The sequence below is a fragment of the Musca autumnalis genome, unplaced genomic scaffold (assembly GCF_047663935.1).
Source record: "Musca autumnalis isolate F117 unplaced genomic scaffold, ASM4766393v1 scaffold_3, whole genome shotgun sequence".
NCBI classification, from domain to species: domain Eukaryota; kingdom Metazoa; phylum Arthropoda; class Insecta; order Diptera; family Muscidae; genus Musca; species Musca autumnalis.
In genome coordinates this window covers 72,094,105-72,166,193 of record NW_027411866.1, presented here as the reverse complement: position 1 = coordinate 72,166,193, position 72,089 = coordinate 72,094,105, and the positions used below count along the sequence as shown (strand labels likewise).

Here is a 72,089-nt window from a genome sequence, read left to right as displayed (position 1 = left end):
TAAACCAGATATAATTAATTAATATAATTAAATTGGTGCTTGGGTTTTAAAAGTTCTTAAATTTTTAAGAATTTTTTAAATGAGTTTTCCCAGAGCCGGGCTTGAACTCGGACCTCCAGTACGTTAGTCCGACACGCTTACCTCTGGGCTACCGTGGTATAAGTCATGAGACGAGCTTAGTATTGCGTGGGTGCATGTGACATGTAATTCAGTAAGATTACAACGTGGAAATTCGGCATTTGTTCATTTGCATGCGTATGCTATTTTTAGAACTTGGAGGAAAGTGAGAAGGTACATTTAGAAGTGAATTGATAATAATTTTGGATTTAAAGAAGTTATTTAAGTAAGAAAATACGATTTTGAAATTTGACACAAACTGGACTCGAACCGGCTTCCTTACACCTAGTAGTCTGCTGCGCTCCCACTAGGCTACCTACATATTCACATGGATCTCGGATGGAATCGACAAAGTATGTGTACTTTGTTTGTGATGTGTTTAAAAATAATTGATCACTGATGATTTGTGTTGATTTTATATTTCTAAATGATTATTTTGATTTGGTTCATCAAAGTTAGCAATGTTAAGCTCTATTTTTAGAAGTTATTGTGTAAGATTTCTCTTTCTTTCTTTTACCTCTTTATTTTCTAATTTTTGCTGCTTTTACTGGTAATTTTCCTTTGCTAGAATTTTTAAATGTTCTGGACAATTTTTTAAAGTTTTTAAATTTAATTTTTTACTTGTTTTTATTTGTAATTTCGCATGCTTACTTTTTCAGATAGTCGGGATCAATTTTTAAAGTTTTTTTGAATTAAATAGAATTTCGCTAGGAGTAGGGCTCGAACCTACGTCCTCTTGACTGCTAGTCGAGGACACTAGCACTATGCTATGTTAAGCTATTGCAAAGTTTGACATTTTTGGTAAGTGAGTAGGTGTGTGAACATAAGCATTGAACAATATTAACACTCAACGAAAAATGTGAGCTAGTGAAATTAATTACAGATATATTTTGAGAAGAGAATCAATCATTTAAAAAACTAACCAATAGGTTAGTCCTTCCCCACCAACGAATTGAGACTATTTCTTTGGGCAAGAATCAAATGTGTTTGTACAGATGTATTAAGATTATCACAAAATTGGTATCCAGATTTAATGCATGCACATTTATTTATAGATTTGGAAGTTTTTCTTGGTGAATTTTTGCGTTTAGGTCTCTTATTTTGGTCACTTGAAACAAAATTCGATGCAATGAAGTTTGCGGTGGAGGTAAGTGAATTTTCTGCGAATATTGGGCCACTAAGTACCCAGCCAAATATGGTTTTATACGCTGATGTATTGCCAAAAACATTTTTCTTAATGCCATCTAGAGTTATGAATCTTTCGACGTCTGCTCCAAGGATGATATCTATTTCAGAGGATTCATAAAAGCGTGGGTCTGCCAAATCAAGGTCTTTAAGAGAGTTGTGATCATAGATTTTAATAGAAACAGCAGGTAGAGGTTTAGTGACTTTCGGTAAAATTATAGCAGAAACATAGAATTTAATATTGTGCTTATTAGAAACAATTGGTAATTGACATTCAGCTTTGGAGACTTGTTTCTGACCACCAACGCCAGTGATTTCAAAGGAATCAGTATTTTTAATGGAGAGGTTAAGTCGATTTGCACAAGTTTGCGTAATAAAGGTTTTTTGAGATCCAGAATCTATCAATGCTCGTACAGTGTGCAATCGGCCATTGTTTTGAACTTGAACTAAAGCTGTTCTCAGAAGAATTGTATTGCTTGAGGTTGAAAAATTTGCTTGAATTTGAGACGAGAAGGGTATGGCATAGTTTTCTATTTGAGACGAGGCGGGTATGGTAGAGCTTTCAATTTGAGACGAGTATGATTGTCGGTTTTTATTTGCATCATATTTGAGAGAATTGAGCATATCGTTGTTCGGATTTGGCGTATCAAAGCTGTTAATATGCAAAAGCGTGTGGTGGGTTTTGTGGCATATCAAGCAAGTGTTTGTAGATTTGCAACTAATTTTATTGTGAGATGAGGATAAGCAGTTGCCACATATATTACTTTTTGTAACGAAATCAAGCCGCTGTTGAGCCGCCAATTTGCGAAACTCAGCACAAGCTCTAACTTGATGGTTCGCATGACAGTACGAGCATTTTAAAGCAAATTTTTCATTAGAGTAATTTTTCGGAGTTTTAGAGTAATTTTGAGACGGGATTACTGCTTGATTTTCTTTTGTATTTCGAATACTTGCAATGCGCTCTACAACTTCGAATCTATTTGAAAGAAATTCATCGAGCTGAGACCAAGTTGGTAAGTCTCGATGGGATTTTAGAGATTGTTCAAATAGAGAAAGGGTTTGTTCTGGTAATTTTGTGGAAACTAAGTGGACCAAAATTGGATCCCAACTTGCTATATCGATATTGAGACTTTGCAATGTAGAGAGACAGTCTTTTACTGTAGAGTGAATGTTGTATATTGATTCGCTGTTTTCCTTTGTTGCAACAGGAATGTTAAATAAAATATTTATTTGCTTGTCTACCAAAACTCTTTTGTTTTCATAGCGAGATTTTAGAGAATTCCATGCCAGTTGGAAGTTATCATCGCAAAGGCTATATCTATTAATTATAGCCCCCGCTTCACCACTGGTTTTGCTTCTCAAATAATAGAGTTTTTGAGCTTGGGAAAGTTGTGGATGATCACTATAAACTGCAGTGAACATGTCACGGAAGCTAGGCCATTCTTCATAGCTTCCGTTGAAAATTTCCGTGTCACATGGAGGAACGTTGAGATAAATATCAGAACTTCCGAGAGGAGATTTATAGGTATTTAGCGATACTTGATCCGAATTTTTGTTTTGAGTGGTGTTTTTCTGCATATTTGTTGCGGATATTTTGAGAATGTCCAGAATTTGCGACTTAGCAGTGTAATAAGCGTCTGAAGTGACATTAAAATTGTTTTTGATGCTTTCTTTTATGTCCTTGACATTTTCAGATATAAGGGACAACATAATATTCTTGAAGGATTCTTGCACTAATACCCAGCGATGTTCTAAATCATCTAATTTAACTTGGAGAATTGTATCCGTCTGATCAATCATATCACATTGTGCAAATTGAGTGCAAATATTGTTCAAATGCTCGCAAGCGAACAAAAACTTATTGTGCTCCGGAGACGTTAATATAGCAATATTTGGTGTGTTTGTGGAATTGGATGCGGAAGCAGGAGAACTTTCTGATAGAGACATATTGATCAATATTTTGTGTCGAAATTTGGCAAACAGATGTACTAATAATTTTTCTTGGGTGTAATTGAAGTTGTGTTGTTGTTCTGTGAATGATGAATATTGGTTTTGCAAATGATGTAACTGTTTGTTGGTTATCGTTTTATGTGAATTTAGAGACGGATTCTCAGAGAGATCACTATGAGTAAATATTGTTACACAATGGCTTATTTTTATAATGTTAGGGTTATGAAATATCGGAATGAAAACCAGATATTGAAAGTAAAGAAAAAATGCTGTACCAACTGACTTTTCAAATTAAAAAAACTTTCGCCTTCGCTGGGAATCGAACCCACGTCCTTACGACTGGAACTTCAGAGCTTATACGCCGCACCACAGTTTAATGTAAGACGAGATTGGCAACCACTTATAGGAATCTATGAAATGTTCTTTTTGTGTGTAATAATAATAATGGAAATATTCAAGTATAGATTTATATTTATAGAAAACCACACTAGAATTATTATATTCTTGTTTCTTCTTCTAAGCTTGGTTTGAATTGGAGTTTCTGCGAAAACACAATGTGTACGTATGCTGAGAGATGAGTGCGTTTTTTTAATAATGTTATGCTTGCTTGTCCGTGAGGAGATGGAATGACAATTGAAGTTTGTTATGAATATGAAATTAGAGGAGAAAGAGTGCGGGAAGTAGAATAAAAATTTCCTACGAATTAAAATTGAAAACTAAAAATGCTACAATCTGGGCGAGATTTGAACCCAAGACCTTCAACCTGAAAATATGACGCGTTCACGTTGAGCTATCGTCTGATAAGGGAGTTTGGTAGCAACTTACAATAAGAAAAATTCAATTGAAATGTTTGAGTGGTTGTTGGTACCTCTTTTTGATCTCTAATTTTAATACTTTTATGCAATTTGGATGTTTATTTTTGTAACTTAATTCGTTTTTTCTCACTGCAATTTAACTTTGGTTTTGCACTTACCGAATTACTGAAGTGAATATTGAACCGTATTTGGATATTCTTCAATATTACCTTAATTTTTGTTGTTATGTACTTGCTGGTTTCTTAAACGGCTACGAAGGACCATGAATAAAGTTGATGTCTTGTGGGTAGAGCCAAAGATATTAACCAACAGGAACATCAAAGAGTAGAAAGTAGTGGACTGTATTTTTTTTATTTAATTATTCCTCATAGCCAATGAGGAATAATTTGCGGTGAAATGAGAGATGAGAAATAAAACAAATTTATTAGAATATTTTCATAAACGTTATAATTCGTATGGTTTTTATTTCAGTATAAAAATTGGTTAGAGACGAGAAGAGGTGCTTACCAGTCGGTTAGTGCAAGAGAAGTGAAGTATTAAAAAGAGAAAGAGTACTGGTTAAGCCTACATTTTAGATGTTACTTTCGTCAAGAGAACAATTCATTTGGACGAAAGTAACCAAGAGACGAGATAGTTGACAATTAGAACTTAAATCATATTTACATTAGCTATTTCTTAAAATACGTTACAAATAATATTTGAAATTCATAAAGATTACTTATAATTTTACAACGTACAACGTTTTTGAAAAAAGGGGCCAAAAAGACCCCTTTAGTGACTCGCATGAGGGTTAATTTTTTTCCACAAAAAGATACCCCGTATTGTTGTCAGTAATATTGTCAAAGACACTTTATACCTAAAATGCATGGATTCCAAGGAATTTGATGTCGAATATTACAAAACCTGTAGAAATGGGCGGAACTTACCACGCCTATTTAGGTTACTTCCCGACGTAAACTTTCAAAACGCCGATACACGTGTCTTCTTTTTTTCGGTCCTCTTTCATAATCTGGCCGAATTATCTTGTAATTTTTTTATGTGTTGTACAGTGTAATCGACATCAGAACAAATGTCCCTGTAAATGGGCTTCTGTTACGTTACAGTTAGTATTGTTGATTTTGAATATTCTTCTCGCAATTTTCAAGTTGTTTTTGTATTTTGGTAAAACACATCACACGCTGTTGTTGCGACCAACATTAACACTAAAAGTTTGTTCTCCGTTTTTTTTTTGACAGGGTTGAGTGAATAACTGTGGCCTAAACAACTGGACATAGGGAAGGACAGACAGAGTTGGTCAGAATGAACGAAGCAGTTATGTGTATGGATAAATAAAAAATGTGTAATTGTACGAGTAGTCGTCGGTCGTCAGTCTATGCCAGTGGCGGTAGACACAGCAGCTTGACAGGTTTTTTCTCTTTTCATTCATTCAGATGTTGACGTTTATTTGTGAACTGACCAGTTAGTTTGCTCTGAGCTTTCTGAGCAAATTGGCACAAATGTTCCTTTTATTGTGACTTAAAACAATAACTGACAACACCACCACCATCGTCATCACCATCAATTGCAGCAGCAATAAAATGCGACATTCGAGTGGTTTTATTGCCGACAGACCACAGGTAGACTTAAAACGTTATATTAAAATATAGCATTTGTATGTGGTCAAAGCTAGAGGGTATGTATATTAGGGTGCTTAGATTTAAAAGAGGAAATTATTTAAAGAGAAAAGCAAATATATCACATGGCTGTAAACGATAACAATGATTAGTAAGTCAAGAGACGGAAGAACAGGTTCTCACCCTTGGTAGAATAAGTTTAATGTCTGAAGTGTATTTTACATTTTCGAATTACCTTGTTATTAGTTATCAGTTCATGGGGCACGGTGCTCTTGAACCAACTGTAAATGAAAGGAGTTTACACCTGGAAAGTTTTTGTGAATTCAGAAACATCGATGTTCATAGAGAAGAAAAATCAAAAAAACAACAAATCGCCGAAGCGCTTTTGAATAAATCGCGGTCAAAGTTCACATTTTTAGAGTTTTTTAAGGTTTTCACGATTTTTCTGGGAAACCACAAGTCCTATCAAAATAGAACTTATGAAAATGTTGTAGCAGCAAAAATTCTCTACAAGTTTGTCCTTAAAGATATTTTCGCAGCTTTTACCATTTTTGAGATATAGAAGTTCAAATTGGGACAATTCACCTGATGTATCGTGTCCTTATAAAACAATGTCATGACTGCAATTTCGCAACTTAAACTTATATATCTCAAAAATGGTACAACCTAGGTAAAATTTCGACTATACTTAGATGAGGTTCCAATATGGACTCAATGGGTTCACTCCTTCGGGCACCTCCCACACAAATTTTCGGAAAACTTCAGCTCTCGAATGTACGACGGTACAATTTTCATCAAGGGCAAGTCCATACTTCCTGAGAAAAAAAAACATGAAAGGTGCAAAAAACCCTATGACACCGTGTGTAATGGTTGGAGCGCAAGACAACTCTCCGTCCAAAATTTGGCCTTAGCAATATTTTGTCCAAACTTAGTTTAAGTTTGAAGGTGGGCCATATCGGTACACTCCTTCAGGTACCTCCCCACAAAAGTTCAAAAATGTTCGGAAAAATTGTGCGCACTATAACTCTTGAAGGGAGTGACCGATTTGGTCCATACTTTACACATCCTAATATATTTCGGCTGAAGCAATTTACATTCGCTGCCTCAATAACGGCGGTAAAAGTTCTTTCAGGGGCAAGTCCATACTTCTTGAGAAAACAGACCAAAAGCTCCAATAAACGCCTACGACTCCGTGTGTAATGGCTGGAGCACACGACAACTCTCGAACTGATCAACCGCATTGGTCTAAAATTTTGACTTCGTCATATTTTGCCCAAATTTAGTTTTAGGTACTTCCAACCAATATTTAAAATAAAAATGCACTAAAATGGTATGCACGATATCTCTCTGACGGTACAACAAATTTGGTCCAAACTTTGGATCTCCTAGTATTTCGCCCAAATTTAGTTTAACTTCTGAAATGGCCTATATCGGTCATCTCCTTAAGGTACCTCCCCCCAAAAATGTTCAAGATTTGAGTCTAAGTGCAGTTTAGGGTCTGTTCGAAGATCCATTGAAAATTTATGCCGATGCTGTTCGTTGTGGTCTCGCTTACAGCGATATTATGTTTTCCGTGGGCAAATCCATGCTACCTGGCATACTGGTCCAAAATTTGTACGATGACTAGTTGGCGCAATATCTATCAAAAGATATCACTTCCAAAATAAGATCCTTTTCCATAATGTACTATATCGGTCCGTTTCTGCAAGTATCTCCTCCGCAACACTTTTGAACTTTAATCCTAATCCACATATTTGTCGGCAAGTTTAAATGTCCAAAAAGGGGCAAAAAATTCTGAAAAGACCGTAGATGAAAGTTTCAATTCACGTAGGCTGAGGGTATATCTTTGTCGGCAAAGCCGACTGATACTTTTTTACTTGTTTACCAAAAACAATAGCGTTCTTCATATGGTTAAACAAATGATATTTGCCAATTTTCAGCAGAATCGGATAATAAATGCGACCTGTACGTTGCGATCGGACGGACGGGCATGCATAAACCGACTCAGAAAGTGATTCTATGTACATATATGCCTAGAAGGAACTATTAGTATATTTCGTTTCCTTTTGTATGTTGCATACAAATGCACAAAGACAAAATACTCCTTACCACAGTGTGGTATAAAAAACTAAACAAGCGTTATTCAATCGGCCGCCTCCTCAAATGTCAAATAACAGGTAGTACAGGCAAAAAGTAGTAAAAATATGGGACGCGCCGTTATATGGGGGCTATGCCAAAACATGAATCTATATTGATCTATATTGACAAATTTCAGTAGAGAGGTGTCGTGACCGCTAGCAGCCTCAAATGGCAAATTACGGCAAGTTTGGTTAAAACTTGTAGCTAAAATCCTCAAAATAGCGAAAATCGATAAATTTTAACTAAAACTACAACTTCTCAACTTGACCAAAAATCATGAAAATTTAAAATGTTGTTAGTTGATTTGTACCAAGTATATAAATTCAATAGAGAGAGTTAACAATATTAAGGATACAAATTTATAGAGTATAAAATACAAGTCCTCGGATATTTAGAATTCAAAGTAGACACGATTTATAGTTCCAGGTTATGGTATATCCCAGAATTTTACAAAGGTTGGAGAACCTCCGTGCAGTGAATCAAATATATCCACGTTTTAATGTCATTTCTATATAACTCTACCCGCGAGTAGGTTATACAGGGGTTTAATGTGTTGGAGAGTACAGTTCGACCAGACCAAAACCGCTTTGTTTGTTTTTTATCAAGATAGCTAAACGACTTCTATGAAATAAATAATCCCAAAAAATAATAACTCGAATCCACGAATGCGGATTGGACTTCTATATCCAGCGACTTACTTCATAAAAACGTTAAAACTGGTAGAGTCTGTGCGCTCCAACTAAATTAGAAATAGAAATTTAAAATCTGACGATAAAAATATAGACTTCGAATCCCCCACGCAGTACTGCTTGAGACTATAAATCTCATGTTTGGGTTTTGCCAAAGCATGGGCGATCTCGGAAAACAATATCAGAAACTCTTATCTAAATCCTGATATAATACTATAAGTCGGAAAAATTCCATGATTGTTGATCCTGCTGTATTATCTACTTTTGATATAATATTACAAAAGAATCGTTATAATTTTTTCTTAATTGTACGAGTAGAAGTTTTTGGACTCTATGACATTAAACACTTTGCTGGGCTCAGTATTTGCAAGTTTTTGGAACTAGAATTTAAATATTTCCTAAATTAAATTTATTGCTTCAAAAATTACATAGTTTTGACAAATAACAATCCATAACATTGCCAGAGAAGCCACTTCACAGCCGATATGTCGGAAGAGCTGCATAAACCAACAGCGAAACCAGGTCACATAATTAGGCGGTTGTATTGGTTCGAATATTCGGACTTACCCCTGAAAGAACTTGTACCGTCGTAATATGGACAGTGAAAACAAGTTATTACAACAGAAATCAAAGGGATTCGGGAGCTGTCTTAAACTGAACTTATCTGAAATTTTGTGTGGGAGTTACCCGAAGGAGTGGACCGATAGAATTAATATTGAAAATAAATATGTGGGCAAAATATTATGAAAGCCAAATTTTGGACCAAACCGTTTCAGAGTTATCTTGCGCTACAGCCAGCCAGACAGTTAGAGGGACGGACATTGCTAAATTTCGATGAGGCACATTCTGCCCGTATGAAAGTGCATATACAATCGTTAGAATAAATGCTGAGTATATAGAAATGATCTTCGCAAAATGCTGAGTGTATAAAAATGACCTGGCAAACTTCTCAAACAAAAATCGGTCTTTATTAAACCCCGCATAATTATTCGCTAATAATACGCAAATTAATCAAAGGCTGGAAACGAACTAAAAAATCTTGAATTTTGATTTCTTAAAAATTAGTAAAAAAAAGTATCAGTCGCCTTTTCCGAAAAATATGTGCCCTCAGCTTGTGCGAATTTCCGAACGTGAACAGATCGAATACCGGCCACACAACCAAAATATTTTCCCCAAAAATATGTATTCAGGGAGTTGTTAGAATGCTGCGGCCTTTTTGGACGAACCAATTTGCCGATAAAAATATCAACACTTTTGATATACTTATCTTAACGATTGTGGACGTTCCGAATAAATTCAGATGTTTTGCTAATAAATTTAGTTTTGATTAAAGTGCAGCAGTGTTAAACTTTTGCGGAGATGGTACCTGTAGAAATGATTTTTGGGAGTCACTCTTTTGGATAGTTTGGAAGTAATTTTACGATATTTGAAGGAGTGGACCGATATAATCAAAATTAGGTTCGATCTATGCCTGGAAAAAATATTTCGATGTGCAACGTTTAGACAGAATCGATTCCTCCCTTCGAGAGATATCGTACGCACCATTTTAGCGACAAATTTATAGCAGAGGTACCGATATGACTTACATTTTATTTTGACAAAATTTTACGAGATCGAGATCTTGTCTGAATCGAATTTCGTCCAAACATAGTAGAGTGAGTCTAAAATCATTATTTCGTTAATCTAAGCCTAAAGGCTGAGGATATACGTCGATGATGACAATGGAAAATGCAGGTTATAACAATATTGACGCATAAAAATTAATTTTCTTTATCATCTTCTCTTACTGTTTATTAAAAAGTTTGTCTAAAATAGAATAACAACATTTTGGCGAAGGCAGTGAAACAAATTTATAACTGGCTTTCAAGATATTATCTACGAAGAACCCTTCATACATTTTGTCCAATAGACATATTTTCATGCACTTCCATTCTCACAGTACTGAACTCGTACTTTTTGTTGATACAGCCTCGAAACCTCGATAATGACATAACAAACATATTCATTACGGAATTCGTATTTGATAGTGGAATGATATGACATGATAATAATTCAGCTTTCATTGGAAGTTTCTCTCAAAAATAGTATACAAACTTGTTAATGATCTACATTTTCTGTTAAGAAGCTTCAGAAAAATATAAGTTTTCATTAAAGACCTCCAAACATAATAAAATTTTATGAGCAAGAAAAATGTCAAAATTGGTTCAAATTATGTTCGAACAAGCCATTTCGGCGAGGGCATGGGACTTATACCGACACATTTAAAGTGGAAAGTTGTATATCCCCAACGAAGACTAACTACCAAATGTTAGTCATTTCGATGGGATATTAAGCACACAACCCTCAACATACCGAAAATTGGGAGATACCGTTCTACGGGGCCTATATGAAAACGTGGGCCTACACCGACAAATTTAAAGTGGAAAGTTTTATGCTCTCAACGAAGACTAAGTACCAACTTGCAGCCATTTCGGTGTTGTAATGAGGCTAAAACCTTCAATAAACCGAAAATTGGCATATACCGTTCTATGGGGTGTACTTCGAAACGTGAACCGATACCTATAACTTTCTGGGAGAAAGTTTTGTATCCCAAAGGAGGACTAAATATCAAATTTCAGCCATTTTGGTAGGATAATATAGCTAAAGCCTACAAAATATCGAAGATTGAGAGATATCGTTCTATGGGGTCCACAAAACGTGGACCTATATAAACATTTTTGGTAGAAATGTTTCTTGGCCTCTGGAAATACAAATTTACAACCGATTCTGTGGTCAAATGGGACTAATACATTCGAAATATTTTAAAGTTTTGCGTACTATATATGGGACGTTATATGATGGCTATACCAAAACGTGGACCTATATAAACAAACTTTGGTAGAGATGTATTTTAGACTCTGAAGACACAAAATAAAAAATTACATCTAACTCGGTGGTCAAATGGGACAAATATCTTAAAAATTACGACGACGCGTCACGTGTCATTTTCTATGGGGGCTATACGAAAACGTGGACCTACATAGCCCGTTTTCAATACCCAAAGTCCTACGTACATACAATAGATTTTACCAAAATTTCAGCCACCTACTTCGATCAGTTCGATCGCTAGAGTGATTTCGATACAGTCAGTGCATTGTCCCAATTTAAACTTCTATATCTCAAAAATGGTAAAACCTACGAAAACATCACAAAGGTCAATCTTGTAGAGAATTTTCACTGCTACAATATTTTCTCTAATCCCATTTCAATGGGACTAGGACCCTAAAAATGCGAACTTTGATTGCGATTTATTTAAAAAGCGCTCCGGCGATTTTTCATCTATGAACATTGTAGTTTCAGAATCCGCAAAAACATCCCAGGTGTAAGCTCCTTTTATATAAAGTTGGTTCAAGAGCACCGTGGGGACAGTTGTAGCTCCTGTACCGCATAAAATAACAGCATTAATTTAAGATTATCAAAATTTTATAAAAATGCATTCTTTTATTATTCTGCAACGGCATTTCAAATATTGTGATCATCAAAAGTTTTGTGTGTTTTGTTGAAGGACCCTATTAAATTCTTACTTCTTAGCTAGTAGGTATTAAAGTATGTGTATATGCGATTACATGGCTAAAACAAAAACACTGCAGTTCTTTTATAATTTCTATGTATTTAAAAAGTTTCCCCTTGCCTAAGCTGTAAAAAACGAGAAAAAAACCCTTTCATTAAACGTGGTTACGCTCAATTAAATTTATTGTTTGTCATTTAGATAGATTGCAATATTTTCCTTCCTGCGGCTATGCCATTCCTCACATTAACCATTCCTGACTTGGCTAAAACAATAACATTTTCACAAATTGCAATATGTGCGTAGTGTAAGAATATGTTTTCTCTTAATTACTGATAAATAGTAACAAATCATATAATTTGCAATATTTGATTGCTATTTTCCTAAAAAATATAGGCGTATCCGTACCAGAAGTCAGTGAGACGTAAATTTTTCTTATCGAGTGAAAAACATTTTTCTACCCTCCACTATAGTATTGTTTTTCTGTTTGTAACTCAGCGATATGGGTGACGTAGGAGGTGGAAGATACCAAGCAACGGCCCTGACCGGCTTTAACATGGCAAAGCCCTGGACTTATCTTTGCTCCTCTTTCATCTCAAGTGGACACTGACCTCCCCGTTAAAGGTAGTGAGCTAATATGCGCCAAAAAACAAACTGCTACGAAAAAAAAGAAAAAGAAGAGAGAACAAAACCCTCTAAAGTTCACAATTCCGCAAACTTTCTAAGGACAATGATCTGCTAATCTGCACTTGGAATGTTCGCACTCTATATAGAGAAGGAAGGAAGAAAATTCGTAGATGTACTTGAATAACACTATGCAACACTGAAAATGCAAACAACTTCTAGTATGGATTTTTTGAAAGTACATGTTTAAACTACAAAAACCCTAGTTGGGTTTTGTCCCGTCAGATCCAGTTCGGATTTTATGGCCTCATCTAAACCGGGCTAAATCTACACTTTTTTGCATTTTTCAGGCCTTTATCTCAGAAATGAATAGAAATTTGGCCTTGCTGTCTTTAGCAATATTGTAGCCCTTAACTAGTAGAACTTATCTTTTGAAGAAACCACATAAGAAAAACTCAATCTAGGGCATCAAAATCTATAAAATATAGAAAATTTTACATAATTGCTGAAATTCTTGTAAATATCGGCTAAACTATTGGGAGTTGAACTAAGTAAGCTTTTGCAAAAATCATCCAAATAAAGTTCTCAACAATTCTTTACAACATTCTGAAACTCTAAAATGCTTACTTCATGTTGTTTCAGCGGTATTTTGCATCTTATCTTTTACAACACATATTTCAAACACAGTTCACACCAACAGTTTATTCTCGCATTTCGGATTTCACTACATTATTGACATTTTTATTAAATCGTCGTTGCAAAATGTACTGAAAATAACGGGATAAAGCCAGGGAATATTTTTCCAAAAGAAAACATTCAGAAAAAATTAACGGTTTTGGAGATACGGTGCGAAATGTATAAAAATTGTGGTATTTTTGTATATATTTTGAAATTTGAGGTAATAAATGAAGTTTTTCGAGTTCATTCTTTCTCCAAATATTGTATTCTTGTCCTTATCTACAAATTTGCTTCAGAGGTCAGAAGAAGATTCGCATTGGTTTCAGAGATATAGCCCTGATGTTATTTAAAAACTTAATATTTACCCATGTTTAGATGGGGCCATAAAATCCGAGCTGGATCTGACACAACAAAACCAGACTAGGGTTTCTTGTCGTTTGGGTCTGTACTCTCAAAAAATCCTCAGTTCGAATTGTTTGCACAAGATCAAAAATCAAAATTCTTCAACAATAGTTTTATTTGCGCTCATGCTCCCGCTGAAGACAAGGTTGAGCAGACCAAAGATATATTTTACGATTGATTAGAAAAAATATGATCGGGGTTCTACATAAACATTATTCTACGCAATTTTAATGCCAAAATTGGAAAGGATAATATCTTTGGCCCAACAGTCGGGAAATTCATTCTTCACAGTGAAACATTTGACAATGGAATAGGGCTGATAGTCATGGTAGTTAGCAGTACCAGATTTAGGCATCTCGACATTCAATAGAGCATCTGGCAGTCACCAGATAAAAAAAGAAGTAAAGAAGCGTTAGGTTCGGCTGAGACGAACTTTTTATAAACCATAAACCCCACCATAAAATATGTATTAGTTTTCTTTCTTGCCAAAAATGTTAATGCCTAATTAAGGTCAGAAAGTATATAAAAAATTTATTCAATCGGGCGCATCCTCAAATGTCTAATAACACTGTGCGACAACAAAAAAATGACAAGGAAAATCGAGTAGATTATGAAAGTAGAGCTAAAAATATGAGACACGTGTATCGGCGTTTTTAAAGTTAACCATTTTTAAATTTTTCGAAATATTCTAGTTTAGATATCTTGGAATCCTTGCATTTCAGATATATAGTGTCTTTGGCAACTTTACTTAGGAGGGTGTGGGAAATATTTTTGTTAAAAATTTTAACCCTCATGCGGTTCATCAAAGGAGTCTTTTTTGTCCTTTTTTCGAAAATCTTTCAAAAACTCATTTTAAAATGTGTTCGTATCAAATCCGAATATTCTACAAAATTGTTCGCCATTAAATTTTACTATAGGTATCAGAATACACCAAATCTGTAACTCTTGTCTAATCGCCAGGAATCTCCAAAAATGAAAAACACGTTTTAGGGTTAAAGTAGGACTTCATCTAAGTTTATTCAAAATTGTCCCACAAACCATAATTTTAGAGAGATGATGTCAGAGACAGAAATATTCTCCGTCAAATTTCACCATAGGTCACCAAAGAAATGAAATGTCTATTATATACATTCTATAGCATGAAAATATCAGTATCAATTTTGCTGAAAAAACATGAAAATATTTCCCAATTTTCTGATGAAAAAATGTTCCTTCTTTTTGCTAGTTGATACATGGAAGTAATATAAAAGTGTCAAAAGATGAAAAATTCTACACAAAATTTCACTATGAGTTTCAAAATAAACCATAAATCTATGTAAAATATTTCCTTAAAAAAATTAGACTACCAATTTATATATATTATTTTCGAAAAAAGGACAAAAAAGACCCCATTGATGAACCGCATGAGGGTTAAAATTTTTAACAAAAATATTTCCCACACCTTCCTATGTAACGTTGCCAAAGACACTATATACCTGAAATGCAAGGATTCCAAGATATCTAAACTCGAATATTTCGAAAAATTTAAAAATGGGCGGAACTTGCCCCGCCTTTTTTGATACTTTCCGACGTAAACTTTAAAAACGCCGATATACGTATCTCATATTTTTAGCTCTACTCTCAGAATGTACTCGGTTTTCCCATCATTTTGAAAAAAATTGAATTTTGTTGCACAGTGTAACAGGTAGTTCGGTCAAAAAGTAGCTAGAATTCTCAAAATACCGTTATGTGGGGCTATACCAAAACATGGATCTATATTGACAAATTTCAGTGCAGAGGTGTTGTGGCCTCTAGGAACCTCAAATGACAAATTATAGCAAGTTTGGTTAAAACTTGTATCTAAAATCCTGAAAATCGGGATTTGCCGTTATATCAAAACAATTTTTGGTGGAGAAGATTTGTGAGCACTGGAAGCCTTGAATGTCAAATAAAATGTAGTTCGGTCAAAAAGTAGTAAGACCTTTGTTGACAATATTTGGTGGATAAGTTTTGTGAGCATTGTGACCTCAAATGGCAAAATACTGCTACATCGGCTAAACATTTTAGCTAAAATCTACAAAACAACAAAAATCGGGAGGTACCGTTATAGGGACTATGCCAAAACATGGACTGTGTTGGCAAATGTTCGTGGATATGGTTTGTGACCGCTGGGAACCGCAAACATCAATTTCACGTACCTCCGTAAAAAAATATACCTAAAATACTTAAAATACCGAACATGTTGAAAATTAATAGTATAGTAGATTTGCAACCACAGTGAAACTCAATCGTCAAATTACAGGTGCTTCCGTCAAACAATGTAGCTTAAATCTACAAAATACCGAAAATCAGGCGGTATTGTTATACGCGAGCTATACTGAAATATGGACCTATTTTGAAAATTTTTGGTGGAGATTTTTTGTGAGCACTGGGAACCTCAAATGTTAAATTGCAGGTAGTTCGGTCAAAAATGTAGCTAAAATCCTTAAAATGCCGAAAATCAGGAGGTACCGTTATATAGGGCCTATACCGAGACATGGACTTATGTTGACAATTTTTAGTGAAGATGTTTTTTGACCACTGTTTATCTCTAATGTCAAATTACAGGGAATTCGGCAAAAAAAATTCAGCTAAAATATACAGTGTTGCCGACAGGTTTTGGACGAAAAATCGTCAAATCGTCACTTAAATTTGAACAAGTAAGAAAAGCGACCGGGCCGAACTTTTTGTACCCTCCCCCACGAACTGTATTGAAGTGAATAGGAACATTCGTTTATGAATATACTAAATTCGTCCTTATGTTGCAGGAGTAGTACATATATCTCAACTGATAATACTCCCTTGAAAACAGATCATATAGGGCGACATTTTTGTTCTTTCCAAAACATGGACCAATATGTAAAATTTTCAGAATTGAGCGTAAAACATAAAATTGGGCAATACCGACTAGACCTAAATCTGGATATTCTGGATTTGGACAGTTAACAACATCGCGAGTACCGTCTATGGAGACTGTATAAAACGTTGACGTGTACCGATAAATTTCTGGCGGAAAGTTTCGTAACTCTAGCGAAGTCTAAATACCAAATTTCATTATTCCCGTTGAATAATGTGGCTAAAACTTTCAAAATACCTAATATTGGGAGGGACCTTTCTATGGGGCTATATAAAAACATGGAACAATACCGGAAAATTTCCGGTGGAAAGTTTTATACCACCAACGGAATATTAAATATCATCCGTTTCGATGGGATATTGATGACACAACCTTCAAAATACCGAAAAACGGGAAGTACGATTCTATGGGGGTTATTTGAAGAAAAGGGCTTATACTGATAATTCTCTTCTGCAATATTTTATATACCCATGGCAGTTTAAATACTAAATTTCAGTTATATCGGTGGTATATTGAGGCCACAATTTTCCAAATGCCGTAAGTCGGGAGGTACGTCTACCTATACCGGCACATTTCGGGTGGAATGTTTCAAACTTAGTACCAAATATTAGCTATTTCGGTGGGGAACGAAGACTAACTACCAAATGTCAGTCATTTCAATGGGATATTGAGCAGCAACCTTCAACATACCGAAAATCGGGAGGTACCGTTCTATGGGGGTTATATGTAGACATGGACCTATACCGACAATTTCAGTTGGAAAAGTTTGCACCCCCAGCTAGCACTGAATACCAAATTTCGGTGGGATATTGAAGACATGACCTACAAAATACCGAAAATCGGGAGGTACAGTTATATGGGGGCTATATGAAGACATGGTCCCTATGGACCGACAAATTTCAGGTGGAAAGTGTTCTACCCTCAACGAAGACTAAGTACCAACTTACAGCCATTTCGGTGTTATAATGAGGCTAAAACCTTCAATACACCGAAAATTGGGATATACTGTTCTATGGGGATTACATCAAAACGTGGACGTATATCTACAAATTTCTTGGGGAAATTTTTGTAGCCCAAATTTTAGCCATTTCGGTGTTATAATGAGGCTAAAGCGTTCAAAATACATGGAAACATGGACCGATACCGATAAATGTCTGGGAAAAATTTTGCATCCCAAAGGAGGACGAAATATTAAATTTTAGCCATTTTGGTAGGATAATATAACTAAAACCTTCTAAAAAATCGAAAATTGGGAGATATCGTCCTATGGGGGCAATATGAGGGCGTGGACCTATACCGACAACTAACAATAAAATTTAACCTTTAACATAACCTTCAAAATACCGAAAATCGGGGGATATCATCCTATGGGGGCTATATCAAAACGTGGACCTATATAAACGTTTTATGGTAGAAATGTTTCTTAGCCTCTGGAAACACAAAATACAAAGTTACAACCTATTCTGTGGTCAAATTGGACTAATACATTCAACATATCGTAAAATGACGCGTACTATATATGGGGGCTATATGTAGACATGGACCTATACCGACAATTTCAGGTGGAAAATTTTGCACCCCAGCTAACACTGAATACCAAATTTCTGTGGGATATTGAGACCACAACCTTCAAAATACCGAAAATCCGGAGGTACCGTTGTATGGAGGCTATACAAAGGCGTGGACCTATACCAACAAATTTCACATGGAAAGTTATGTACCCCAAAACGAACACTAAATACAAAATTACAGCCATTTCGGTTGGATATTGAGACCGCAACCTTCAAAATACCGAAAATCGGGAGGTACCGTTCTATAGGGGATATATGAAAGCGTAAACCTATACTAACGAAGACTAAATGCCAAATTTCAGCCATATCTGTGGGATATTGAGACCACAACCTTCAAAATACCGAACATCGGGAGGTACCGTTTTATGGGGGATATATGAAGGCGTGAACCTATACCAACTAATTTCAGGAGGAAAGTTTTATACCCCGAATGAAGACTTAATACCAAATTTCAGCCATGTCGGTGGGATATTGAGACCACAACCTTAAAAATACCGAAAATCGGGAGGTACCGTCCTATGGGGGCTCTATCAAAACGTGAACCTATATAAAAAGTTTTCGGTAGAAATGTTTGTTAGAATCTGGAAACACAAAATATCAAATTACAACCAATTCGGTGGTCAAATAGGACTAATACCTTAAATATACTTCAAAGTGACGCGTACTTTATATGGGGTGTTATGGGCTATACCAAATACAAAATACGAAAATACAAAATACGAAATTATAACCATATCGGTGGTCATTAAATCTTCGACGCGTCACGCGTCACTTTGTATGGGGGCTATACTAAAACGTGGACCTATATAGTACATTTTCGATACCAAAAGTTCTACGTACCTGTAATAGATTTTACCAAAATTTCATCCACCTACTTCAATCCGTTCGGACGCTAGAGTGATTCCCACAGACGGACGGACATAGCTATATCGATGTAAAATTGCACGCTGATCTAGAATACATATATAGAGCCGAACAAAAAAGAATAATATTGTCCAGTGGATATGACAGTGTTGGATATGACAAAAACAATTGCTGTAATTGACAAAACGATTGTTGGAGTCACAATACTACATACGGAATCTAACAATATCTTTACAATACATGTTTTGGTCTTCGAATATTGTTAGATCAACCATATTTTTTTCTCTGCCTGAAGGAAATCGGCCTGTACGATTCACCTCTACTGGCATCCAGGATTCAGTAACGCGACCACCCCGCCAACTTTCCAGGCTTATTGTACAATATGGGCGGCTAACGGCAGTTTGAGGACACTTGTCAAATATTCAAATCCGGGTTTATCCAGTAGTTTAAGCATTACCATTGATATTCCGTGTGGGCCCAAACGTTTCGGTTGAGAGTGATTTAGCCGTTGCCCACAATTTACTTAATACTGTACCAATGTTGCATTGCTTTGATGGTCTATGCACTTTTAACACCACAATAATTGAAATCAAGATACAGCTCGCAATTTTTATTATACCCTACACCACATTGTGGTAACATACAAAAGGAAACGAAATAGACCCATAGTTCCTTTTGGGGATATACATATAATCACTTTCTGAGTCGATTTATGCATGTCCGTCCGTCTGTCCATGTATTTTTGTTCGCAACGTACAGGTCGCATTTTTTGTCCGGTTCAGCTGAAAATTGGGGACTAAAATTTTTTAGCCATAGGAAGAACGCTATTGCTTTTGGTGAAAATCGGTTCAGATTTGGATATAGCTCCCATATATATTTTCGGCCGATTTGACGTATTTGCTGCACCAAACACGCTATATATGCCCGATTTTGATGAAATTTGGAATGTGTGACTGAAGGAATAAGTGTAGGAAGGAATAAGTCTAGGAATAAGTGTGCCAAACTATATCGAAATCGGTTCAGATTTGGATATATCTCCCATATATATTTTTGGCCGATTTCGCATATTTGCTGCACCAAACACGCTATATAAGTCCGATTTCAATTATATTTGGAATGTGTGACTGAATTCGGTCTGGAAATAAATGTGCCAAATTATATCGAAATCGGTTAAGATTTGGATATAGCTCCCATAAACATTTTATATATTCACTGTGGTGTAGAGTATCATATAGGCGGCCCCGCCCGACTTTGATCACTTCCTTACTGGTTTTAAGATAGAGCTATGTAATTTGTTATAGAAGTTTCTTTTACTACTAGGATGTTTGGTATTGCAAATGTGCTATATCGGTCCACGTTTTGATATAGCCCCCATAGAACGGTACCTCTAGATTTTCGGTATTTTGAAGGTTTTAGCTTCATTATCATGCCGAAATGGCTGCAATTTGGTACTTACTCTTCGTTGGGGGTATAAAACTTTTCCTCAGAATTTTGTCAGTATAGGTCCACGCCTTTATATAGCCCCATAAAACAGTACTTCCCGATTTGCAGTATTTTGAAGGTTGTGGCCTCAATATTCCACCGAAATGATTGAAAGTTGGTATTTATTCTTCATTTGGGGAATAATACTTTTCATATGGAATTTGTTCGTACAGGTCCACGCCTTCATATAGCCCCCATAGAACGGTGCCTCCTGATTTTCGGTATTTTTAAAGTTGTGGCCACAACAACCCACCGAAATGGCTGAAATTTGGTATTTAGTCAACGTTGGAGGTAAAAACCTTTCCGACTGAAATTCTTCGGTACATGTCCACGTTTCGATAGTCCCCATTTTTCGTAATTCTGAAGGTTTTGACGTCAATATCCCACCGAAATGACTGAAATTTGTTATTTAGTCTTCCAAGGGGTTGTAAAATATTCCAGAAGAGAATTATCAGTATAGGTCCGCGTCTTTATATAACCCCCATAGAAGCGTATTTCTATAATTTCGGTATTTTTAGATTTTTGCCACATTTGCATACCGAAATATTGGAAATTTGGTATTTAGTCTTCTTTGAGTCTACATTGTTGTTGCTGAAATCCAGTATTTAGACTTCTTCATAAACGAAGGGAAACTGTTCCATTTTACTTCAATACAACTCGTGTTGGAGGGTATAACAAGTTCGGCCCGGCCGAATTTAACGGCGTTTCGCTTATGTTCACCTACTAACCTGTTGTCTTCAAGAGTAAATTGTCTAACTCTTGGATCTCAGCGTTCGTACGGCGAAGCTCATCATGTTCATTTGCTAGGCCCGTAGCCTCTGCTGGGAAATTTCCTCTGATTTCGGGTATTCGAACCGAAAAGTTCTCTCATCTTCCCGAGGATCTGAGGGAATGGGCAGCTCTTTGAATTCGGGTGGTCTTTTTACAGAGACGATAATAGGAAGGTGGTCTGAGCCAAAGGGTTGGCAGGATACGCCATTTATCAAGCCAGGAAATAGCAAACATTTCGTATTCAGTCTTCATTAGTTGTCTAAAACATGCTTGCAGAGAATTTTAGATATTGTGGCGCCCTATTTTCTGTATATTGCAGGTTTTAGCCACATACCGCCCGATTTTCGGTATTTTTAAGGTTTTAGCCATATATTTCACCAAAATAGATTAAATTTTATATATAGTCTTCACTAGGAAAGTCACGTTAGGCTGCAGTTTTCTGTAATTTTTTAGGTTTATAAGAGAAGCTAACTTTTAATTAAAACACATTGTTTTCGTAATACTTTTTAGCTAATTTTTATTATTTTTGTTTTTATATTAAGAAAAATAATAATTATTATTACACTTAAATATTTATATAAGCTACAATGATAAATATTATATTTTTTATACATTTATAAATATAATTTATACAAACTTAAACATCTAAACATTTAATGATGAACGACAAACGATCTTAAAACGACATTGGCAAATGTCACATAAAATACTTATTTGGAACACAAACAATTAGAAAATTTACAATATTTTTTTTTTATTTTATCATATTTCTTTCTTTATTTTTAAATATTTACTAGATCAAAAATGTACAAAATAAAATTTTTAAAAAATACTTTTAAATAATTTTTGAGTTTTAACGGATAAAAATAAATAGCTGATGAAGTGGCTAATTGAGTTGTTGTTTTTTTTTTAATCTGTACAAAATTAATTGCTAATAATTTGTAAAGTGTGATTTTATTTCAATAATTAAGTACACGATTGTTTTTTTTTTGTTACGTCTAATTTATTTTGTAATGAAAATCAGAAAAAACAATCATTAACAATAATACATACATACAACAGTACTGGTATAAATAGACTTGGTAAAAATGTTATTGAGCCTATTGTCGGCCATAATCTCTTTTATATTTGGCCATAAAATTGTTTGCTTTAGATTTCGACTAAACTCAGGATTTAACCATGAAAAATTTCATTTTTCTCTTCCGTGATACTTTTTTGGACTATGTTCTTGGGCCTTTAACGCCTACTACACTAGCCCTTATTATCAACGAAAACTGCTGCATCTGGGGTTATTTGAGGTAACCTTTATGAAAATATACTTCAAATAAATTGTGATAAAGCAATTCCGAAGTAATAAGTGCTAATGTAAACGTAGCCTTATAATGAACATTTCAGTGATAATTTATTTAAATAATATATTAATCTCTTTTCGTTAGCTTATTTCTTTCTCTTTAGTTGTTTTAACATCAATTCTCCAATTTTATATTACCTCAAACCTGTATGTGATCCTCATCATCCGACTGATTTTGTGATGAGCTATCAATTGACCTTCCTGGTGGACTGCCAGGATTTAAGGTGGGACTAGGAGATCTTGTGCCTGCATGTACGGGTGATGATTCAGCCAAGGGTGTGGGTGAAGGACTGGTGGGTATGGGTTTTACAATGCCACCGCTAGCACCATTACCAGCTAAAACACTGCCGCTCGATGGTCCATTTGCTGCATGTGGAGGCGATGTTGGTGGCGCCGTTGTTTGAGCTGCCGCCGTTGCACTTTGATAATAACTACTTAGCGATGACAACGAACTGGATGCTGTTAAATGTGAAAAGGGTGCTGCAGCAGCTGCCACTGGTAAACCAGCCAAGTGACTCATATTTGGTACGCCAGCATACAAACTATAGGGTAAAGGTTTTTGCATAGCTGCTGCAGCAGCTGCTTGTCGATAATACAAATCAATAGAATTGGGTGGGTGTCCGGCATGGGCTGCCTGGGCTCCAGGATATGGCCAGGCACCGATATATGGTGAACCGCCATACAAACGTTGGAATGCTGCAAAATTACCCGCTTCGGCGAGTAGTTCCAAGCCGACAGCTGTTTGACGTTTCCATTTGGTTCTGAAATTGAAGGAGGGCAGAAAATATTGGAAAATTAGTATATTGAAAGTAAGGTGGTAAAGGGGGAGAGAATATTCGGTAGGTATAAAATGATTATTTTCAGAAACATCCTTGAAGGCATGCGAGGAGACTTATTCATATCAAACAGTGTCTTCCAATTTCTTATCGTCAAGTCTTGTAGAAAAATACAGAGAAAAAGTATGCCAATAAATATTTATAAAAATCGGAACCTTCGGCATAGCCCAGTCCGCCTTTCCGTCTGTTGTAATAAATCTAGCTTCCATATATTTTTATTTTTGCATCCTAGTGTCTTTTTTCCATAGACAGGTCAAATTCAAAGATGGACTATATCGGCCCAAGTTTTGGTATGCTCCCCATATAACGATACCTCCGAATTTTTAAAATTTTGAGCATTTTAGCTGCATCTTTTGTCCGAACTAGTAGTTCCTAGTGCTGAAAATATTTCTTCTCAAAAAATTGACCACATAGGTCTATGTTTTGGTATAGCCCCGAATATAACGGTGCCTTCTGATTTTAAGTATTTTGTAGATATTAACTACCGTTTTTAACCGAGCTACCTGTAATTTCTCATTTGAGGTTCACTAAACTTCCCCACTGTCAGCATAGGTCCATGTTTTTCTATAGCTCCCATATAACGGTACCTCCCGATATTCGGTATTTTGAGTATGGTCGCTAAAATTTGCATTTGAGGTTCCCCGTGGCCACAAAACTTCAGCACAAAAAATAGGTCATAGGTCCATGTTTTGGTGTAGGCCCAATATCGTCGGTGTCATGCTTAAGTGTTCCATACGCCATTTTTGACACTTTGAGTTACAGGTATCTTTCAAGGGTTTCAATCCTGCTCTTTCTGAATTTCTAGTCGGTTTTCCTCTATATCTTATAGTTTTCGAGATGTACAAATGTCAATATGTTCCATATCCAATTTGGGCGCAAAAAAATCAGCTTTTTTGTTCCATATCCATAAAGTCTGGCGTATGGAACAAAAGAACTTTGACCTTTTTTTGTTCCATATCCATACCGTTTGGCGTATGGAACAAAAAATACAAAAACGAATTGTTCCTCACAAAAAATGATGGCGTTTGGAACAAAAAATTGCCCCTTTTTGTCAAGTTAATAACAATATGGCGTATGGAACAATTTGTTTTAAAGGACTAGGTTTAAAAACTGAAGAAGAATAGTTTTAAATCAAAATATTTTAAAATGTTGTATTGTTATATAAAACTAAAATTTATTTTTTCTTAAATTTAACGCCTCCCGCTTAACAAAAGTCATGTAAGATAAGTAAAATGTCAGAAAATTAATTAAAATAGAATTCTATTGCCACTACCAATAGCTCAATGAACGATTATTGATTTTTTCGAAAGGATTAAACGATGAAATAAGAAAATAAAAATAAGCTAATACAAATTATATTTTTCGAAAGTGGAGGAGTTCCCTCCTTAATTAAATGTAAAGGAAACATATAACAATGGTCCCTAAAGCATTTCTTTTCTACTGCAACTATTTCTTGAATTTTCAGCTCTGCAGCAGCACTTCAAATAACGGAGGTGGAACACAATTGATCAAAAGTTTGTTTGCTAAAATGTGACATAAAATGTTCCATATGACACAAATTGCCAAAACATGAAAAAAATCCCAAAAAATATAAAAATTGGGAATAACTTCTAGACTATAACAGATATCTGACTAAAATAAACTCCTAATATATTCTTTGAGTTTAGTTAAGTAGAACTGAGCTCTTAAAGTGATGGATTTTTGCACCACATCTAGCCAGTATGAACTCAAACATTAACTTTAGATTTTCTCGAATCAGGCAAATGGCGTTTGGAACACTTAAGCATGACACCGACGATATAACGGTGCTTCGGTATTTTGAGGATTTTAGCTACATTTATTAACCGAACTACCTGCAAGTTGACTTTTGACATCCCCACCGAAAATATGCAATATAGGCCCATGTTTTGATATAGCCACGATAAAATGGTACCTTCGGATTTGTCGGTATTTTGAAAATTTTGGCAACATTTGTGGAAACTATCTGTAATGTAACATATGTAACATTCTCCAAAAAAGTATTTTAGCAAAAATTTTTTGACCCAACTAAACGCAATTTGAAGTTTGAGGTTTCCAGGGGTAACAATACTTCTCCACCAAAAATTGTCAACATACCTCCGAACAGTATCTCGGAATTATCGGTATTTTGAGGATTTTTGTTACAAATTTTTACCGAACTGCCTGTAATTCGACTTCTAAAGTTTCCAGTGGTCACAAAATTTATGTAACAAAAATGTTCAAGACAGTTTAAAGTTCTCATATAAAGGTACCTTCTGATTTTATGTGTTTTGAGTATTTTAGCAACATTTGTTGACCGAACTAACTGTAATTTGATATTTGAGGTTTCCAGTGGTAAGAATACTTCTCCACCAAAAATTGTCAACATAGATCCACGTTGTGGTATAGCCCCCATATAACAGTACCTCTGAATTATAGGTATTTTGAGGATTTTAGTTAAACATTTTTACCAAACTACCTGTAACTTGACTTTTAAAGTTCCCAGTGGTCACAAAATATCTAGTCTTTCAAAAAAAAATATATATACATAAAAATTATTAATGTACATAAGAAAAATATTTAAAACCTATTCTATTATCCTTTTCGCTTTGTTTGTGGCACAATTTTTAAGTATTTATTTTTAAATAATTTTGTCTACTATTTTCCACTTGGTTGATATTTGCCTTCGTGTTTCACCATTTTGTAAAGTATGATGCTGTTAAATTATTGCCATATTCTCTGGCCACTCAGACACGCATCTTTAAAACAAATTATATGTTGAATATCTTTGGAAATGATATAGCTTAGCTGCACATTTCAAATTTCCCTTGTAAGTTGTTTTTGCAAACTTACACTTCCCCTCTTACACAATTTTTCTTTTGTTCGCATTCTTGTGGGGGGTTTTTTTCCGTTGTAATGTGTTCTCGTTGTTGTTATTTATATTATGGTTTTAATGTTGGCTGTTAAATGTGCAGCTACCAAACGTGGTAATTAAAAAAACGCAACTGCAAACACACTAACCAAGGCAATAAAACAAAACAACGATACTGAATAAATATAACGCACAAAAAACTATAACAACAACATTAAAGTGTTACTAACCGGCAGAAGTCGTTTTTCAGTTCAGTTCAGTTCTGTTTTTTTTTTTGTTTTATTAAATTCCACGAATTTGCAATAAGTTTTATAAGTACAAGTCATTTGCCAGGCAGGCCTAATGGTGCTGGTGGTGGTGGCTGTGGGTACATACGTTTTTTACTTCTTTGCTAAATGGTCAATTTTGTGGCCAGAAAAAACACAACTAAAAATTTAGCTCCCGGTGCCAAAAACATGATCCCAAAGACACATAGTCTCAGTGTTTGCAGAGACAACTTTGCCCAAGTCCTACCCCTTTTCCCCTCTTCTGCAGCAACACACACACAAAACTAATCTAGTCTGTGGCTTTGAATAATTTATGGTTTGTTGAGACGATTGTTGGCAGACTAGCAGTAGTCGCAATCACCAGCAATGGCAGTAATTTACAGATGCATATGGCAGAAAAATTGTCATATATGTAGCGTAAACTAACTGCTGCTGCCGTTGGCTTGTTAGCTAATGTTTTATCTTTTGACTGCTTGGCATGATTTTTATACCACCCTGAGATGTTTAGCACAAAAATTTATAATACATTATAAAATACTGCATTATAAATAATAATATTTTTTCTTTTTGCTTACCTTCGATTCTGATACCAAGTCTTTACTTGACAATCACTGAGATCCAATTTATGGGCCAACTCTTGCCGCTCCTGAACACTTAGGTATTTTTGGCGTTCAAATGATTTCTCCAATGTTTGCAATTGATGATCGGTAAAGGCGGTACGTGCTTTTCGTTGTTTTTTACTTAAACCGCTCATATCATTGGTGGAGCCACTTTTAATACTGTTGCCATCATCATCTTTGCCACCTAAAAACAAGAGTTACACAACGAAAAAAGGGCGGAGTGAGTTAAGAGGCAAAATAAATAAAGAAACAACAACAATAATAAAATAAAACTACAAAATACATACAAAAGAAATCATAAACATTAACTACACAACAAATTCCTTCATTACATACATATAGACATTAAAGTAGTAGTTGTTTTTGCCCGGACTTGTCTCAGCAATGCCCCAAAATTAAACGAAAGACTTAAGACAGAAACTTGTTTTGGTTGGTACAGTGATTTGCCTTACTACCTACCCAGAGTATCAAGAGATAAAAATGGAGAGAAGTGAGATATTATTTTTGTTCATTTGACTAACTACCCGAAGTGAGTGAGAAAACTAAGATATTATCAACATTACTGAGATTTTAAAGAACGAATTATCAGTGGAACATCACACGAATTCTCTCCTTCTTTATGAAAATTTGCCTAATTAGCAATAGTTTGAGAATAAGAGCAATTTTATCTTTTTATATGTGCATCCATTTGTGAGAGTCTCAAGCATAGACGAAGCTGGGTAACAGTGAGCTATGACTTTGGGAGACAACAGCTTTATTTCCCCCATTTTTATAATTTTAATAAAAAATATAATTAAAAGCATTATTTTCAATATTTTTAATATCGCTTTGTGAGAGCAAAATAGTTAAAATTTTCTATTGGTATTTTGAGAATGAGAAAAAATGTATCTTTTTATACGTGACGAAGCTGGGTAACAGTGAGCTATGACTTTGGGAGACAAGAGCTTTATTTCCTCTATTTTTTTTCTAAATTTTTGTGAAAAATATTTTATAACATATTGTAAAAAAACATATTTTCAATATTTTTCTCTATTTCCGAAGCTCGTATAAATATGACAAATATTTAAAAAATTTATTGATTTGTTATTTTTGCACTCAATTTTCAACATTGTTTTGTGAGAGCAAAATAACTTAAATCTTTCATTGGTGTATTTTATATTGTCTTTGGCTTTAATGTTAGTGTTCTTTTTTATATTCTCTTGATCAGTCAGTCATTTTATTTCCATTTTATTCCCCTTCCCCTTTTAGTCTACCTTCCATATTATTATGCAAATGCTTATTCTTATCATTTAAAAATTGCTGGTTGCTTGTTGTTGTTGTTCATTTTCTCATTTAGCTTAAAACGTTTCGACAAATTGTTTTAATTTCTTTATAGGTTTTTTCTATATTTGTTGTTGTATTTCTTTGTTTTGCAACCAGTTCTGTATGCAAATTTTGCCATTGGAATTTTATGTTCGTTCTGTTTGTGATTAGAAAATAATTTGTATTTTATTCAAAATTTATAGAAAAAAATGTATTAATAATTTCATTTGGCTAAATAAACGTTTAGGAGGAATTTTTAATAATTTTATTCTGAAACTTTGTTTGGAATTTGAATGAAGGCAGAAATCATTTTATATAATTTTCTGCCATAGGATGGCAGATACTAGAGAGGTTTATGTCAACAGATTTACTGGAAATTTGGGATTTGGAAACAAAAAATAATATAAACACCCATGGGGACCCAATTTGATATACATATATTGAAACAGATATATTGTTGTATTTTAAAGGAAAAGGAACTTCTATCTCATTGTTAATTTAATATCTATTACTTAAAATGTTGAATTCTCTGGAAAAAAAAAACAAACAAAAAATAAAAAATGTTTTACTCTACTTTTACTAAGCCAATTTCGATTTTGTATCTTTTCATTGACTGTAATTGTAAATTTATAATATTTTCAGTCTATGAGTAAGTCATTCATCGGCTTACTATTTTATATTATTTAAATTATATGTTTTATATTTTGTATATTTTCTATTTTATATTTTTTAGTTTATATTTTGTATTTTATATTTCATATAGCTTATATATTTTATAATTTATATTTCATATTTTTTATTTTATATTTTGTATACTTTATATTTTATCTTCTAAATATTATATTATATTTTTTATTTTATATTTTTTTTTACATTTTATAATTTATATTTTATAAATTATATATTTCATATTTTATATTATGTATTTTATATTTTAAATTTTATATGTTATATGTTCTATTTTTTATTTTTTATTTTTTATATTTTATATTCTACATTTTATATTTTCTATTTTATGTTTTATATCTTTTATATATTATATATTTTATTTTTCATTTTATATTTTTAATTTTTTATATTTTATTTTTTCATGGCATATAATATTTTTTTAGTAATTTCAAAAATCAATTCGATTTACTCTTTTATTCTTATTCCCGCAATTTTAAATGTTAAAGAAAATTATTATGTCATATTTGACTGACTGATCATCAACTCTTCAAAATACTCTAAATAATTTACACAAAATTATGTACATACTCTAAAAAAAGGCAGTGTAGTCGATCAATATGAGAAAAGATATGTAAACATAATTCTTACAAAGATTTAAATACATAAAAATTGGAAAACTCAATTGTTAGCATTTGTCAATAGATGGAGTTAAGCTCTGTTGTTACGATATCATAACAACATTCTGTTAAGTAGTTAACCATTTCAAGCGTTTTTAAAAGCCAAGTTCATCTTCAATGAACTGGAAACTGCTATGGAATACAATCCTGTTTCCAACTTTTTGCTTTCCTACAATTTGTATAAGCCGAATTGCGCTTTAGTGGGGTTTTATCATTAACAGACCCCTGTTGTTGGTAAAATGTTTATACACTTTGTTTCATAAACATTTGTGCATTATGCATCTTTTCCCGTCTTTACAGTTCTATGTCTTTGTTATTAACTTGTAAGACCAACACAAATAGTGTATTTCGTTTTTTAATCAAAATGAAATACTTGTCAAATTTTCTTTCAAAAATATATTCCAACTTCTAAACAAATACTCCAAGTAAACCAGTTGTGTCCATTGCACATAAGCTAATGAATTTTTCTTGTAAAATTTATTACTTCAACAATTTCCCTTGAAGACAAGTTAATTACACTTAAACTTCCTTGAAAAGCAAAAAAGAGCAACCCTTCAAATTTATTATACCCCAAAAATAATAGCGAAAATTACATTTAAACGCTAATCGCAAGAAAGCCAAACAAAAACTTAAAATTTGCTTTCATTTTTTTTTGTTTGTTTGTTTGTTTCCCAAAAAACAGTAATCAACTCCCTCAAAATAATCAACAAAACTCACACACAGCTAAGGTGAAATTTCTTCGTTCATAAAACCAAGAAAGAGCTTAACATGGAAACTAACGTTGATTTAAATAAACATAATTTGCCGTTGTGTGTGTTTTCTTCTTATTTCTATTTTTTTGGATGACTGTCTATTATTTAAACATTTTAGCGGATGTAGCGATTATTTTTGCTTTAATGTAATGATGGCAAACATACGTACATATATGCGAATAATTCTCTAGGAGGGGATTGGTAGAAACCCTAGGGTTTTAATGTACAGTAATGTTGTAGTTACGTTTATGTTTTTTCTCTTTGCTTTGCATTGAGTAGGAGTTTAAATTTTGTCTATTTCTTCTATCATCCATCCATATTTTTTGTTATAATTCGCATAATATTCATATGAATTATGTTTAACACTAAAGAGGTTATTTGCAAACAAAAAAACCCCCAAAGAATTATGGCTTTTTAATGTGTTGCTTTTAGGCTTTTAAATATTTCATGGCTAGCTATGATATGTATGTCTTTTTCTCCATGGTTCTTCTAAGCTAAAAAAGTGTTATTAGCAAAGGTATGTGATCATGAATTAGAGGTAGGTATGTTGTTGGCCGAATTGCTCTTCCTCTCCCTCATATTTATTCAATGTTTGCTATTTTGTAATACTTATTTTATATGTTGTCGGTTTTTCTACCGATAAGCAGGAAGCTTTGTGAACATTTTTTTTAATTTAACTATAAGTCATTGTATATTAACTGATATTAGAGTAAATTATATAGCATTTGTTCAGTTGAATGTTCTAATTCGTTCATTTGTTTTCATCTACGGCAATGTATGAAGTTAAGTTTTACATTGCATTGTTGTTCTCGTATTTTTTTGTGGTTCAATGCTGGCTGAAATTGTGGTGTATGGCATATGTTTTGTATTTTTTTCTAAAAGAAACACCCACTAAATAAACATGGCTGTTGTAATCTTTATTATTTAAAGTAAGTCGATTGAAATCGAAGCAAGGTAGGCAGCTATAAAAATATCGAAAAATTATGTTAAATAATAAAGCTATAAGGGATTCCTAATAGACATTGGATAAGCCTAAAAATTTGGAATCCCTAAGAATACACAAAACTACTTCGAATTGCATATGGGTTCTGTTTGACTTTCTGCGAAAATTGCCACCGCGAACTGGAAACTTTCGGCTATTGTAAATTTAGAATACTTCCCATATTTCGTATCTATTTGGAACTAATTTCTGAAATCCGTCGGCATATTTCGCACTTTAGCAAAATTATGAAAACTTTCAGTCGCTGAGCAAAGGCCTCGAAGACTATAAAACAAAGGGCAGCCCAATTAGAGTATGGCTTGGTCGTTCTTTATTCTTTTTTAAGAAATGACTTAGGCACGAATGCTATGCTTCTTACATGTATAGGCCTTAGGTCATTCAACCACCATCTATATTCTCACAGTGTTGTTATAAGGGAAATCATACCCATAAAACCTAATTTACGAAATATGTGCTTCATTTCAGGAACTGGATTCTAGTTATAAAAAATCTTAAAATTTGTTTGATGTAAATGTCTTATAATATTAACATAATAGCTCTGTTCCTTTACGTGCAAGAATCTTCAAGTTTTACCACTTTTTACCCGAAAAGCGTTTCTTTACTTCAGACAAAATACAATTCATATGGGAGCAGTTTACAACTTTTACTACTTTTGCCGGTTTTACCAATTTCAAAAGTAAAGGAACAAAACAAATATTGGGCGATTTCATTTAAAGCGTCCTCTATATATCAACATTAGAACAAGGCGAATATTTGTGTTTTAGTTTTAATTAATTAATGTGCATACTTCTCGGCAAAAGAGATCAGCTGATAGTGATTGAAATAAATTTTAAATTTTATTTAAACATCTATCCGTAGTACACCTTTCAGTATTGATAATTCAAAAAATCAAGGAATCGTTGTTTTCGTTGAACCAGAATAGATCACCAATTATATGCAATGGAATTGACAATTCAAGTGCTCTTCACTTACTAAAACCTATAACAATGCGCTACCATAGTACGTTAATATAACCGGATTTAACAAACCCACTGGATTTCAAATTTCAATTCTTTGCGTATACGTCAAGTAAATCTGCATTAAGAAGGTTAACCCTGCAAAAGGCTATAATATAAACATGGCCTAACATTGATTTTACATTGGATAATATTCTCGTGAAAGCGCCATCTATATATAAAATTAGTACACGACCAATTGGTAGCTTATTTTTATGAAAATTTTATTGACGTTCAAACTTTTAGGCAGAAGAGATCAGCTGTGATAGTGATTAAAGAATTTTTGAAATCTTATTGAAAGATCGATCAATATTAGATAGATCCGTTTTGATAAGTCAAATGATCATGTTATTGTTATTACATTCCTCTATTTTTGGTTAATGTCTCGCCAAAAGTCTAGGTTTGAATCTATCAGCCTTAGAACTATTGATATTTTGTATTGAAAAATCTCAATATCGCGATTGACTTTTGCCTATGGGCTACGTAAAAATTAATTCTTCGATGTTTCATAGATCATTTGTAATCGACTTCTCAATTTGATTCAAGCCGAAAAAGTATGCCAAATGCTGGAACGTGTCAAAAACGGGAGTCGACAAAGTCGATAGGCCGATAGGTCAACTGCAATGGCCAGATAACATCACACTTTCAACGATGAAAAACTTCTGCTCCCGTAATGTTGTCGATATTTGCTGAGTTTTAAAGTCATGTACAACTTCTCTAAAAGTGATGTAAATTAAAAATAATAATATAATTCATATCATTTAAAAAATTTAAGATTTTTATGAAATAAATTGTATATATAAGGTACTGGTGTAAGCATCATTGAGTGTTGTCAAAACATTGTTAGATTCCTTTTATTTGGGGAAATGAAAGCCCACTTTTTGAAAAATTATAATTAGAAACATATTTTTACGAGAATTGTTTGTAGTAAGTGGATTAATAGCGGATTCAGCTGATTAATCAACCACAAGTGCTTTAAAAGGCCTATGTATAAATAAAATTCCTAATAATGTGCCTTAGGCATTATTTTTTATGAATGCACCTCGAACATGATTCTATTAGATTCTTTATACCCAAAATCGCATTAGTAGGAAGCTTAGATATCACTCCATATCATACTCTTCAATTACCGCTCCTAATTTCCTATCCGCCACAATATATATAAACGAGTTTCGGCACAGAGTTTTAGTCAATTTTTAAAATCCTGAATTTTTGTAATTAATATCATTATTGTCTCGGGTGTACGTGCTTAAATTTCAGAGAATAATTGATTGGGAAATGTTGAAGGAAAAATGCTGTGGCAGGGATTTCAAAAGATTTGAGAGAAGCCAAGATCAGTGAGGGATTTATTTGGAGAGAATAATCAAATTGCGTCATGTTTTAAATATCTAGATTTCGTAATTTTGTTGCAGGTTCACTATTCGATCAGGTGTGCGTTATAAGCCCTACGAATTTCGAATAAAGCAACTGAGGACGAATTTCGTACTCTGCTTATAGATTCCATTGTGTTATTAGTTAAAGTATTTAAAATTCTCGCTTAACTATTTATTTTGCTTTATAGTTTTTATTTATTCAAACTAATTCCAAATGCAAGGCAAATAATTAATTAATGCCAGAGGTAATATCTATGCGAAAGAGTGTATATAGCTTCCGCTTACATCTAATACATTTGTTTCTTCCTTAAATGCTTCTGTTCTGGAGCGGAGTGAAAAGCGCCATCTTTATTTCAGCTGTCATACTATTATTGAGACAAGTATTCAATGAAAGACAAATTGATGGGCATAGTTTTAGGCGAAAAATAAACACTACGAATTTGAAGCATAACAATTGAATTCAAATTCTGACGGATTAGTATTAAAATAACAAAATCTCGTACTCCTCTTTTAGATCCCACTGTGGTATTAGTTACAAACCACACTTAAAGCATTTAAAATCTTTCTCTTTATTAACTACTTTGCTTTGTTTTTTTAACTAATCCCAAAATACAAGTCTAAAGAGTTAATTAAAGCCACAGGGATTATCTATGCGAAACAGTTTATATAGCTTCCGCTTACTACTACTGCATTTGTTGCTTTCTTAAGTGCTTTTGGTGAACAAAAAAACTAAAACAAATAAATGTTGTTCGTTGTAAAAACTAAGCAAAGCGTGAAAATGCAATTTTTCTACTCAAGTTTGAGTTAAAGACCTATATACATAGTATGTATAACATATACATATATGTATACACATAATGTAATCTAAGCAAAAAATACACTTCACTGATTTAGTTGCAAGACTAGGTAAGTGTTTAGTTGTAAGTGGTGTTTATTTTTCTTTATTGTAAATTTGTTTAAAATTAAGTAAACTTTGTGAGTGCCTCCAAAACAGTATTTGTAAGGTTCCTGTTTTTAATATATTCCAAAAAAGAAATATTGGTTGTTCCACTAGTCCATATTAATGCATGTATATGGAAAGAAATGAATAAATTAAAAGCCTCCTCTTAATTCCATTTCTTTAAATTTAATATTCAAAAATATAAACATTTTAAAAATATAGTATTATTACTATTTTAGTGGGCTTTTTACATTGCGTTTTTCATTGCAATTTGTATTTACACGCTTCGCTGGTTTTTCTATTTCCTAATGTTTGCCGTCGGCGGCATACATATACATGAGATTGCTTGAGTTTGCAGTTTAACTTGCATTTTCCATTCTTCACTTCTGGTTTTCTTGTCTGTTAAATTGTGATTGTTTTTATTATTATTACTTTTTTTGGTTTAGTTATTGTAGCATAAACTAAACATTCAAAATCTAATTTCATAGTGGATGATTTGATTTTTGTTTGAAATTCTTTTTTAGTGATAAAAACTAAAGACTTAAGTGACAAACTTGATTAATTTCATGCAAAATTAGTTGATTTTCTTTGGGGAAGTTGAACAAGTGGTGTTGTGGGAGAGTTTTAAAGGAAAATGACCCCAAATAAATGTATGGGTTACAACAACACGAAAATTGGGGCAATTTTTCACCTTTTTTGGGATATTTCTGCATAATTTTTTGGGGCATAATTGCATTTCAATGAAAATGAAGAATTGCTACAAAACTTGAAAATGCAATATCACCCCAAATTCGAGCTTGCTTTTAGTTTGGGGTCATCTGCGTTTTCAATGAAAATTACTCCTAGTAGATGTTTCGAATACTATGACCATGTAAAATTGCGCAATTTTATTATTTCCCTTGACGACTTCTTTAACATGGCATAATCATAATCAAGGAAGTTTTTAATTAGTTATTCTATTTTTATGAGAAAATTATTTGATATTAGCGAGAGGATGGTTTATGGGATCGGTAGGGGTAACAAAACCCCTACAGATCAATTTTTGAAAAATGATACCAAGTCTCATTTATATAAGGTAGAAGTGACAATCAGCTGTATTTTTACTATTTTGTAAACGTAATAGGGTCTACTCGTGAAATTTGAAACTTCGAAATTTGCTACTATAAAATTCTTCTTTTCATCGTAAACGTGTAATAACAATGACCTACGACAGTTCTGAATGTTTTATATTTATATTTTGATGCAAATTTGTTCTATTTTAGAGGATCTTCAAAATGTATTTATGTTTTTAATGAGAAAAACTTTAGAACGACTCCATTATTCAATATTTTCTTTGACATTAAGTTTTCAATAACAACAATGTTGTTTTTGTAAATTTGTTAGTTGTTGTAATTCATGCATTTACCTTATATAAATTTTACCTTAGTCACGTCAGATACAGATGTTTACGCTATGGTGGCGAAAAATAACAGCTTATATCCATATAATTTAATTAGTTATAATATTTGTATGAATAAAATGGTATGGAGTTTAGCGTCAGGATGATTGAAGGGATCGGCAGGGGTAATGAAAAAATCGCGCGATTTTTTCATTACCCCTACCGATCCCTTCAACCATCTTGACGCTAAACTCCATACAATTTTATTCATAAACATATTATAACTAATTACATATAATTTATTTAGTTATAATATTTTTATCAATAAAATGGTATGGAGTTTGGCGTCAGGATGGTTGAAGGGATTGGTAGGGGTAATGAAAAAATCGCGCGATTTTTTCATTACCCCTGCCGATCCATTCAACATTCCTGACTCTTAATTCCATATAATTTTTTTTATAAAAATCGCGCAATTTTTTTTATTACCCCTGCCGATTTCTTCAACCATCTTGACGCTAATATCCATATCAAATAGTCATACTTCCATTTTTTATACAAATCTTTATTTACTTAATTGTTCATCCTTATCAAAAAAGGTTTCTTATGCATATTAAACATTTGTTGTTCTCCAGCTTTGATCATTTATGATCAGAATACTATACGAAATTCCACATTGTGAATAATAAGACATAATATATACATAATTGTTGTATTGCTTAAAATGTATATTTAACTTTTAAATTCAACATTCATCCTTTCGTCCTTGCTGCAGGGAACCAATAAGACACAATAATAGTTTTAATCTAAAAAACTATTGTCCCAATTTTGGGACAATTTTTCTTTTTGATATTGGGCTAATTTTGCATTATTTTGGGGTCAAAATGCACACAACATAATGGGGTCAAACTTCATAATGCACGTATACCCCAAATTTGGGGCAATTTTTAACTTTACGTTTGGGGTGATTTTGTTTTGGGGCCACTATTCGCAGAGCCGGAATTTTGTGGTGATGCTATAAACAGCAACAACTCAAGTTGGGTAGGATCTTGAATTATTAGTTGAACCTTATCTTTATTTCAGAAAAAGGCAAAGTTGTGGTTATTTTGATGTCTGCGTTCGGAGATAATAATTTGTGTCAACGAAGGCATAGCAGTGGAAAATGATGGTCTTGCAGTTATTCCAGTTTAGGTAATGCCAAAGAAATTCTCAATGGGGGTGTTTCTTTGGAGACATATGTAGCTGTATGAGCGAATAATTGTACCTTGGGTAGACATAGCCTTTTTTTTTGAATAAAAAAAGAAACAAAAAACAAGAAGACTGATGAGAATCGGTGGCGAGGTCCGAAACTATAGTCTTCCCTGCCTAACACCTTGATTGACAATGATCATTTTTTCTACTTATAAATAATAATTGTTTTAATAAAATTTTGAAATAACAGATCTGGAATTAAGCCTAAACATTTAAAAAAATTGTGAAATTTGTTTAAATAAGTAAAAAAAAATTTCAATTATTTACTGTGTGCATTTTGTTAATTTCTGAAATTCTCTTCATTAAGCTTAACTCTAACCAGAAATTAATTAAAAATGATCTTCGCCCTAATAAGCAAAATTTCCAAAAAAATTTTGTTTTTTTAAAGATGTTTGTTCCAGAATCTTCAAGAATTTGCAAATGTTTAATACGATAACAATTTTCCCGTTATGGTAGCGAAAAATTATTAAAAATTAGTGGATTCTTGCAGAGCTGCAACAGACATAATATTGCGTAAAATGTAAGAAAAAAATTAAAAACCATTTAGAAACATTAAAAAATTTTCTTTTTACTGATTGCTGACGATATTACTCATTTAATCATACAGAAGATAGAACAGAAAACGATCCTTACTTTAACTTAAACCCTATTTTACTAATTTTTTCTTTCTTTTTTGAATGTTAGAATATATAAATATTTCAGTTTGGTTACAAACGGGTGTGGAAAATTAATATTTCTACTCTAGATTAGAAAATACTGTAGAAGGGGAATTGTCAAATATTGTCTTTAAAAAAGTTTTTTTGTGCGAAAAGAAGGTTGATTTTTGTTGGAAATAAAATTTTTCTATTGTTTCTGTAATTGAGACGCAAAGTATAATCAACATAAAATTGACAAAAAATTGTTTTCTTTTTTGTTTATTTTTATCTATGCTTGAATTTTCATTCTAAATGCCAGATAATTGGTTTCGTATATTGAGAACTAATGTAAATTTGTGAATTTTTTAAATAAAATGATAAAAAATATGAAATTAAATGTGATTTTGTTATTGAATATTAATATTTTTATAACTTTTAAGCGTTTTTGGAGTGTTTAAAAATGACATGTTAAAAAAAAAAAACATACAATTCCACTTGCAAAACCCAAAGTGACTTTATTCCGAAAAATTTTTCGTTTTCTGAAGAAGCTAAATACGGAATAAATTCCACTTTCGACCGGAATTCGTTTCTGTGACATTCATGATAATCAATGTTCCAAATTCCATAAAAATCTAAAAGTTTTTCCAGCTTTAGTATTTTTCATTTAAAAATTTGAAATTTTTGCAAGTTTTTTTTTCTTTGGTGCGGAATATACACAAAATATCCATAAGATATATTGCATAGCTCTAAGGGGCGGATAAATGATTTGTTCAAACAATATTCTCGTTCTCCAAATCCGTTGGATGCCCACTTTTACCAATGACATGCATATAATTAATATAAAAAGTCCCCCTCTCCAGAGTAATGTTGGCCATATTTTCTGAGTAGTTCAGCCATGTAAAACATTTCTGTAAGTGGTGTCTTAAGAAAAACCGTTCGGACTCAGCGATAAACAGTAGGTCACATATCATTGAGCTAATATTAATCAGGTGAGCACTCATTGATATGACAGAAGTGAGTTTTATGTTCTCAAATCTACTTTGGATATTTTGACTTCATCTAAATTTTAGAGCTAATCGTGGCAATAACTCTGAAACCTATTCGAATCTTGTTTTAAGCTCTGCCACAAACTTTTAGATATGAGCATGAAGAAAATATTTGGAGATATAATCAACTCGAAAACGGCAATTATTGACTCAAAATTTATTTATTAAATTATAATATAAATTATAAAATGTATAATATATTGATATAATTTGCAGCATATCTCCACAACTGTTATTTTCCGTAGTATTAAAACATTCGCTGGAATGTAATGTACAACTAACTAACTCTTCAGAACATTCCATTGTTGTAAAATGCGGTGAAGTCCCTGTCAACAGTATTTTGGAAGGTATGATATAAAATGTGGAAGGCATGATATAAAATACTGCTAAAAAACACCAAAAAAAAAAGAATTTAAAGACCAAATCTCAATCAATCTTTGCTTGCTTTCTTAGCTTTTCAAACCCAAATTGTAGAGGAGAACCACGTCGGCATTTTAAAGAGGCATTCCTGGTATTCCTTTAAAATTTGCAATTTAACAAGCCAACAAAGCAAGCTACGAGCTGATTAAGTTTGGGCCTTTAAAATTTCAGAATGTTCTGAAAAATTGGTTGAAATTCCAAGAGTTTAGATGCTTCTGACCAAAAGAATCCAGAATTTATGTAAAAATGTTGAATATTTTGAGATTTTAACGTGTTAGAAGCGTTTTCTAGTCGATGTGTTTGACGCCTTAGTTCTACTTCTTTAGGGCTACAATACTGCTGAAGATTGCAAAGCGAATTTTCTATTAGTTTCTGAGATAAAGTCGCGATCAGGTTTAGATGAAATCATGGCATGTATGGAAAATGAAAGGACCAAAATTTATTTCTTGCAATTCCTCTGAATACCATCACTTAAGTCGAAAAAAGACGTATGTCTCTTGGTCTGAACTTTGGTATATAACACTGTGCAACAAGGTTTCTGTGCAACAAGGTTTTGTCATTAACGTGTTCAGCATATCGGGAGCTAAATATGGTAAATATTTCAGATACATCCCAGATGTCAATATAAGCGATAACCAATGGGTATGTCTACTTACCAATACATAACAAATTAGGAATATACAGAAAAACAAAACATAGGTTTTTTCTGAACAAAAAACGGGAAAATGTCAAAAAAGACAATGAAAACGTGACAATATTGATTACTTGTCAATGATAACCGTACCTAAAATTCTCTGAGCAACATTCTTTTGGATATTTGGAAGCTATAAAATCTCATCTTGTGGTACTTTTACTACGGTTTAAGAAAGAAAGGACGAAAAGGACATGAAAGGAATTGAGTTAGAAGAATGAAATGTTCTACAAAAAGATTCGCCATTCGATTTGACTGAAGACATGTATTCTCAAAACGAAGCTACAATAACGGCAAACAGAGATATAAAGCTATTTTCTCAAGCATCATAGGCGAAAATTCAAAAAATTCATCGCGCGATATCTCAGAAACTTGACCTATGGGGAAATTTTTCTTTTGGGTTCTTAATATACTCACTAAGGGCTTTCATCTCCAAAAGGAATTTTCCACCGCACAGACCTTGAGTTCCAATTTGTGGCACAGTGTAATTAAAGACTCGCCAGCAAAGAAGTTAACATTTTGGCATGGATCAACTGTTTTTTAAGTATTTTACTCGTGAATTTATCCAAATCTTTCTTAAGTCAGGGATAAAATACGTTTTGAGATTTGGAAAAAAACACATAATAATGGTCCCATAAAGTGCAAACGAAAAACCACTAAAGCTTCCAGCGAAATTTGATTGAATTATAATAGCTGTAAAAGTAGTTTAGGTCCTTATAAGAGAATCGCTATGTATAACACACCTCTAAGGCTATCTTGATCTACATAGTTCAAGTTATTGTTAAAAAATCTAACAGTTTTAGGGGTATTTTGTTAACTTCCTGAAAATATAAAATATTTACAAAGCCCGACGGGGACCCTGATTTTGGTTAATGATTTCATTTAAGATTAATTTCTGCATATATTTTGCTTTGCAATTTTGTGATTATTATTCCACTTCCTAGACCAATCCTATGTTTTCCATGTATTGCAGAAGAAATTGCGTCGGATATGTATTTATTAAAAGTATTCAATTTGTTGCGTTATACATTTTACAAGGCTTCCGAAGAAAAATAATTTAGTTTCTTTTCCGAAGGACCCACAAAATTGCTACCATATAATCTTGGAAAATAAACTAAATTAAATCCAACTAATATGTGTTCAGCTTCTATTTTTTGATTTTCATTCTACTTCCTATAGAAATTTTAAAATATTTCTTAGAAAAACTAAATCTTCTCAATTAAAATAACAATTGCATGTCCACTATATCTAAATGTATCCTCTTTTCTGGTCGAACACCAATATCAATCTTATCATCCTAACCCTACAACCCCCTATTCCACTCGCCCTACCCCCCATTTTAGTAAATTAAAGCTCACCTCACCATTACTACAAACGCTGTTGTCATCCAAATGTCCACCGCTGCCATTTTCACTATCACAATCTTCATTGTCCTGATAATCACTGCTGTCATCCAATTCGGCTCCATGATTACGTTCAACGGCGGCGGCTCTTGCTGCGGCAGCAGCATTTGCTGCTTGGGCATAATGTTGTTGCATAGCAGCAGCATATTGAGCAACATTTAAGCCATTTGAACCCATTTGTGTTGCACCGACGGGAAATCCATGCATTTTATGACCAGCATTGGGGTGTTGTGATGCTGCTGATAATCCTGAGGGGGGAGATGTTGTATTGCCATGTTGTTGTTGTTGTTGATGATGATGAGCCAATGCTGCTGCTGCATGATGGCCAGCAATTAATGGCAATGGTTGTTGGCCCCCCAAAGCCGGATGTTGAGCATGAGGATGCTGTAATGCTGGATGCAGGGGATGTGTGGTCAAATGATGTGGTGGGGATTGATGATGCGGATGTTGTTGATGCTGCTGTTGCAATGTGGGGGAATGTGATGATTCTCCATTGTTGTTGTTATTATTATTTTGTTGTTGTTGCTGTTTGTAGAAAGCAGCCGCCGCATTGGCAGCCTCAACGGCTGCAGCGGCGGCAGCACTACCCGCCAATATATCATTGATCATGAAACGTGAACGATTCGGTTTGAGATTGGACATTTTTTGATGTTCATTGGCATTTAGAGACGGCGTTAATATGGTCATTGAATCTTTCATGGCCACCACACTTTTCATAAAAGAAGTTTAATTTCTTATACACGCACAACACGTTTGACACTTGAGATCACAAAGTTAAAATTTTTTATTTGTCACTGTAATACAATTTGTTTCAAAATTTGTTTTCTTTTGAGCTTTACACGTACAAATGATGTTTGTTTAATATACAATTTTTCCTTTTTGTTTGTTAATTAACACTTGTCATTGTTTTTAAGTATTTTTGGTGTTAATATTTTAATTTTTTGTTTGTTTCTTATCACCAATAATTATTTGCTAATTTTTTCTTGTTTTATATTTTAATTTGGTATTCTGTTTATATTTTTTATTGGTTGTTTGAATTTATTCCGTTATTAATTTCTGTTTCTTTTATTTGATCTACTGCGCTTGCAACGTTCACATTCACGTTCAAAACGAAACTAACCGCACCTGCCCAAGTCACAGACACAAAACGTATCTTTCAGTTTCAACTTGTGATGACTGAATGAACGTTGAACAAACTCAAAAACCAGTAATTGCCTACTTGGTTAAGAGGTGGCTGGCTGGCTGGCTGACTGACTCTTTTGAAAATAGTGGTAGTTGTTGCACAAAAAACAATAAGACCAACACAAACAGCAACAAACAGTTCCCAGCGTTTGTAGCCGGCCGTGGTGGTGATTATGTTAAAGTCAGTTACAAATTTACGGGAGAATCCACAGTTGTTTATAAAAATAGGTGGTTGTTTTTTTTTTCTTCGTGAATCGTGTTTATTGATTCTCACATGCGCCTTATCGCCATAGCTATCTCTTTCTAGCTGAGTTGCTTTTTATCGAATACACCTTTTGTTTACTCACACATTTGGACGCCATATTGGCTTCAAATATTACGCCTTAACACCTACCCACCAATACCAGAAGGTAAATTAGCAATTCAAGAGGCTATTTACAATATCTGTCCTCTCACTCTCTCAAAAGTAAAGAAACAAACGCCACACAATATACATATGACTTACTTTATTGAAACTCATTGTTACTTTAAGAACCAAAAAATAAAGTTTTGATTGTTTTTGGGCTATAATTGTTTGACAGTATTAAAGATAATTTGTCTCTCTCAACAACTAAACAACCACCATTATAGGACTACTTTTACATTACTTTTACCTTACCAACGTAAAGGGGAAGGAAAATACAAGAAACAACATACCTATTGAAACTCATCACACCAAATTGTTGAACATGTAGGGGAAATTAACTCAACATGTACTGAGGTGAAATGACCTTCCCCATGCTGTAACCAACCACAAAAACTGACAGGGTAACTGTGTGTTGAAAGAGGCATTTGTTGCGGAAACACAAATTACCTTAGTGGTGAGTGGTGATCTCATCACACAATATTCCACAAACAATCTAAAAAGAAAGGGGAAAGTGGTGAATAAATTACCCATTGCTTATTTTATAGCATCTCTTCATCATCATCAAATAATTCAAGAATTGGAGTTTGCTTTTGACTGAGCGTTATTAGTCCACAAACAAGGGGCGTTGTGGCGGTCACTGGGGTCAGCGAGTTTTTTCAAAGATTTTGAAAACGGAGTTAGTTTAAAATACAGAGCATTAGCAAAGAGTGCACTAAAATGAAGTGAATATTAGATGAATGAGGATTTTGTTAATTCTCATAGTAAAAACTACACATAGGATAAAAATTAAGAGTAATCCTTTTATTTGAAATGACAATAATAATACCTACTATGTATAATACAATATATGGAAGAGTCGTTATTTATTTCAGAGGTACTAATACAAATAACAACTAAATTGGCCTTATGGCAATACATACAGTTGTTCAAAAAAATAAAAAATGTCTCATTTAGCGACAATTGTTGTAATTAATAAGCCTACAAAATATATGAAGATTAGTTCCATTGTTTTCAATCTAAAGTGGGCGACGACTTCAAAAGTGTAATTTCGCGTTCAAAGCGTCACTATAAAAAAAAATTGAAAAAAAAAAATTATTGGATTATTTTGAAGTGTAAGTAGCATAGAAGACATTTGGAAAAAAAATTGGCGATATGGGCGTCGAAAAAGAAGAATTGCTCTTTTATATTTTGTATGTGAAATAAAAACTTAAGACGTATTTTTTCTCCAAATGGAATTTTTGAAATCGACGTCCTATCTACATAGAAAATAAACTAACCTATCTTCATATAATTTTGTTGGCTTATTAATCCACCTTTCGTATTTGAATTCAAATAACTCATACTACAACAAAATATGAAAATGATCATAAAAATGTTTCCAACAATATTGTCAGCTAGCTTCATTGAGCTTAGACCATTTATTATATCGGAATTTAACTTTTTGCTAGTGAGTGTTTTTTACCACAACCGAAAATGCATGTCTCTTATGAAAAAATTAGTGGATGTCTTTAATTATATTAATATTTAAAAAATCTTTCGATGGGAAAAATCTTGGCTGTAATATAAATGTAATATTGAAAAATTGATTTCTGGAATAGAAGGGGGACAAATGAGTCGTCTTTGGAAATAAAAAAAGCGTTTGTCGTGAAGAAAATACATTTCTGTGGCCAAGTATCCGCGTAAATGTACAAAACACATTTGCATTTGAAAAACGATAAGTTCTAGGACAGAGAAGCCGTTACATAGTCGATACGTCCGAAGATTTGCTTTACCACCAATAAAACCATGTAACGTAATTTGGTGACTATGTGGGTTCGAGTCCTTGGCTTTCCTTTTTCACTTGCAAATAATTTCCGATCATCAAGCTTAACTCTAAACGAGAAAATTGATAAAAAAAAGCTTCAATTTGAAATTCACAAAAGCAAATTTGCAATCTTGGATGTATAAATAGGGGCTCCAAATGGCGAAAATTGTCTAGCAAGAACAACATCTAAGCGTTTTATTTGAGAGATTCCATCATGAGAAAGAATATATTTATTGAGACTAAGCGACAAATTATTTTTTAGTTTTAAGTGCATTTCTAAATAAAACACTGAAACTTAATTTTTTTAAATTATTTTTTATTTTTAACTTTTTAGTAAATACACTTTTTTGACCACTGAGAACCCCAAATGCCGAATTACAGTCCATTTGAGCAGAAAATGTAGATTAAAATGCTTGAAATTGGGTGGTACCGTTATATGGAGGCTATATTAAACCTTAGGTCCACCTACGTCCACAATTTTTAGTGGGGAAGTTCCTGGACTATTGAGAACTTGAAATGCCAAGTTACAGCAAATTCGCGCTAAAAATGAAGACAAAATCCTCAAAATACCAGAAGTCGGGTGGTACCCTTATATGGGAGCTATAGGAAAAAATGGACCCATATTGGTTTTGGTTTCATATTCATGTATTGTTATCTAAATCTGAAAAGTGTGTAAAGTTTTAATTCGATTGATCAACTGCAACCGTGTTAAAAATCAGTTACCAGATTTGAAAAGGGGGTCAAGTTAGACACCGTAAAAACACAGTAAGAATGGACTAATATTAGTTTTGATTTCATATTCATGTATTGTCATCCAAATCTAAAAAGTATGCAAATTTCAAGTTCGATTGGGCAACCGCAACTATGTGAAAAATGAGTTACCAGATTTGAAAAGCAAATTAGATAAAACACTGTAAAACAGTGTAAAAATGGACCGATATTGGTTTTGATTTCATATTCATGTATTGTCATTCACATCTGAAAAGTGTGCAAAGTTTTATTTCGATTGGTAAACTGCAACTGTGTTAAAAATGAGTTACCAGACTTGAACTAAACACACTCCAAAGCAAGTTAAATAAAACACTGTAATAAAAACACTGTAAAAAAGTTTAACAAATGGTCTGTTCCAGTACTGCACATTTCTACACATTTTTACTATTTTTTTCGATAACATAAAGGAAAAATCGGTTATCGGAGTAAAAATGTGTAGAAATGTGTAGTACGGGAACAGACCAAAAATTGTTATTGTGTTGTTGTGAATCAAAAGAAAATTTAGAAAAATAAATTATTAAACAAAAATATTTTAGTTCTGTCAATTTTGCCGATGCCGACATTAGGGACAACAAAATGTAAAGTTTGCCAGAAGTCGGGATGGGTGAAAAAGACGCGATTTGTCCATTACTTTTAGCTCAAAATGTTAAATAAATACTTTACAGTCTAATTAATAAAAATAGCTTGACTAAAGCAATGACCTTTTAGTGATTTTAGGAACAATATTAGGCATAGTTTGAAGTGCGTACATTTGTGGCATGCCGGCAATTGGGTAATAGTTGCCGACTATAGCACCTACTAATTTATTTAACCAATATATTTACAATTTCCTACTTTTATGATGCACAATTATTTGGAATATGAACTAATACTGTAGATACTATTGATCTTTCAATTGGAAAATGGTGCCGACTACTAGCAAAAATTCACTATTCTAACAAATTCGCAAATTTCACAAGTTTAAAAAGAAATAATACAACATTTCTCGTCGGAAAGTAAACTAAATTACGAAGCAAATAAGCTTTATTTCATTGCAATAGGCCAAATTTGCTCGGAATGGCGAAGGTTTTAAGTTAGGCAAACACTTTAAGTGCGCCGACTATTGGCGCACTTACCCTACAACAAAATTTTCTCTTTCAAGGAGGTATATTTATTTCTTTTTTTTCCTGATTTATTGCCAAAAACGGCAAGAACACAAATTTGTTTTAAACTACACTTAAGCGAAAATTAGTGAACTTTAGCAGAAGTAATTTTTCGTATTCATACCGTCAGACTTTTGCCAGAAAAATGCCTCGATTTTTCACAAAAATATTTGATAGATTCCATCATGAAAAATTATTTTCTAGTTTTAAGTGCATTTATAAATAAAACACTGTAACTTAAGTTTTTTAATTTTATTTTTAACTTTCCAATAATTAAATTTTTTGACCACTGAGAACCTCATAACAAAATTATAGCCAATTTAGGCCGAAAATGTAGATGAAAAACTTTAAAATGCCTGAAATCGTGTGGTACCGTTATATAAGGGCTATACCAAAATCTGGACTTATGTCCATAATTTTTTTGTGGTTACGTTTCTGTGCCATTGGGAACTCCAAGTTTCAGCCAATTCGGGTGGAAAATGAAGATAAAATCCTTAAAATACCTGAAATAAGATGGTAGGCTGGGATAAAAAATAGATGGAACAAACGATAGTATCGATTATATTTTTAAAATTCTAAATCTATAGATGGGTGACGTAGGGGATGGAAGATACCAAGGAACGGTCCTGACCGGTTTTAACATGGCAAAGCCCAGGATTTATCTTGGTCCCTCTTTCATCCCAAGTGGACACTGACCTCCCCGTGGTGTCACCTGGGGAACTGCCTTTAACACCCGTTAAAGGTAGTGAGCTAACATGTGCCGCGCGTTCACCCATAAGAACGTTAAAAACTTGGGTTTGGGCGTCGGGTTAGTAACCCTCCCCTAGAAAAAACAGCCTACTATGAAAAAACGAAAGAAAAGAAAAACAAACCCCTCTAAAGTTGACGAACCCCGCAAACGTTTTAAGGACCATGATCTGCGAATCTGCACCTGGAATGTTCGCACTCTTTATAGAGAAGGTGCAGTCTTCGCATTGGCAGACGTACTTGAAAAGTACAAGACCGATATTACTGCCATACAGGAAATACGATGGATTGGGAAAGGCGTCACAACAACACCTAAAGGTGATGCACTGTATTATAGCTGCCATGACGTAAAGCATGAGTTTGGTTGTGGATTCGTAGTTAGTCGGAGACTAAAACATCTTGTATCCAGCTTCACTCCAGTGAATGAAAGACTTGCTGCAATTCGAATAAAAGCTAAATTCTTCAACATCAGCTTTATCTGCGCTCATGCTCCCACTGAAGAAAAGGATAAACAGACCAAAGATATATTTTACGAGCGCTTAGAAGAAACATATGACCGTTGCCCTGCCCATGACATTAACATCATTGTAGGCGATTTTAATGCCAAAATTGGAAAGGAGAATATCTTTGGCCCAACAGTCGGGAAATTCAGTGTGAAACATCTGACAATGGTATGAGACTGATAGACTTTGCAGCTGCAAAAAACATGGTAGTTAGCAGTACCAGATTTAATCATCTCGATATTCATAAGGGCACCTGGCTGTCTCCAGATCAGAAAACAAGAAACCAAATTGATCATGTTGTGATAGATGGAAGACATTCATCGAGCGTGTTGGATGTACGATCGTTCCGAGGCGCAAACATTGATTCGGACCACTACCTTGTTGCAGCAAAGGTACGCACCCGCTTAAACGTAGCAAACAAAGTACGAACAGACACAACACGAAAGTTAGACATCGGTAAGCTGCAATCACAACAGATAGCCACAGCATATTCCACTCAACTAGCCCAATTGCTTAATCAAAGCCCTCCTCATCCCGATAACATATCAGCGCAATGGCAAAGCATTGCCCACTCCATGCAAACAGCCGCAAAATCCATACTTGGATACCAGAGACCTCCACCAAGGAATCCATGGTATGATGAGGAGTGTCGTGCTGCCACCGAAGAGAAAAATGCGGCATATAAGGCTACTTTACAATCCGTAGCAACGCGTAGCGCACGAGAGAGATACAGGGAGAAAAGGAGAGAGGAGAAACGTCTTTTCCACAGGAAAAAGAGAGAGATGGAAAAGCGGGAGTGTGAAAAAATCGAGATGTACAGGAGCCAGAATGAAGTCCGAAAATTCTACCAAAGAGTCAAGCATCAAACTGATGGCTTTGGTACAGGCACATCCTCCTGTAGAGACCAGCAAGGTAATTTGGTAACTGATACAGATAGTGTACTCAGGATATGGAAAGAACATTTTTCAAATCTGTTGGTATCCAAAAGCAGCGAAGACGACGAAGATACCACAGTCCCAATCCCAGAAGATGGTATTGAATGTATACCGCCCAGCCAAGATGAGGTAAAGACAGCAATAAATCGGCTGAAGAATAATAAGGCAGCAGGGGCCGATGGCTTACCAGCCGAGCTGTTCAAAACAGGAGGCGACACGCTGATAAGGTGTATTCATCAGCTAGTTAGCACCATCTGGCAGGAAGAACGAGTACCCGACGATTGGAACCTGAGTATCCTGTGCCCCGTCCACAAGAAGGGAGATAAGACTGTATGCTCTAACTATAGGGGCATAAGTCTACTCCCTATTGCCTACAAGATCGTGTCAGGGATATTGTGCGAACGACTAAAGCCAATGGTCAACGAGATTATTGGACCATACCAATGCGGCTTTAGACCTGGCAAGTCCACCATTGACCAGATATTTACCCTGCGGCAAATCCTGGAGAAGACCCAAGAGATGCAGATCGACACCTACCACCTTTTTGTCGATTATAAAGCAGCCTTCGACAGTCCGCTGCGCTCAAAGGTATTCCAAGCCATGTCTGAATTTGGTATTCCCGCAAAGCTCATCCGGCTTTGTAAAATGACTTTAACTGACACGAGGTCCTCAGTTAAAATAGGAAAGAACCTCTCCGAAGAGTTTGGTACCAAAAGAGGTTTCAGACAAGGAGACAGCCTTTCGTGTGACCTCTTCAACATCCTGCTAGAAAAGGTTATACGAGAGGCAAACGTCAAAAGAAGTGGCACAATCTACACCAACAGTCACATGTTACTTGCTTATGCTGATGATATAGACATCATGGGTCGATCAGTAAAAGAAGTAACTGATACCTTTATAAAGGTCGAAGGAGAATCTGCTAAAGTGGGTCTGGCGGTAAACGGTGAGAAGACCAAGTTGATGGTGTCGACGCGCAATGCGTCCATTGAGCTCGGACCGACTGTGGAAGTTGGTTCCTATAATATTGAGGTAGTAAAAGACTTCGTCTACCTCGGCACCTCCGTCAACACAACAAACGACATCAGTTGTGAAATAAAAAGAAGAATTGTATTGGCCAACAGATGCTACTTTGGATTAAGTAAGCAGTTTAAAAACAAAGCCACATCTCGTCAAACAAAAATAACGCTCTACAAAACACTGATACTACCCGTGCTGATGTATGGCTCCGAAGCCTGGGTACTTGCGCAAGCAGACATGGCAGTGCTTGGTGTGTATGAGAGAAAAATTCTTCGAAAGATCTATGGACCAATCTGCGTTGACGGTGAATATCGACGTCGCATGAACCACGAGCTGTATCTGCTATACAACGACATGAATATTGTTAAACGTATCGAGATGCAGCGATTGCGTTGGCTAGGCCATATCATAAGAATGAGCGATGATGAACCCGCTAAAAAGGCGTATGAATACATGCCACATGGCGGTGCACGCAGAATTGGCAGGCCAAGGAATAGATGGCGCAAACAAGTGGATGATGAGATGACAAGGCGCGGTATTCCAGTGTGCAAAGCAACAAATAGAGAGGAATGGAGATCTCTTCTTAGTTCGGCCTATAGAACAAATGTTCTGTAATGGGCCAGCTAAGTAAGTAAGTAAATCTATAGATAGGTTTGTCTACCGATCGGACTAAAACCCTAAAATTTATTGAAACAAATAGAAATTACGGGGCTTTTCGGTTTTGTAGATGTGAGAAAGTAAGTCCGTAGTCACACGTACAAAATTTTCGGAAGAGAAAATTGCATTTTGTGTCTTTTTATTACAGTGTTGTATTTAACTTGCTTTGGTGTCCGTTTAGTTCAAATCTAGTAACTCATTTTTATCACAGATGCAGTTGACCGATCGCACTGAAAATTTGTACACAATTCAGATTTGGATGGCAATACATGAATATGAAACCAAAACTAATATGGGTTCATTTTTTCCTATAGCCTCCATATGGCGGTACCACCCGATTTCAGGTGTTTTGAGGATTTTGACTTAATTTTTAGTCTGAATTGGCTGTAACTTGGCATTTGTAGTTCCCAATCGTACAGAAACTCCCTCACCAAAAATTGTGGATATGGGTCAGATTTTGGTGTAGCCCCCATATAACGGTACCATTCGGTTTCAGGCAATTTAAAGTTTTTGTCTACATTTTCGGCCTAAATTGACAGTAATTTGGTTATGGACTTCTCAGGGGTCAACAAATATATTTACTAAAAAGTTAAAAATAAAAAATAATTAAAAAAATTAAGTTTCAGTGTTTAATTTAAAAATGCACTTAAAACTAGAAAATAATTTTTCATGATGGAACCTCCCAAATAAAACCCTTGCCGTTTAATATTGTGGTTCCATCATGAAAAATTATTTTCTAGTTTTAAGTGCATTTATAAATAAAACACTGAAACTTAATATTTTGTGGAAACATCGGCCGTGTTTCTCAAATGTACAATTCTAACTTTTCTCTAAAATTTATAACGGTTTATTGCCAGATCAAAAGAAAATAACTGCGAAATATTTCAAATGAAGAAAATCATTCATTGGGAGTGAATTTTGCCCCCGTTTTTTTCTTTTTTAGTTACAATTAGATAACAAATGTATTGCAAAGACCAAAATTTTAAAAAATTGCATAATTATCGTTTATGGCAACAAATTACATATCGCTCATTTACTCAAAGAGTGAAACATCTCAAGAAATCAAGTTTCGAGAAAAACGCGTTTAAAGTTGCAAATTGAAATTAGGCACCGTATCTTAAAAAGACTATTACACAAAAAATAAAATAGCTACTTGGACCATCTTTTGTGAAGAGGTAGCCAAATATCAATGCTAAATGTCTGTGCAAGATCAAGCTTGATTTCAAGTTTTTAGTGCTTCATAAACTCAGAAATTTTTTTTGTTGATTTATGCCAAACTCCTATTAAATGAGCTGTAACTCGTTAAGTTTTAGAGATATCGACATGAAAATTTGACAAAAAGATAAAGTAGACGTCGTAGAAAAAATAGAAATTGCTAACTCAGAAAACTAATTTTTTGGTCCTCAAAACAACACTATTGAATGAATAAAGTTCAGTGATAAGAAAGCCGTCATGGAGGGTCTTCATACAGGTAAAAAACGCTTGAGACCATATTAACAATAAACAATGACGAATCGGCCACATACAAGTATGCAAAAATGAATATTTGACTCAATATGTTTTGTCGGATAATGGACCAATGCAAAATAGTCCGGATTTGGCTTTGGAAACATCAAGTACTACTGGAAAATATAGGGAAAAAGATAGACCCTCAGTGCAGTGTTTTGAAACAACTTACAACTGGATAGATATTACTAAATGGATAGATATTACCCTCTGCTATCATAATAAATCTCAAAAAGTGCCCCAAATCCAATAAAACCCATCATATATGGAAAAGCTGGAATACAGAATTGTTGAGTAGTATATTCTTTACCAAGCAAAAAAGTATGCGAAATCGGGTTCACGGACATTTTTTGTTTGTTCCACAGATAACACAATCAGATTTCCGATGAAACACGACAAAATTCGGTCAATCAGTTACAGAGGAATTTAAGGTCAAAGCAAAAAATGTTGAGTTTTTTCGTATTTTGTATCAAAATATGAGCGTTTTTGTGTTTTTCATAGGTTCCAATCTATTAAAAAATGTTTATTACTTACTTACTAAGCTGGCCTTTTACAGAACATTTGTTCCATAAGCCGGACTAAGGAATGGAGGTATTATTCCTCTCTCTTTGTTGCTATATTTTTTCAATCTGAGGTATGGCGTTTTCTGATGTCATATTTCACTTGTTCGCTCCATCGAAGCCTTTGCCTTCCAGTTCTGCGTAAGCCGCAACGCTGCACGTCTTTTTACGACTTTTTAGCGGGTTCATCATCACTCATTCTTATGACATGGCCTAGCCAACGCAATCGTTGTATCTAGATTCGTTAAACTATACTGATGTCATTGTATAGTTGATACAGCTCATTGTTCATACGACATCGATATTCACCGTCAACGCAGTTTGGCCCGAAAAAGTTTTCTCTCGAACACAGCATAGACTGCCCTATCTGCTTGCGCAAGTACCCATGCTTCGGTACCATACATTAGCACGGGCAGTATCAATGTTTTGTAAAGTGTTACTTTTGTTTGACGAAATTCGGCTTTATTCCTAAACTGCTTACTCAGCCCAAAGTAGCATCTGTTAGCCAACACTATTCTTCTTCGTATTTCACAACTGATGTTATTTGTTGTGTTTATGGCGGTGCCGAGGTAGACGAAGTCCTTTACTACCTCAAAATTGTAGGTACAGTGCTTTATTTAACTAGTTTGGTGTCTGTTTAGTTCAAATCTAAAAACTCATTTTCCACACAGTTGCTGTGGACCTATCGAACTAAAACTTTGCACACTTTTCAGGTTTGGATAAAAACACATGAATATGAAACTAAAACCAATATGGTTTCTTTTTTTTCTATAGCCCCCATAGAGCGGTACCACCCGATTTCAAGTATTTTGAGAATTTTATCTTAATTTTTAGCCCGAATTGAAACTTCCGCACCTAAAATGGTGGACATAGGTCCAGGTTTTGGTATAGCCCTCATATAGCGGTACCACCCGATTTCAAGTTTTTATTTACATTTTCGACATAAAGTGGCTGTAATTTGGTTATGGGGTTCGTTGAAGGTGGAAAGGGCAAGTTGTGAAGGTGAAGTTTGGATAAGGTTGTTCGGCGGAGGTTATCAGAAATTCGGTGGTTCGGAGTAAGTTGTTCGGAAGTTCAGTGTAGGTTGTTCGGAATAGTAGAATCTATTTACAAAAAATTTAAAATAAAAAAGTTACTGTGTTTTATATATAAACTAGCTGAACCCGGTGCGCTTTGCTGCCCCGACTACGTTAAAATATAATGGAATGCATAATTATATTAACGTTTTTAATATTTTAACGAATAAATATAGGAGATATGAAGGCGTTATATACTGCTTGAGGGTTGTTTTGGAGCTACTAGGTATTTTTGTATGTTTCAGGAGGTAACACTCCTCGCCTTTCCGCCTATAAGTATTCCTAATGATTTATATATATCATAATAAAACATAAATCTTAAGAAGTCTCTCAAAGATATGATACTTAATAGATGTAGAATTGGTCAATTCCTTCCCAACTATAAGTACTTGTGTAAATAATGATGACTTCTACTGACTGCTAAGTCTTCAAAATTTCATTGAAATTGAACATACGTAACAAAAACATGAAATCGACCGAAGATATATATGGGAGCTATGTTCCTATATGAACCGATCTCGATACAATTTGTCAAATTTATTTTTAGACCAAATCCCGTCTCACATTCCTAATTTCATTGAAATTGAACATACAAAGCGTGTTTTGTGCATAAAATACAGAAAATCTGCCGAAAATATATATGGGAGCTATATTCAAATCTTAACCGATTTCGATATAATTTGTCCCATTTATTTCTAGAACGAATTCCGTCACGCTTTTTAAATTTCAGTGAAATTGGACATATATAGTGTGTAAAAAACTGAACCGGTCTCGATATAATTTGGTACATTTATTTTTGGAACAAATTCCGTCAGACATCCCAAATTTCAACGACAATGGAAACATCTAGCGTGTTTGATGCATAAAATACAGGAAATCGGCCGAAAATATATATGGGAGCTATATCCAAATCTGAACCGATTTCGATATAATTCGGCACATTTATGCCTAGACCAAATTCCGTTACACATTCCAAATTTCAGCGAAATTGGACATATATAGCGTGTTTGGTGCATTAAATGCGGAAAATGGACCGAAAATATATATGGAAGCTATATCCATATCTGAACAGATTTCGATATAATTTGGCACATTTATTTCTAGACCAAGTTCTGTAACACATTCCAAATTTCAGCGAAATTGGACATATATAGCGTGTTTGGTGCATTAAATGCGGAAAATCGGACGAAAATATATATGGAAGCTATATCCATATCTGAACAGATTTCGATATAATTTGGCACATTTATTTCTAGACCATGTTCTGTAACACATTCCAAATTTCAGCGAATTTGGACATATATAGCATGTTTGGTGCATCAAATGCGGAAAATCGGCCGAAAATATATATGGGAGCTACATCCAAATCTGAACCGATTTCGTTATAATTGGACACATGTATTTCTAGACCAAGTTCAGTCACACGTTTCAAATTTTATTGAAATTGGATAAAAACAGCGTGTTTGGTGCCTCAAATACATGAAATCGGCAGAAAATATATATCGATGCTATATCCAAATCTGAACCGATTTCGATATATTTCTAGGCCAATATCCGTCACACATTCTAAATTTCAGCGAAATTGGACATATATTGCGTTTGGTGCATAAAATAAAGAAATCGGCCGAAAATATATGTATATGGGAGCTATATCCAAATCTGAACCAATCTCGATATAATTTGGCACATTTATTTCTAGAACAAATTCCGTTACACATTCCAAATTTCAGCGAAATTGGACATATACAGCGTGTTTGGTGCATTAAATGCGGAAAATCGACCGAAAATATATATGGAAGCTATACCCATATCTGAACAGATTTAGATATAATTTGGCACATTTATTTCTAGACCAAGTTCTGTAACACATTCCAAATTTCAGCGAAATTGGACATATATAGCGTGTTTGGTGCATTAAATGCGGAAAATCGGCCGAAAATATATATGGAAGCTATATCCATATCTGAACAGATTTCGATATAATTTGGCACATTTATTTCTAGACCAAGTTCTGTAACACATTCCAAATTTCAGCGAATTTGGACATATATAGCATGTTTGGTGCATCAAATGCGGAAAATCGGCCGAAAATATATATGGGAGCTACATCCAAATCTGAACCGATTTCGTTATAATTGGACACATGTATTTCTAGACCAAGTTCAGTCACACGTTTCAAATTTTATTGAAATTGGATAAAAACAGCGTGTTTGGTGCCTCAAATACATGAAATCGGCAGAAAATATATATCGAAGCTATATCCAAATCTGGACCGATTTCGATATATTTCTAGGCCAATATCCGTCACACATTCTAAATTTCAGCGAAATTGGACATATATTGCGTTTGGTGCATAAAATAAAGAAATCGGCCGAAAATATATGTATATGGGAGCTATATCCAAATCTGAACCAATCTCGATATAATTTGGCACATTTATTTCTAGAACAAATTCCGTCAGACATTTAAAATTTCAGCGAAATTGGACAAATATAGCGCGTTTGGTACATAAAATAAGGAAGTCGGCCGAAAATATATGTGTATGGGAGCTATATCCAAATCTGAACCGATTTTGATATAATTTGGCACGTTTATTTCCAGACCAAGTTCCGTCACACATTCCAAATTTTATTGAAATTAGACATAAATAGCATGTTTGGTAAATAAAATAAGGAAATCGGCCGGAAATATATGTATGTGGGAGCTATATCCAAATCTGAACCGATTTGAATATAATTTGGTAAATTTATTTCTACATCAAATTCCGTCACACATACAACATTTTGAGATTGTATCTGTAATAGTTCTAAAGATATTTGCATACAAAATCTAAATTTTTTGGAGGTACCTCCGGTTTTGAAGCTATATCTCCAGATCAACCCGAAATTTCAAAAAATGATATAGGCTATTTTCATTCCAGGCCATGTAGCAATGTACCCTAAACATTTTAGTAAGATCTGTTCAGCGGTTTTCGAGTTTATAAGGCACAAACAAACAAACAAATGTACAAACAAATTTCTATTTTATATATCGTCAGCTCCGTCGGAAAAGGTCGTAAGTCCCCCTCAATAAATTTTTCAGGAGGAAGAAAAAACATTAAAGGCAATATTTTTCGTTTATTTATTCCGCTTCAATGCCTGTACTTTGTTTGATAAAGTTCCGTCGCGTTTGGGAGATAATTGGATGTCTTTGGACTTACGACCTTTTCCTTGCACAGTTTTGTATTTTTGTAGGGACTTACGACCTTTTCCTACAATTTACGGACGTTTTTAAAATAAAATATTTATACTTTACAAAACAATGTGGAATGGTATTATAAGCTTGTTTTGTCCAATATTCGTGTAACATCGCGAAGTATTCGTCGTAGACCACCTTCCCTTGTCATTTTTTTCATATCTTGACGAGATAAAGCGATCTAGCTATGTGTGTCCGTCCATCCATTAACAATTGTAATAAAACTCCAGGCCTCAATTTTGGACCGATCGTCACGAAAGTTTGTGGAGAGGTCGGGTTCCGACCAGAAGTGACCCCATTAGATGTTGGTTATGATCGAAAGGTGTGAAATGGACCAAACCCACAATTTTTACCCGACTTTGTAGCTGTCCTGTAGATCGCAGTAATATTCCGATCGAAGCGAACTTTTAAGAATGATTTGAGTTTAAGGCAAAGAATAAGCTTGCAATTTAACATGGTGATGAAATAATAATTATCTAGCGGGTTTAATTGACCAAAACTTTTGTGTGAAATCTTATATATAAAAGACAATGTGTGCATTTTTGAAAATTTCAGAGAATATACAAGGAACAACCGAGGTGAAAATAGGCTTTATATTTTTTGAATATTGGAGGGGGCGGGGCAGGCCCTATTTTTTAAAAAACTTTTTTGCAAAAGTTATGAAAGTATCGGTTAGAAAATTAATTTGCGACGCAACGGTTGTTGAATCTCCGACCTTAAGTACTTATTCCATGTAATTTTCAGATTATGCACAGGGATGTCCCTTGGTGGAGGTAGGCTATATATTTTGTTGAATTTCGAAGGAGCGGGTTACACCTGTGCCCTATTTCTTAAATGCACTATATATAAAACTTACGAGCGATTCCGTTTCCCCAATCCTGGGTACATATTTTAGCAATAAGACCCGACCAGAGTAAAATTCTAAGTCGGTATAAACACGACCGTCTGTCCGTCTTTTGAAATTAAGATAAGCTCGCAATTTTTAAGATAGATCTTCGTGATTTGGTATAGAAGTTTCTATTTCTTCTAGGATGTTTGGTATTGACGACTTCTTATAGCCCCCATAGAACGGTACCTCCCGATTTCCGGTATTTTGAAGGTGTGGCCTCAATATTCCTCCGAAATGGCTGAAATTTGGTATTTATTCTTCGTTTCGGGTATACAACTTTCTCCCATAAATTTGTCTATATAGATCCACGCCTTCGTATAGCCCCATAGAACGGTGCCTCCTGAATTTAGGTATTTTGAAGGTTAGCCACATTGTTTTACCGAAATTGCTGAAATTTGGTATTTAGTCTACTTCATAAACGAAAGGAAACTAATTGAAGTAAAATTCAATTTAACGACGTTCTTACTTGATATTGATATTCACTTGCATCTCCCAACTAATCTGCGATGCAAAAAAAATTTAATTGACATAAGAAAAGGCAACATAAACTGTTTCAAGGGCCAGCAACGTGGGCCGGTTCGGCTAATCTATATATATAAAAGAGCAGTGAGGTGAGGTATTCACTGACTGACTGATTGACTGACTGACTGATTCAGCAGCGCCCAGACAAAACCGCTGAAGCTAGAAAGTTGAAATTTTGGGTGTAGGTTGCTGTTGGTGTGTAGGGGTGAGATAAGGCTGGGTTTTTGGAAATTCGACCTAGAAGTGTACGAAAAGTACTAAAAGGTACTAAATATGGTACCCTTTGTATTAGGCAAACGGTAAGACCTAGAATTCTGAAATTTGGAATGAGGGTCACTGATGGAGAGTTAGAAAGATGTACCAAAGGGTTATTGGAAATTCGAACTATAAGTGTACGAAAAGTACTAAAATTTACAAAATTTAGTACCAATTGTATATTTTGAACGGATATAGCTAGAACCATGGAATTTGGTATTGAAATCAAGGTTGGGAAGTGGTGTTGATGTAATTAAATGGTTTTGGAAAATCGTACTAATGTGTACGAAAAGTACTAAATGGTACTAAATTAAGTACAACTTGGATTTGGGTGAACGGATAGAGCTGGAATCCTGAAATTTGAAATGAGGGTCACTGATGAAGAGTAACAATGAAAGGTTTTTGGAAATTCGAACTATTAGGGTACGAAAAGTACGAAATGGTACTAAATTTAGTACAAATTGGATTTGGGTGAACAGATAGAGCTGGAATCCCGAAATTTGGAATGAGGGTCACTGATGAAGAGTAACTGTGAAAGGTTTTTGGAAATTCGAACTATAAGTGTAAGAAAAGTACTAAATGGTACTAAATTTAGTACAATTTTAATTTGGGTGAACGGATTGGGTTGGAATCCTGAAATTTGGAAAGAGGGTCACTATGGAAAGTAAGGAAAGGAAAAGTTTTTGGAAATTCGAACTATATGTGCACGAAAAATAATAAATGATACTAAATTTAGTACAATTTGGATTTGGGTGAACAGATAGAGCTGGAATCCCGAAATTTGGAATGAGGATTACTGATGAAAAGTAACAATGAAAGGTTTTTGGAAATTCGAACTATAAGAGTACGAAAAGTACGAAATGGTACTAAATTTAGTACAGTTTGAAATTAGGTGAACGGATTGAGTTGGAATCCTGAAATTTGGAACGAGGGTCACAAATGGAAAGTAACAAAGAAAAGTTTTTGGAAATTCTAACTATAAGTACACGAAACGTACTAAATTTAGTACACTTTGGATTTGGGTGAACGGATAGAGCTGGAATCCTGAAATTTGGAATTAAGATTACTGTTGGAATCTAGAATTGAGGAGGAGGTAGCTTTGGAAAATCGTTCTAATGTGCAAGAAGCAGTGCTAAATGGTACTAAATTCGATACAAGTTGTATTTGCGTGAACAGATGGAACGAGGGTCACTGATGGTGAGTTAGAAGGATGTACCAAAAGGTTTTTGGAAATTCAATCTATAAGTGTACGAAAAGTACTAAAAGTTACTAAATTTGGTACCGATTGCATATTTTTAATGGATAAAGCTAGAATCTTGAAATTTGGTATGGGAGTCAAGTTTGGGAAGTGGTGTTGATATAAGGAAATGTTTTGGAAATTCGTACTTATGTGTATGAAGCACTAAATGGTACTAAATTTAGTACAACTTGGCTTTGGGTGAACGGATAGAGCTAGAAACCTGAATTTGGAATTATGATTACTGTTGAAGTGTATGATTGAAATATGGGGATACTTTTGGCAATTCGTACTTATGTGTACGAAAAGTACTAAATGGTACTAAATTTGGTACAATTTGGATTTGACCGAACGGATAGAGCTGGAATCCAGAAATTTGGAATTAAGATTACTGTTGGAGTGTAGGATTTAAATATGGGTGTACTTTTGGAAATCCGTACTTATGTGTACGAAAAGTACTAAATGGTAGTAAATTTGGATTTGGGTGAACGGATATAGCTGGAAACTTGAAGTTTGGAATTAAGATTACCGTTGAAGTGTAGGATTGCGATATGGTGGAAGTTTTAGAAATTCGTCCTTATGTTTACGAAAAGTACTAAATGGTACTAAATTTGGTACAATTTGGATTTTACGGAACGGATAGAGCTGGACTCAAGAAATTTGGAATTAAGATTACTGTTGGAGTTTAGGATTGAAAAATTTGGGGGTGGTTTTGGAAATTCGTACTTATGTGTACGAAAAGTAATAAATGGTACTAAATTCGGATTTGGGTGAACGGATACGGCTGGAAACTTGAAATTTGGAATTAAGATTATTGTTGAAGTGAAGGCTTGAGATATAGGGGTATTTTTGGAAATTCGTACTTATGTTTACTAAAAGTACTACATTTGGTAAAATTTGGATTTGAAACGAACGGATAGAGCTGGAATGCAGAAATTCGGAATTGAGATTACTGTTGGAGTGTAGGATTTAAATATGGAGGTACTTCTAGAAATTCGTACTTATGTTTAACTATAATTGTGCGAACAGTACTAAAATGTAGTAAATTTAGTACCACTTCGTATTATGCGAACGGGTAGAGTCAAAACTTTGAAATTTGGAATGAGAATCAATATTGAGAAGAAGGGTTCATAAAAGGAGGTAGCTTTGGAAACGTGTACTCATGTGTACGAAAAGTACTACATTTGGTACAATTTGGATGAACGGATAAAGCTGGAATCCTGAGATTTTGAAATAAGACTACTTTTGGGATGTAGGTTTGAGATATGGAGGTAGTTTTGGAAATGTGTACTTATGCATACGAAAAGTACTAAATCGTACTAAATTTAGTACAATAAGGATTTGGGTGAACGGATACACCTGGAATCCTGAGATTTGGAATTAAGGTTACGGTTGAAGTGTAGAATGGAAGTAGTTTTGAAAATCGTACTTATGGGTACAAAAAGTACTAAATGTAGTACAATTAGACTTTGGTCTAACGGATAGAGATGTAATCCTGAAAATTCGTACTTATTGATACGAAAAGTACTAAATGGTACTAAATTTGGTACAATTTGGCTTTGGGTGAACGGATAGAGATTGAATCCTGAATTTTGGAATAAAGATTCCTGATACAGTATAGGATTGAGGTAGTTTTGGAAATTTGTTATAATGAATACGAAAAGAACTAAATGGTACTATATTTAGTACAGTTTGGATTTGGGCGAACGGATAGACCTAGAATCCTGAAATTTAAAATAAGGTTACGGTTGAAGAGTGGAATGGGTGCCACCGTGGTGCAATGGTATGCACGCCCGCCTTGCACGCAGAAGGTCGGGGGTTCGATTCCCCGGCCAAGCAACATCAAACATTTTTCAACGGTGGCAAAATACCCCTCAGTAATGTTGGCGACATTTTCCTGAGTATTTCAGCCTTGAAAAACTTCTCCATAAGTGGTGTCTTAAGACACGCCGTTCGGACTCGGCGATAAATAGTAGGTCCCATATCATTGAGCTAAATATGAATCGGGGTGCACTCATTGATATGAGAGAAGTCTCCCTTGTCCCGTATGGGATGTTGTGGAACAATGTTTTTTTGTTTGAAGAGTAGAATGGAAGTAGTTATGAGTACAAAAGTACTAATTTTGGCACAATTTGGATTTGGGTGAACGGATAGAGCTGGAATCCAGAAATGTGGAATTAAGATTGCTGTTGGAGTATAGGATTGAGGTAGTCTTGGAAATTCGTACTTATGGATACGAAAAGTACAAAATGGTACTAAATTTTGTACAATTAGGATTTGGGTGAACGGATACCCCTGGAATCCTGAAATTGGCAATTAAGGTTACGGTTGAAGTGTAGAATGGAAGTAGTTTTGAAAATCGTACTTATGGGTACAAAAAGTACTAAATGTAGTAAAATTAGACTTTGGTCTAACGGATAGAGATGTAATCCTGAAATTTTGAACGATGTTTACGAAAAGTACTAAATGGTACTAAATTTGGTACAATTTGGATTTGGGTGAACGGATAGAGATTAAATCCTGAAATTTGGAATAAGGATTGCTGATGTATAGGATTGATGTAGTGTTGCGAATTTGTACTTAAGGGTACGAAAAGTACTAAATTTGGTACAATTTGGATTTGAGTGAACGAATAAAGCAGACATGCTGAAAATTGGAATAGAGATTGCTGTTGGAGTATAGGATTGAGGTAGTTTTGGAAATTCGTACTCATAAGTACGAAAAGTACTAAATTTGGTACAATTCGGATTTGATTGAACGGATAGAGCTAGAAAGCTGCAATTTAAATTGAAGTTTCTTTTGTAGTGCAGGATTGAGTTAGTTTTAGAAATTTGTACTTATGGGTACAAAAATACTAAATGGTACTAAATTTGGTACAATTTTGAATGGTTGAACGGATTTTTGTTCATGTGTAGAGTTGAGGTAATTTTGAAATTTCGGACTTATAGGTACGAAGAGTACGTAATGGTACTACATTTGGTACAATTACAATTTTGGTGGACGGATATACCTGGAATCGTCAAATTTAGATTAGTGTGTAGGATTGAGATTTAGAGGTAGTTTTGGAAATGCGTACTTATGTGTTCCAGAAGTGTTAAGTGGAACAAAAATTTTTAACTTTTTGATATTTGTTAAAATATAAAACTAAATTTCTTAATTTTAGTATTAGGATCCCTGTTGGTGTGTAGAATGGGGATGAGGAAGAAATCTCGGAAATTAATGCTTATGCTGTAATAAATTTGACATCGGGTGGTACTCAATTTTGTAGAAATACGTTCCATAAATACAAGAAAAGTACTAAAACAAGAAAAGTGCTAAATTTGGTATTTGGGGGCTGAGTTCGAATTCAAAAACTAGAGCCACTGTTGGTGTGAGGGGGTAATTTAGTAGGTGAACAGCTAGAGCTGGCAATGAGAATCACGGTTGGTGTATTGCGTTTATATACGGAGTAATATTTGAACTTTATACCCAAGTGTACGAAAAGTAGCATTTTTGGTACCATTTTGATATTCTGAAGTTTGGTACGAAGGTCTCTGTGCACTGAGCTGTGGAGGTGGTATTGGAAATACCTCCTATAGGGCTACCATAAGTATTAAATTTGGTCTTGGATGTAGGATTAAAGCCGAAATCATATAATTTGGAATACTAATATTAGTGTACGCATAGCACTCAAGGGTAATATGCAATAAATGTTTTAGAATTACTAAATTTTACTACACATTGGAACACCGATATGAATGAAGTGGTAAATCCAGCGTTAAGAAATTTGTTTTACGAGTCACTGTTGGGTTTAGATCACAATGGTTATAAAAATTCGCACATTAAATATGTATATGGCATGTTTCTACATGTAATGAAATAGGCATTGGGCGAACAAGTAGGGATAAAACTGTAAAATTTTAGATAAGGTCGTGGGTTAGAAAAATTGTATTGAATATTGTATTTTTATTGTGTTTTTATTCTGAACGCATTAGAAAGTTCATTTGGAAACGTAGACCTATGCGACAATTTTTTTGCACCCTGAGGACAGAAAGCCATAAATTAAAATACTTCGCTGCTGATTTGCAGGGGTGAGATGGACCGATTTTAGGTAGTAGTACAACAAAACAATCAGTGTTCACCATTTCGGTATTAAGTATTGTTTGTTGTTGTTTTTATTTCCTTTCCGCAAACGAAGTGGCGGGCACTTTGCTAGTCTATATATATAAAAGAGCAATGAGGTGAGGTATTCACTGACTGACTGATTGACTGACTGACTGATTCATCAACGCCCAGACGAAACCGCTGAAGCTAGAAAGTTGAAAATTTGGGTGTAGGTTGCTGTTGGTGTGTAGGGGTGAGATAAGGCTGGGTTTTTGGAAATTCGACCTAGAAGTGTACGAAAAGTACTAAAAGGTACTAAATATGGTACCCTTTGTATTAGGCAAACGGTAAGAGCTAGAACTCTGAAATTTGGAATGAGGGTCAGTGATGGAGAGTTAGAAAGATGTACCAAAGGGTTTTTGGAAATTCGAACTATAAGTGTACGAAAAGTACTAAAATTTACAAAATTTAGTACCAATTGTATATTTTGAACGGATATAGCTAGAATCATGGAATTTGGTATGGAAATCAAGGTTGGGAAGTGGTGTCGATATAAGGAAATGGTTTTGGAAAATCGTAATAATGTGTACGAAAAGTATTAAATGGTACTAAATTCAGTACAACTTGGATTTTGGGTGAACGGATAGAGCTGGAATCCTAAAATTTGGAATGAGGGCCACTGATGAAGAGTAACAATGACAGGTTTTTGGAAATTCGAACTATAAGGGTACGAAAAGTAATAAATGGTACTAAATTTAGTACAATTAGAATTTGGGTGAACGGATTGAGTTGGAATCCTGAAATTTGGAATGAGGGTCACTAATGGAAAGTAACAAAGAAACGTTTTTGGAAATTCGAACCATAAGTGCACGAAAAATAATAAATGGTACTAAATTTAGTACGAATTGGATTTGGGTGAACAGATAGAGCTGGAAACCCGAAATTTGGAATGAGGGTTACTGATGAAAAGTAACAATGAAAAGTTTTTGGAAATTCGAACTGTAAGGGTACGAAAAGTAGGAAATGGTACTAAATTTAGTACAATTTGAAATTGGGTGAACGGACTGAGTTGGAATCCTGAAATTTGGAATGAGGGTCACAAATGGAAAGTAACAAAGAAAAGTTTTTGGAAATTCTAACTATAGGCACACGAAACGTACTAAATTTAGTACACTTTGGATTTGGGTGGAATGCTGAAATTTAGAATTAAGATTACTGTTGGAATCTAGAATTGAGATATGGAGGTAGCTTTTGAAAATCGTACTAATGTGCACGAAGCAGTACTAAATCGTACTAAATTCGAAACAATTTGTATTTGCGTGAACAGATTACTGTTGGAGTGTAGGATTGAGGTGGTTTTGGAAATGCGTACTTATGGAAAAGTGATAAATGGAACTACATTGGCTATAATTTATGAAAGTAGTTATAGGAAAGTCGTGTACGAAAAGTGCTAAATGGTACATTTGGTATTTGCTATATGGTACAGAATTTTGTTCAATTTGTGATTTTGTAAAGGGGTAGAACTGGAATTTTGAAATTCGGTATTAGATTAGTAATTGGCGTTTAGAGAGGAGGTAGAAAGGAGGTTTTGAAAATGCTTACTTATTTATACAAAAAATACTAAATAGTACTATAATTGGTTTCAGAGGAAGAGATAATGCTGGAAAAGTGAATTGCAGTTGGTATTTGTGTTGAATATTAGGAAGTAATTTTTGAAACGTTTACCTACATATGTGTACGAAAAGTTTGGTAACATGTTGGTACCAAAACCATTTTGGTTTTGTGTAAACGGTTAAAGTGAGAAATACCTGCTATAGGAGAACGAAAAGTAGTAAATGGTACTAAATTTGGCGTTGGGTGTAGGAACAAAGCTTGGAATATATAATTTGGACAAAAAACTACGAAATGGAAAAATATTTGTTAAGAAGATCATTTTGATATTTGAGATAAAGTTCGGAGTTTGAAAAATTGTACTGAATATTGTTCTATTGATGTTATGTTAACGCGAAGGCGTTTCTAAATAATGTACTGGAATTATGTAGTCAAACGTGAAGTATCTTTTCAAAAAATTTTTTTTTTGTTTTTTTTATGTTAATTTGAAAACGTGGTCCAATGCCTTAATAAGGCAAAAATAAAAAATAATTTCAGCATGAGCCAGGCTGGGATTCGAACCTGGGTCTCCGACAACTGAGTGTCAAGGTTGCCGGCGTCTTAGCGTTCTAAGCCACCATCAACTTGTCAAAACTTTAGTAGACAATAATTGATGATCAAAAAATAAAATCTTCTGATATAGAAGAGCAATTACTAATGATGTAGGAATAAAACTTACCATAGTATTTGTGAACATTGAAAAATGGGATTACCAAGCAGGACTATAGGAAAAGTTTGGAGTTTCAATTAACTGACATAATTTCGCATATACATTTATCTAATGAAGTTCGATATATATACCAGTTACCAAGCTTTGCCTTCGTCTGCCACAAAAACAACATCCTAATACACCTGAAGATCGGATTTACCACCCGTGAAACGTAGTGTAATGGTTGGATGCGTGGGACTTCGGTAGACTCCTAATTTTTCAATGTATCTCTAAAGGCCTAACAGCTCAACTCGAAAGAGAATTAATTAAATATCACTATAAATGGCCTTCGCCTTAATAAGGCAAAAATAAAAAATAAAAGGGTTTTGCCCCTGATAATAAAAAGGCCTAAATTGAAATGCATCAAAAAAATTTACCGTTATATACGGTTAACATACCCGTGCACATTAAGTACAATTTTTTGTAAAAAAGTTTTTTCTAACCTTTCATGCCACAAATTCCGAATTTCGGTCGGAAAATGTGCATAAAATCTTCAAAATACTCTAAGTCATCAAAATATCTCTTTTAATAAAAGTGTATTGAAGTAGACATTTTTTAAACGAAACTTTTGTGTCCCCTGAGTATTCAAGGTCCAAATTTAAAGAAAATTTGGCAATATAGATTTGTTCTATTTTTAAAATACACTAAGTCGAGGGGTACCGTTATATCGTGATATACGATTTTTTGTGGCCATTTTGAATGCCGAAAATTAGGTTCGTAGAATTTTCGGGTTCTTGGCGAAACCGCTGAAGCTAGAACTTTTAATTGTTGTGAAGGGGTGAGATAAAGTTTAGTGTTTGGAAATTCGTACTGGGAGCATTTTCAAAATCTTGACCAGAAGTCAAGTCTGAAATTAGCAATATGAGTCGCTGTTGGTGTATGTCTGTGATATGAGGTCGTAGTTTTTGTAATTCGAAATAAAAAATATGGTAGGTGCAATATCGCAGATATTTTTGGAAATTCTAACTGCAGTGTGCAGTATTAAAAGTAATTAAATCGATTAAATGTTAAAATTAAAACTAGGTTTTAGTACAACAGAATCGCCAGTGTTCACCTCTTCCATATTAAATATTGTTCATATATATTTTATTCCCTTTCCGCATACGAAGTAGCGGGCATTTGCTAGTATTTAATATAAAACATGACACGTTGTACTTACGGCCTTGTATTTTTGCCTTACGACCTTTTCCTTCAATTAAATTTCATGATTAATTTCGTCAATGTACGTTGTTTCTTAGCTACATTGCAATCCCAAATAGTGTTCTTTTTTGTCTTCTCAAGTATTTCTGCCCCAACTCACTGCATCTTTTGCTTTTGTCTGTAAACCATGTAGAATCTTCAGCATGTAATGTCGTTTAGGAAGTTTAGGAAGTTTATCATCAGAGCTTTCAGAATCACCGTGAACACCATTGGGAACTAGACCTATGACACCATCGTCTAATTCCATTCCAAATTCCTACTGCTCTTTGTTAGCAAAAACCATGATGACTTCTTAGTTTAATTACATTTCAATCAATTATTATTTTAGAATCATTTAATAATATAAACATTGCACTTACCCGTCCGTTAGAAGGTATTACTTTATTGAATTCAAAAAACAAACTAATCTCGTTATGTGAATACATGTCCCTAGAGAAACCACAAATGACCAGTTGATAAAGTTAAGTAAGATATACAGTAAAAATTTTATTTTTTTTTACAAATTTTTCAATATATGAGGTATTTGAACACATACAGCATCCCAATTTGTATCAATGAAAAGGCCAGAAGTCCATCTTATATTATATTGAGGGCAAAATACGACGTGTTTTGACACTATCATGCTGTAACAAAATCGCGATTTCCAAAAAAGTGGACTTACGACCTTTTCTGACGGAGCATACGATATATAGATGCACAAAAAACTAGAAAATTAGTTTTTCTGTTAGCCTCAGTAACACTGTGTGTAATTTTGTAAGTCATGTTTTATTAACCATATTCTTACACCGCAGTGTGATAGAACACCAAAAATGAGAAGACACGTGTCTTCTTCCAAACCGTTAGGAAATTTGAATTTATCTCGGATGTAAAGTTGTAGCTCTTGTCTTAAAGAACAAAAATTGTAAACACATATAATCCATCAAGCTTCATCTGCAAGGTCAAAAACGCCATGGTCAAATTTCTTTTAACATTTTTTCTCAAGTTTTGTTATACAGCTTTCAAACCGATCAAATATGAGGTAAACCACCAACTACAATAATGTACCTCAGATCTCAATAAACATCTTTCTAGAATATACGAATACGAACTCTGTAGAAACGGGTCTTAATGGTCAAAATAGCAAAACAATTGCGATTTTTATCCTCTTTTCTCGGCTTCTGCTCCATAGATATTAAACCGTTCAAAAATCAAGAAAACAATCAACCACAATAGTGTAGCAAAGGCTTCAATAAACAACTTTATGGAATAAGCGAAATGTCTATGAACGGTTCTTAAAGGTAAAAATAACAAAATATCCAATTTTTATACTTTTTTCTCCGACTCTGGTCCAAAGATACGCATCCGCCCAAAAATTAAGGATACAGTCAACTACAAAAATGTACCTAAGATTTCAACAAACAAGTTCCTAGAAGAAATGAAGATTCTAGGAACTATGTTATAAGGAGGCGATATAGTCAGGGCATTGTCTCAATTTGAACTTCTATATCTCAAAAACGGTAAAACCTACGAAAATATCATAAAGGGCAATCTTGTGAAGAATTTTCACAAATGTTGTACATTTTCTTTAGGACCATTTAAATGGGACTCGAGGTATCCAAGCAAAATCGTGAAAACCTAAAGAACCCATAAAAAGGTGAATTTAAATGGCGACTTACTTGAAAATCCCTCCGGTGATTTTTTTGTTTCTTGATATTTCTCATCTATGAGCATTGTAGTTTCACAATCTTCAGAAAACTTCCCAGTTGTAAGTACCTTCCATCTAAAACTAGTTAAGGCGCACCGTGATATATATATTCTTGATCAGGGTAAAATTCTAAGTCGATGTATGCCCGTGTGTTCGTCCGTCTGTTGAAATCAAGATACAGCTCGCAATTTTTAAGATGGTACTTGGTCTTCGATAGCGGTATAAATCTTTCCCCCAGAAATTTGTCGGTATAGGTCCACACCTTCATATAGCCCCATAGAACGTACCTCCCGATCTTCGGTGTTTTAAAGGTTGTGGCCTCAATATTCACCAGAACTTTTTCTCTGAAATTTTTCGGTATAGGTCCACGCCTTCATATAGCCCCCATAGAACGGTATCTCCCGATCTTCAGTGTTTTGAAGGTTGTGGCCTCAATATTCCTCAGAAATGGCTGACATTTGATATTTAGTCATCATTGGGAGTAAAAAACTTTCCCCCAAAAACTTGTCGGTACAGGTCCACGCCTTAGTATAGCCCCCCATAGAACGGTACCCCCTATTTCCGGTATTTTGAAGGTTGTGGCATCAATATTCCACCGAAATGGCCGAAATTAGGTTTTTGTGTTCATTTGGGGTATTTAACGTTCCATATGAAATTTGTCGTACAGGCCCACGTCTTCATATATGTATATATTCTTGATCAGGGTAAAGTTCTAAGTCGATGTATGTCCGTGTGTTCGTCCGCCCGTGAAATCAAGATACAGCTTGCAATTTTTAAGATCGTACTTCGACTTCGATAGGGGTATAAAATGTTCCCCCAGAAATTTGTCGGTATAGGTCCACACCTTCATATAGCCCCCATAGAACATACCTCCCGATCTTCGGTGTTTTGAGGGTTGTGGCCTCAGTATTCACCAGAATTTTCCCCAAAAATTTATCAGTATAGGTCCACGCATTTAGATAGCCCCCATAGAACGGTACCTCCCGACTTTCGGTGTTTTGAAGGTTTTGGCCTCTATATTCCTCAGAAATGACTGAAATTTGGTATTTAGTCTTCATTGGGGGTAAAAACCTTTCCCCCTGAAACTTGTCGGTACAGGTCCACGCCTTAATATAGCTTCCATAGAACGGTACTCCCTATTTCCGGTATTTTGAAGGTTGTGGCCTCAATATTTCACCGAAATGGCTGAAATTTGTTTTTTTTTGTTCATTTGGGGTATTTAACGTTCCGTATGAAATTTGTCGGTATAGCCCCACGGCTTCATATAGCACACATAAACGGTACTACCCTATTTTGTGTATTTTGAAGATTTTAGTCTCACTTTCAAACCGAAATGGCTGAAATTTCGTACTTAGTCTTCGTACTTAAAGGTTGTGACAACAGCAACCCACCGAAATAGCTGAAACTTGGTATTTAGTCTTTGTTGAAGGAAAAAGCCTTTCTGACTTAAATAGTCGGTATAGGTCCACGTTTCGATATAGCCCCCATAGAACGGCACCTCCCGATTTTCGGTATTTTGAGTTTCTTAAGGCTGTGACGTCAATATCCCATCGAAAGACTGATATTTGTTATTTAGTTTTCTATTGGGTTATAAAATATTCCAGAAGAGAATTATCAGTATAGGTACACGGGGTCCTATATCCCTCACAGAAGCGTACCTCTTGATTTTCGGTATTTTGGAGGTATTACCGAAATATCAGAAATTTGGTATTTAGTCTTATTTGAAACTAAAAACTTTCCGGCAGAAAATTGTAGGTATAGATTGACGTTTTGATACAGCCCCCATGGAACGGTACCACGAGAATTTCGGTATTTTGAAGGTTAGCCACATTGTTTTACCAAACTTGCTGAAATTTGGTATTTATTCTTCTTCATAAACGAAAGGAAACTAATTGTTCCATTCTACATGAATACAACTCGTGGTGGAGGATACAAAATTTCGGGCTGTCCGAACGCACATTGGGGCAAGATTCCAAAAAACGAAGATTAATTCAGGAAAGCATTTGGGTGTTAATATTTTTCAAATGTTTTCACTGCAATCAATACAGCGGAACACAGTTTTGGTGCAAATTAAGGGATTGGAGAGGAATATTCGAAGCCCTCATAAATGGGTACCATAAAAACTATGAAGTGTTTTTACGGGTTTGCCTACATTTCTTATTTGATTAATCTAAAATCTCCTTACTTACTTACTTAGCTGGCCCATTACAGAACATTTGTTCTATAGGCCGAACTAAGAAGAGATCTCCATTCCTCTCTATTTGTTGCTTTGCACTCTGGAATACCGCGCCTTTTCATTTCATCATCCACTTGTTTGCGCCATCTATTCCTTGGCCTGCCAATTCTGCGTGCACCGCCATGTGGCATGTATTCATACGCCTTTTTAGCGGGTTCATCATCGCTCATTCTTATGATATGGCCTAGCCAACGCAATCGCTCCATCTCGATACGTTTAACTATACTGATGTCGTTGTATAGCAGATACAGCTCGTGGTTCATGCGACGTCGATATTCACCGTCAACGCAG

The 72,089-nt window shown here is 34.4% G+C and overlaps 1 protein-coding gene across 1 annotated transcript; it reads right to left on the bottom strand.

The window, feature by feature from the left end:
• Positions 1 to 22,303: 22,303 nt before the first annotated feature.
• Positions 22,304 to 43,173, bottom strand: B-H1 (homeobox protein BarH1). Its single transcript, XM_073979575.1, has 3 exons — positions 41,754 to 43,173; positions 27,220 to 27,448; positions 22,304 to 23,434 (listed from the first exon to the last, which is right to left on the bottom strand). Exons 1-3 carry the CDS (start codon positions 42,508 to 42,510, stop codon positions 22,813 to 22,815), a joined length of 1,608 nt encoding a protein of 535 aa, XP_073835676.1. The 5' UTR covers positions 42,511 to 43,173; the 3' UTR covers positions 22,304 to 22,812.
• Between the last annotated feature and the right edge of the window lie 28,916 nt (positions 43,174 to 72,089).

Coding starts and splice junctions, on each gene's coding strand:
- B-H1 (XM_073979575.1), bottom strand. CDS start 42,510: ATGAAAAGTGTGGTGGCCATGAAAGATTCAATGACCATATTAACGCCG. Junction 27,449..41,753: donor CAACAGCGTTTGTAGTAATG/GTGAGGTGAGCT, acceptor TCTTGTTTTTAG/GTGGCAAAGATGATGATGGC. Junction 23,435..27,219: donor ACTTGGTATCAGAATCGAAG/GTAAGCAAAAAG, acceptor CTTCAATTTCAG/AACCAAATGGAAACGTCAAA.